The sequence below is a fragment of the Larus michahellis genome, chromosome 20 (genome assembly GCF_964199755.1).
Source record: "Larus michahellis chromosome 20, bLarMic1.1, whole genome shotgun sequence".
Taxonomy (NCBI): domain Eukaryota; kingdom Metazoa; phylum Chordata; class Aves; order Charadriiformes; family Laridae; genus Larus; species Larus michahellis.
Genome location: NC_133915.1, coordinates 5,617,758 through 5,687,920, shown reverse-complemented (window position 1 = coordinate 5,687,920; position 70,163 = coordinate 5,617,758). Strand labels below are relative to the sequence as shown.

At 50.5% G+C, this 70,163-nt stretch overlaps 2 protein-coding genes across 2 annotated transcripts in view; both read right to left on the bottom strand.

The window, feature by feature from the left end:
* The window catches only part of LOC141733352 (uncharacterized protein C2orf42-like), a 6,045-nt gene extending 95 nt beyond the window's left edge, over positions 1 to 5,950 (bottom strand). The window contains 6 exon segments of the mRNA XM_074563603.1: positions 1 to 181; positions 2,058 to 2,105; positions 2,108 to 2,158; positions 3,812 to 3,916; positions 4,223 to 4,333; positions 5,116 to 5,950. The exon segment at positions 1 to 181 is cut by the window's left edge and continues 95 nt beyond it. Coding sequence (XP_074419704.1) covers positions 1 to 181; positions 2,058 to 2,105; positions 2,108 to 2,158; positions 3,812 to 3,916; positions 4,223 to 4,333; positions 5,116 to 5,941 — 1,322 coding nt within the window. The 5' untranslated portion in view covers positions 5,942 to 5,950.
* A 20,023-nt stretch (positions 5,951 to 25,973) lies between these two features.
* On the bottom strand, positions 25,974 to 54,582 carry STC1 (stanniocalcin 1). The gene is made up of 7 exons (XM_074563792.1): positions 54,567 to 54,582; positions 41,663 to 41,727; positions 41,260 to 41,522; positions 37,122 to 37,665; positions 34,675 to 34,817; positions 33,454 to 33,665; positions 25,974 to 30,235 (listed from the first exon to the last, which is right to left on the bottom strand). Exons 4-7 carry the CDS (start codon positions 37,237 to 37,239, stop codon positions 29,965 to 29,967), a joined length of 744 nt encoding a protein of 247 aa, XP_074419893.1. The 5' UTR covers positions 37,240 to 37,665; positions 41,260 to 41,522; positions 41,663 to 41,727; positions 54,567 to 54,582; the 3' UTR covers positions 25,974 to 29,964.
* Between the last annotated feature and the right edge of the window lie 15,581 nt (positions 54,583 to 70,163).

Below are 70,163 nucleotides of genomic sequence, written 5' to 3'. Positions count from 1 at the left end.
GTGCTGCTGGGCTCTTCCTCCTGGACCTGGGGGCGAAGGGGTTTCCCAGGTGCGGAGCGTGTCGGCGTCTCACCCCTGGTGGAGTTGGGCAGCATCTTCTTTGTGCTCCCCCCGGACATCTGCTGCTGCAGCACCTGGAAGAAAGCCTGAGGGATGCGGAACGGCAGCGGCTCCGGCTTCCCTGGGGGGCAGGAAGGAGAAGATGGCGGGGGGTGAGGTGGGGGGCTGGGGGGGTGGTGCTTAAGCCCACCCCTGCCCTGCTCGAGGGGTGAGTGTCTCCGCCGCTCCAGCCGGAGCACGCTTTATCACCTTTACGGTAAAGTATTTTCTCGAAGTCAGAGTCTGGTGCCTCTGGTCCTGGCTTGTGGCCCTGCTGCCGTGGCTCCCTGCCCCCAGAGAGGGCAGCCCCCCCCCGAGAGGGGCAGGGAGTTGGGCCTCCAGCCTCAGGGCTCCCTTAAAACTCGAGCCACTCCATCCTCCTTCGAAGCAACGCCAGCCCTGGCTCTGTGCTCCCCCCCAGTCCCTCCAGTGCCTCTGCAGCCCTGAACTGGACGTGTCCCAGTATGGCCCTGTCTCACCCTGGGCAGGGTCCAGTTCTGGGCTCCCCGGTTCCAGAAGGACAGGGAACGGCTGGAGAGGGGACAGCAAAGGGCCACCAAGAGGATGAGGGGACTGGAACATCTCTCTGATGGGGAAAGGCTGAGGGATTTGGGGCTCTTCAGCCTGGAAAAAAGCCGACTGAGGGGGGATCTTATCAACGCTGATCAATACTTCAAGGGGGGGTGTCAGGAGGACGGGGCCGTCAGGAGGACGGGGCCAGGCTCTTCTCAGTGGTGCCCAGGGACAGGACAAGGGGTAACGGGCACAAACTTGACCGTGGGAAGTTCCATCTCAAGACGAGGAGGAACTTCTGTGCTGTGAGGGTGGCAGAGCCCTGGCACAGGCTGCCCAGAGAGGTGGGGGAGTCTCCGTCTCTGGAGACATCCCAACCCCGCCTGGAGGCGTCCCTGTGCCACCTGCTCTGGGTGACCCTGCTCTGGCCGGGGGTTGGACGGGGGGATCTCCAGAGGTCCCTTCCCACCCCGGCCACTCTGGGAGTCTGTGAGTGCAGGGAGGGGGCTGCCCCCCTTCAGCCTCATGGTCACTCATTGCTGCTGCGTGGTGGCAATATCATGGTCTTTAAGAGCCACAGAATCATTCGGGTTGGAAAAGATGCTGAAGATCATTGACTCCAACCACGAACTGAGCAGAGCCGAGAGCAGCTCGTGGCCGACGCTGCCGGCAGTGTGCTTGCCTGCTCCCCGCACGGAACATGGCGCGGAGGGGATTGTGGGCAGCAGGATGGGTCTCTCTGTCTTAGGTGACAAACTTATAACACACTTAAGCTGCTTGCAAAGAGCTGCTTCCCCTCCGGCACTGTTTTGGGTCCCTCTCTTCAGGGGAGCAGCTGCCCAGCTCTCCCAGCAGCCCAGAGACACACAAAGTCCATCCCCAGTAAGGATTTTCACAGACCCAACACAAGCTGCCGCCTCTCGGCTGGAGGCCGGGCCGGAGCCGTGCCCCGCTGCTGGCTCAGAAGCAGAGTGGGGCAGGCGACAGGTATCGCGGCCACGAGCCATCGCCCAGGGCCGTACGTGCCCAGGGAACGCTCGGGCCCTGCCTTCGGGGCACGCAGGGGGCCGGGGGGGAGGGCAGAGGGCAGCCCGCAAAGTGGCCCCCCAGCCCTTCTGAGTCGGGCAGCTCACCCGCCTTTGCCTCCCCGAGCTTGAATTCGAGCATCAACCACCTCTCGGGGAATTTCTCCTGTGCCTGGCTGCTGCTGAGCACTGAGTCCGGAAATAAATCCCAGGGCAAAATAGTTGCTCCAAACTGGGCAAAAACACTTCCCTCCCTGTTAACAGTTATTTAACGCTGCCAAGAGCTGAGCGACTGAGATGATGACAGTGCACGGAGGGGAGGGGAGGGGAGGGGAGGGGAGGGGAGGGGAGGGGAGGGGAGGGGAGGGGAGGGGAGGGGAGGGGAGGGGAGCGGTGCAGAGAGGCTCCCCCCAGCCTTACCCTCAAACTGTCCACGCATGGTTTGATGGATGCGTTGGGTGACGTCGGCCAGTCCTGGAAGGAGAGGGTCACCTGCGCCTCGTCCAGCAGCTGGTTACAGCCTGCAAGAGAGAAAGGGCAGGAAAAATCACAATCGGAATTAGAATCTGCACCCAAGTGAAGCACCAACCCGACGGGCAGGAGAAATAACTCAGAAATAACGACAGCCAGCCACTCGCCTCCCTGTTACCCCTCTCCCCCATAATCCTCACCCCCATCGAGGCACTTAAGGATAACCCAAACCCTAACCCAAACCCAAACCCAAACCCAAGGCCTTCAAGCCTTAAGCATGAATTAAAGCCTCTCAGGTTCTGCTCAGACCCACGGGATAACAACCTGCATCTTCAGAATCCAACCCAGCCGCTTTCATTAAGCCTTTCCTAGCCCCACGAGCCCGGATGCCCTAGAATTCCAGGGAAGAGCCAGATGCCTAAACCAGCAGCCTTCTCTCTACCGGACCCCGGTACGCTCGTGGCGTGCGCCGACGGGCTTGCAGCTCGACCGGAATGGCCGCTGCCGTGGCCCGCTGCGGTCCAGTATTCCCCGTTCTACCCGCACCGGTTCCCCCAGCGGCGCCAGCCGCAGCTGCCTGTGTTAAACCGAGCCCCGAAAGGCAGCAGGACACCGAACGCGACACTGAACGCGACCCCGTCCGTCAGCTCGATGGACGAGACGCCGCTGCCCCGGGCACCTCGCTCCCAGGGCCGGGAAACGCGGCACCGCTTGAATCCCCTTCCGAACCCCCCTCTGCTCTCGGCGCCGCCGTACGGCGACACCCGGGAGCCGCCTCCGCGGCCCCCGGCCCCGGGAGCGGGACCCGACGCCTCCTCGCCCCCCGCCCAGAGCGCCGCGACCCCCCGGGGCCGCGCGTGGGCATCTGCGGGAGCAACACGGGGAAAGAGACGGGATTTGTACCCCTTTCTAGGCCAACGCTAAAGCCGGGAGGAACAAAAGCACTAAAGCACAGCCCCAGACCGCAACCAGCCAGGAGAGCGGCTTTCTCTGAAGGGCCCCGAGTCGCTTTTCGGGTTCCCGTGGCATGGGGCTGACCCTTCCCTCTCCGAACATCACGGCGGAACACACACAACCACCCGGCCGCCTGCTCAGAGACAAGGCACGACGCCGGTGCCCGCAACCGCCTCCCCGGGGGGACCCCAGCGCCCGGCTCCTCCCCGGCCGGGCCGTGCTTCCCAGCAGGGATTTGCCACCAGAAACCACAGCGGCTCCGGCCACAACAAGCTCCCCCCCGGCAGCTCTGGCCATTCAGAGACGCTGCAAACACCGGCAAAAAACCACTGGAAACCGGCTCACAACTGTGTCTGACCCCATCCACCCCCTCATTGTGCCCGGGAAAGCACCTCGTGGCATTAGGAGACACCGACCGACACCTGCCCCCTCCCCAGCGGCACCGGCCCTACCAAAAGCCAACCTTTTTAAGCTCGCCGTGCCCAAAAATCCACCAAAGAGCCACCCTGGGAGGACGCCGGCATCGTCCTTCTCTAACAACAACCACGTCTACGGCCAACCGGAGCCACGCCGGACACACGGCTACCAGTAACACCAAGCTGCCCGAGCCCGACTGCCACCTCCTAGAGCCGGCGAAGGAGGGCGAGGGCTCGGCTGTCCCCTCCGCGGGGGTCACGGCGGCACAAACCGAAGGGCCGCGAGCGTCCGCCCGGTCCCCGAGCGTCCCGAGGCGCGTGGCCGAGGCTTACCTTGTCTCTTCAGCGAGGAGGCGACGGCCGGCTTCTTCAGGCTGCTTCTCCTGGCGTTGCCGTGAGCCGCGTCCTGCGCCAGGAGGGGGCTGGCCGCCCGCGCCCCTGACGGATGGGTTCAAAGAGCGTCGGCGCACGAGTCCCGGGGGTCCCCGGGCACCCCATGCGGGATGGGACGGGGAAATCCCCTCTCTCCCCAGAGCCGGCTGTCACCACAGCTCCTAACATCGCTAACGACCCTTAAAGGACCCGCCGGACCCAGGGCAGGGGTGCGCCCAACACCCGGAGCCGCTCCGAAAGCCGCCGCCGGCGCCGGACACGAGCCCGGCGGGTCACGGCGGGGCTGCCCCTCCGGCTGGACAATGGCTTACGGCTCCGGCCCGCGTCCCCCCCTGTCCCGCAGACACTCACCCGGCGTGACGTCCTTTTTCCTCTTCTTGGCCTTGGCAGCAGCCGCCTCCCCGGCCTGCCCCGGGGACTCGGGGCTGCCCACCAGCTGCGGGACCGTCAGCCCTTTCAGCCCTGGCAGAAACAAGACTCCGTCCTTAAAAGCCCCTCAACCACGCGCGGCAGCACCGCGGGGGACGTGGGGGTCTCGTGTCCCCCTCCCCACGCCGGCGTTTGGGCCCCAAGACCTCCCAGCACACCCCGGACGTCCTCGGAGAGCCCCCAAAGCCCTCCCGGCCCCCCCAGACACGCTTCTTGGGGGGAACATCGAGGTGAATTCACTCAGGGCACCCTCCTCAGGGTGGATTTTCACCTTTGGGGGCCTAAAACCAAGGCGGCATTATCCAGGCGCGCCTATCGGGGCACACAACGCCCCGGGGGAACTGAACCCCAGAGGCTGCTGCCGTGGGGCCGGGGTGGGGGGGGGGAAGTGGTGTGGTTCACAATGAGCTGGGCTCCCCCCAGCGCTGCTCCGGCCCGAGGGAAGAGAACACCCGGCTCCCCCCCCAGGAGAGGAACGCGACTCACCCCGAGCACCCATCGGGATCTGGCCGCCCCCCCCACTTTGTCCCAGCTCCCGGGGGAGCGCAGGGAGCGCCCCGCTCCGCTCCGCTCCGCTCCCACACGGCAGGAGGGAGCTGCAGCCCAGGAGGAATCGCTCCCCGGGAAGCTCTGTCCTTGCAGAGGGAGGGGGCAGGCAATTAAACCCCAGCTAACGAGGCCCCGATGGGGAGCACATGCGAGGGCAGCCCCGGTGAAGCGAGGCGGGTGAGCAGGAGGGGAGTGGGCGGCATCAGCCCCACACATGGTTCCCCCCCCCAAAAAAAAATCCTCCGCGTGTCGCTTCCCCCACCTACCGCCGGCGTCGCAGGCGAGGAACTCGGCGAACTCCTGCGCCAGGCTCTCGTCGCTGGCGAAGGCGCAGAGGCAGGCCAAGAAGTGAATGCAGCGCGGCGACGGCGCCTCCTCCTCGGCCGGGCCGCCCTTGCCGGGCTTCGGAGCCTGGCAGGAGCAGGAGAACCTGTGGTCCGTCAGCGTCTTGGCGTTCACCTTGTGGGCGAAGGAGGCGTGCAGGTAGCCGAGGCTGTGCTTCTGGCTGGCCTTGCACTTCACCACCAGGATGCTCTTGGTGACGCGCTGCACCAGCGGCCCCGTGGGCTCGGTGGCCAGCTGCCAGATGGTTTGTTTGGTTTCGGGGGAAGCCTGCATGGAGTTGAGCACCGAGCTTTTCAAGGCCAGCGGGGTGGCCTCCGTCTGGCAGTTCAGGGCCAGTTTGACGTGCTGGCACTGGTTTTCCACCACCCCTTGCGTGGCCGCTTTCAGACAGGCCGGCAGGTAGCAGCGGCCGGAGCTGAGCTGCGTGATGATGGTGCCGTCCACCGTCTGGATGGCCGTCTCCGAGACCCCCAGCTCCACAAAGCACCGGGAATCCGGTCCCCGGTCCCTCTGCCGCACCGAATAAACCTGTAAGTCCGAGCCGGTGACGATCTTGACGGCGTCGACGCCGGGCTGCTTGCGGGCGCCGTAGCGGAAGACGGTGCCGCACGTCTTGTTCTTGCAGATGAGGCCTCGGGTGCCGTTGTAAGTGCCGCAGCGGGGACATTTCCGGATGCCCCGCAGCGTGGCCTTCCCCAGGTCCGACAGGAAGGAGGGGACTTTGGTCCTCACCGACGCCGGCTCCATCCTCCGGGAGACCTGGAAGGGCAGAGAGCCGGGGGCGAGTTAACAGCCCGGGGAGGGACAGCGGGGACGCCGCCCTCGGCTGGTGACACCCACGGGTCCCTCTGCAGGTGGCGGTGGCCGTCCTCGGTCCCCAGCAGCCGCGGAGACGGAGGGGACAGAGCAGGAGAGGGGGAAGCGACGGACTGAAAGGACATGGCACGTAAATAAAGCTGGGTGGCCTGCCGCCATGGCGGGGGGGGACGCGCGGTGAGGGGACGCGCGGAGCAACTCCCCGGAGGGACACCGGAGCGGCAGCCGCCATCCGAGGTTTGGACGGCGGGAGAGAAAAGCCTGCGTGGACGAGACAGAAACGGGGCGATTTCCCCCCAGATCCACCCGGGTCGGCTTTTGGCAGCAGGTCGGCAGCCGAGGAGCACGAGCGACTCCCGGCGAGCGGCCCCGGTGCCGCCGGACCCACAATCCTGCCCGGGTCACGGCATGACAGAATCGTTTAGGTTGGAAAAGACCTTTCAGATCGTCGAGTCCAACCGTCACCCCAACACTGCCCAAACCACCACTAACCCACGTCCCTCAGCACCGCGTCTGCCCGGCTTTTAAATCCCTGCAGGGATGGCGATTCCATCATTTCCCTGGGCAGCCCGTTCCGATGTTTGACAACCCTTTGGGTGAAGAAATTTTCCCCAATATCCATCCTAAACCTCCCCTGGTGCAACTTGAGGCTGTCTCCTCTTGTCCCATCACCTGTTCCTTGGGAGAAGAGACCGACCCCCGCCGGCTACACCCTCCTTTCAGGGAGCTGTAGAGCCAGGACAGAGACCCGAAACTCAGCTGATTTTTGGGAGATAACCCCGAGTGAGCGTGGATGGATGAAGGGGAGGAGAAGGGGCAGCACGCAGCGCGGCTGTCGCCTTACCCAGTCATTTCCAGTGTCTCGGTGGGGCTTCAAAGTCTCAGGGCGGCAGGAGAGGGGTTTTCTGGTTTGATCTGGATGTCAGGGATGTCCCATTTGGGAAGCGAGCGAACACCGGAGTGATGGGGCTGAGTGGGATTAGAGATAAAAGCTCAATTGCCTCCTGCAAGTCTCTTTTCGCCAAACGCTGGGAGGATAAGAAGCTGTCGGGAAAGGAGCGGGGAGCCGGGGGGCAGCAGCCTGGAGCTGGGAAGGGGATTTTCCCTGTCCCGTGTGGTGGGAGCTGCGTGCAGGATGCTGCCGGGCTCCGTCACGGGGATATCTGGCATTGCATGATCACCATTAAACCAGTATTTTGCATCAGGCATTGACCCTTTTGGATGTTTTTTCCCCCCTCCCCGACACGAATAAAGCCTGCGCCGGCGGGGCCATGGGCAGCTCACTGGGTTTATTCTGGAAGTGTGAGGCCGTGGATTCATGCTGCTGGTTTAGGATGTGGCTATGACCCCCATTTGATCCGCCCCGGGACACCGCAGTGACATTCAGCCCTCCTGCATCTCATAAATATGTAGATATATATAAAAATATACATACAGTCCTTCGATCCAGCCAGGCGCTGGATGCCGATGGATCCTGATCTGGGGATCCTGCACCCCTCGGGTCAGCACCGGAGGCATTGGTGTAATTCAGACGATCCCGGGTGATCCCGTCGCTACGGAGCTGCCCCCTGATGCACCAGCAAACCCATTTTACCAGCAAGGGAATAGCAACAGAGAGCTGGGAACGCTTGCCAAGAGGGAGGGAGGGGGTTAAACCTCAGGAGCTCTCCGAGCTTGGACTTCAAGGCAATTACCTTTCTGGGTCAATCATTAGTATTAAGATTAATTTGCCTTTTTTTTTTTTTATAATTATTTATTTGGATCAGATTTTGATGCTCAAACGCAAGTTGTGGATAGGAGAAGTCAAAATACTAACTGAGGAATGGCAAGAGGGTGAAAACACACAATTTCATCAATTTGGTTTTTATTCGACATAATAATAATAGTAATAAAGACCGAAATGAACATCTGTGCTGGGAGATACTAAGAAATATAAATCAGAAATGTATCTCAAAAGATTAGAGGCACTCAAAGGATTAAATAGTGTTCATAAAAAAGGGAACGCGCAGTGATGCGCACAGACCCTGTTTTCCAGTTGTCCTTAGGAAGAAAATCGGCGTTCATACCCTCCTGACGGCCGAGCACTGGCCTCCTGGAAGATCAAACCCTCTGGGAGCGGGAAGGGCCAGACTCCGAAATATTTGTGTTTCAATAAATAAATGCCCGCAGTCATTGTGTCCCCAAAGTCGCAGTGCTGGGGCAGCGGCGTCCCCCTCTCTCCTGACCTGCCTTTGTGACAGCAGGATCTGCCTGGAGGGGAAGGACGCTCCGGAGACATCCCGCTCTCCGGGGTGGCAGAAACCCTCTGGATTCAGCTCCCGTCTGGGCAGAGGCTTGGCCCCGGAGCGGAGAGGGGGCTTTCCTCGGTGCTTTTCAGGCGGTCCTCACCTCCGCGGCCATCTACCAAGCCCTGATGCCCGCTTGCACGGTGGCTTGCGCGCAGGCGGGCTGGTGCTGAGCAGCGCTGGCCATGCCCAAACTCAGGTTCACGGCGGGGCCGCCGGGGGCGGCGCTGGGGGGCACCCCGGTGTAGCCCCCGCCATAGCTAGCACCATAGGGGCTGCTGCTATAGGCACTGTAGTAGGAGCTATAGGAGTACGGGCCGGCGGTGACGCTGTACGGGGTTGGGTACAGCTGGGAGCCCCCAAGGCAGGGTTTGCCATCCCTGACCAACACGGGCACTGCCACCCTCCGCGGGGGCAGCGGGTGGGCAGCCAGCTCCAGGGATTTATCCTGCCTTTGCCTCTTGCACTTGTACCTCCGGTTTTGGAACCAGATTTTCACCTGGGTGGAGGTGAGCTTGAGCGCGCTGGCGAGGTGCTCCCTTTCCGGTGCGGAGAGGTATTTCTGTTGCTTAAATCGCCGTTCCAGTTCAAACACCTGAGCCTGGGAGAATAAAACTCGGGGTTTTCTGCGCTGTCGCTCCTTGGGATGGTGGTAGGGGTCAGCTTTCTTCTCGTCTGCCTCCAAAGGGTGGGCGAGCAAACATTTTCCTGCAGCGAGAAAAATCCCAAGCAAAGTGAGACCCGAGTCCGGTTCTGGTCCTAGGGAGGGTGTTTCCGAAGGAGGGATCGAACTGGGAACGGGGCCCCTTGGGAGTAAGATGAAGTAGGGTTGAGAGTTGATAAATTTAATACGAAATTTCTTGTGGTGCTTAATGGGAATTTAAGAAAATTCCCTTTTTTTTTTTGGGTGGAATTGGAAGTCTGACTGTTATGTGAATTTTTGGATAATTCCTCCTTTTGGTCCCTCCTAACGATGCCTGTGCTGTTGTGGGTGCTGCCGCTGGGGCAGCCCCAGCCTGGAGGGGCACAGGAAAGTGGGGTATGCCGCAGGTTCAAGTACCCCAAAACACAAATCCCCTTCCCCCCATCCCGCTCCGGAGGGATGGAAGCGATTGCAGTCAGACCTCCGGCAGGATTAACCTCCAGCGCCCGAGGAAAGGGGAGTCCCGCTGAATTCGAGCAAACCCAGAAAAAAAAAAGCAGTTGGGAACGAAGGAGGAAAAATTGCTAAATCTGAGAGAAGAGGCAAAGTAGTTATTTGTTGATTCTGTTTTTAAATTCGCTGGGGGTTTGTGTGTGTGTGGGGGGCAGACGGGGGTCTTGCACCGCGATCTCTCCCCGGTGGGATGCTCTCAGGTACCCTGGCGGCCACAGCAGGGGCTCGGGGAATTTAAGAGGGGGCTGCGGGGAAATGGGGTGCTGGAGGGCTCCGTCTGCAGCCACAGAGCCCCCCCCGGGCTCCTCTCGCCCCCTCCGCTTCTCTTACTTCTCGTCCCAGTGCCGCCCAGCGCTCGTACTGGTCGTACTGGTTTCCCCGTTTCCCTGCTCTGCAGCCGCCGGGCGTTTAGGGACATAGGAGCAAAGGAGACCCGGTGGGATTTTCGCAGCGGGGAGAAGGGGGCATTGTCCGAGGCACCCCCCCTCCTCCCACGGTGGCCGCCCCGGAGCAGCATCCCCGCAGCCGGCTCCGCGCCCCCGGCGGCCGGTCGCGCCTTGGTGCGACGGTCCCCGTCCCCAGCGGGGACAATTAACGGAGCATCGAAACGGGGTGTGTGGGGGTGTGGGTGTGTGTCATCGAAAACAGTGGCGATTTGTGCCTTTCGGCAGGAAAAAAACCCATCCGTACCCACTCCCCCCCCCCCAACACACGCACTCCTCCCCGAGCCGTTTCGTTTCCCCGAGGGCAGCCGGAGCGGCGGGGCGGGATGCGCGGCTGAGCCGGGGCTTGCCGGGATGCCAGGAAAATGCCCCAAAAAGCTCCAACCCCTCCCAAACTTTGGGAAATAAAAAGGAGGGGAAAGGAGGGCAGCGGGGAGGAAAGCGGGCAGCGGGGAATACTGGCTCCGGCGCGACCGGGGCTGGAGGGTGCGAGGATGCAACGGGCGGCTCCGCTGCCCTCGGTTTTCCACCCCGGGGGAACGAAAACGGCTCCTCAGGGCCCCCCCTCCCCGGCCCCGCCGCCCCCCGGCCCCGCGGGTCACTTACTCGGCGGCGGCGGCGGCGGCTCGTCCTCCCCGTCGGGGCCGGGGGCATCCCGGGGGCCGGGGGGGGCGCGGGGTCCCCCGGCAGCTCCCGGCCGCTCCAGGTTGAGGATGTCCTTCACCGAGAAGGGGGTGGGCAGCATCTCCCAGGGACCGGGGAGGGAGGCGGGGAGGGGGGGCCCGTCGGAGCCCGCAGCGGGGCTGTGCGCTCCGGGACCCGCTCCCCGCCTCTGACCCTCCCGCCGCCGCCGCCCGGCCAGGCACCACCCCCGGCCCCCGCCGCCCCGCCGGCCTCGGGGGGCTCCCCCGGGGTTGGGGGGGGGCAGGGGAAGGCGGGTCAGTCCCCGGGGGGGGGGGGAGGGGGGGCTCTCCCTGCCGCCCGGACACGGGTCCCCATGGGCTGCCCCCCGCCCCGAGGAAGGAGCCAGACCCCTTCCCTTCTGTATTTCCAAAACAAGGGGAAGCGAGAAGGAGGGGGGGTGAGAAGGGGGGGGGGATTTGGGCTAAGCTGCAATAAAACAAATCGAGTCGATTTTAGCTCCATTAAGGTCACATTAGCGAGTGGCTTCGGGAGATAAGGGCTGATAAGGGGCGCAGACCACCTAGCTCCTGCCGGCCGAGGAGGGGGGGAAGCTATAAGAGCCCCCGCCAGTGTGGGGTAGCCCACCGGCAGCAGCTCTGAGCCCCAGTTCCCTCCCAGTCTGTCCCAGCGCAGCTTTGGCGGGTGGGCATTGAACTGGCAGACTCCCCTGTCAGGGCACGGAATAGGGCCAGGCCCCCCCACATGAATTTGGGAAGCGGGGTTGGGTCCTGGTAGCCCCGTGGGGCAGTGGGGTGCCCCACTGGCCATGGGGTGATGCTGGGCCTTATCTGAGCCCAGTGACCGGCTATTTCAATTAAAATTCCTGGCCGGCCTCGGGGGCTGGTGTTTGGTGATAGCCCTGACAGAGCAGAGCTCGTTTTTGTCTGGGTTGGGTCGGTATCTCTCGCACCACCGAAATAGCCAAACCGGACTCTTAGGGGAGACTGAATAAATAAACTACCCAAATGCAGGCAAGGAAGTGAGGGTCTGGAACAGGAGGGAAAATAAATACAGTGGCTTGGGGAGAAAAGCGCTCACAGCTCCATGGGTCGCTCCTCATTTCTGTGTAATTCACAGGTTCATTCCCAGCCCCCGTAGTCCGTGCTTTTAGCCATGTGCGCGTTCATTCGTGCCCACGGGACATCCCTGCCTTTTTTGCCAGTGCAAAGTAGGAATTGTGACCAAATACATGGCGAGAAACACTGACCTCGCCTTCCCCGGGAGGGTTTGGCAGCGTGGGGCGATGCTTTTGCAGGGCCACGGCGCAGCCCTCCTTCAGCATCTGTGAAATCCCTTTGGGTGGGATAAAGCTCAGACCCTGCTCAAGCCCTTTCTCCCCTCCGAGGGAGCACTTACGCTCCTCCGAGATGGCTACGAATTGTGCTGTGCCTTCCTATGGGCCTGATCCTGTTCTTTTTACCCTTTCTTGGAGCACAAATTTCTCAGTGTGGCTTTTGCACGCTGGAAGGATACATGGAGGTATTTTATTTTTCACTTTTTTTGGGGGGGGGAGGGGGGGGGCTATTGCACTTGCTGCCCAGACCCCAAAATTTCTAGTCCCGTGCGGGAACAATACTGCAGCTCGCTTAAAGCCTCCTGCCCATGCCGGCCGCCACAGTGCTCCCCACAACCCTTCGCCGTGGTCCCCACGGACGAGGTGCGTTCCTGCCATCCCATCCCCTGAGCCCAGGGCTGTGGAAAAGCCCTTTCCCAGTCCCCGGTTGGATTCATTGCCACGTCTAAATGACTTGTTTGGGGCTCGAAACACCAAAAGGCGAGAGCAAACAGACAGTAACATTACACCTTGGCTTGTTGATGGCGGGAGGCAGCCGGCGCCAAGGTAAAATGCTTGGCTGGGATCGAGACGAGCAGGAAGGAATTGGGGTAAGTAGCTTTATCCGCCCCTAATGACTCGGTGCGGCCGAGATTAATGGAGAGGCTGGAGTTTGGCTCCGGGACCTGCGGAGGGACGAGGCACTGGATGGGTAGATTTGGGGGAGAGTGAAGGAAAACGGAGCCTGGGGCCAGGCAGCAGGGCAGGATCAGTGTCCTGTGCTGGCTGCTCCCCATCCCATTCCCTGTGCCCCCGCGGCCGCATCCAGCCCTCCCTCGCTCAAGCCTCTGATGCATCCAGAGCCTTGGATGAGGCTTTTAAATCATCTCGGCAGGCAATTCCCTGCCAAAACCCGCTGCCGAGACTGCCCAACCCCGGCCCCGCTCCCCGCTCCGTGCCCGGGAGCTTTCCCGGTGGTGGGGCCATCGGCACCCGCCAGGGATTGGGCCCTTCCTGCGGTGCCGGGGATGGCCCGCAGCCCTCGGCCACCGCTTTTTGGCAGCCAGTGGCCACTGGGGGATTTCTGGGAAGAAGACTAAGAGGATCCATCACAAGTGATCATAAATCATCGGCTTCTTTTTGACTGGCAAGTTAATTCTGTTACAGCTCTCCAGGGACATTACTCCTCTGCTTAACTCGGTTAGATGAAATCGGGAGAAAGCGGCTTCCAGCCGCCGTCGGGCGTTTAAACGGGTGGATTTCTATGGCAGCGGCACAACCGCAGCTCCCAAAGTATCTGATTTCGGGCGGCTATCGCTGGGATGCATCAGGATCCCCCTGCGATGTCGGATGAGCATCCGAGGCCCTGAAAACCCGAATCCGGCTGCTGGAAGCACGGAGGGGCAGCCAGCATTCCCAAGGCAATCCTGCCCTGCCAGGAGGTTTTTGTTTTAAAATGCTGAGAACGAGGGAATAGTAGGAATATAATGGGAATAATGCGTGAGGTGGGTGCACCAGGGGGGTTGGAAGAACAGAGCATGTGTGTAGACGTCTCTAAGGAGTTTGCGAATGCTTTGATGCAGCTGAAATTTAAACTTAAAAGGGTTTTTTGCAGCCTCTTCTTTTTTTCCTGGCTACTTTCTGTCCTTTTTCATCCGTGAACTAAAAAGAAAAAGCAGAGAAGACGGCAGCAATGGCAGGCGGGTGAGGGAAAGCAGATTCCCTCTCCAAAGCTTTCTAATAAACAGAATAAAAAGGCAGAAAAAAAACGTGCTTCTTTTCAGAATCCGCGGGACAAAAATAACTTTGGAACTTCAGCAAGTTTTCATGGGGAATTCGCTTTCTGGCTGGCTCCGGGACGAAGGCCACGTCTCCGCCGCGCTGGCCCGGGCCGGGGGCGAGGACACCTCGACGTGAGGAAGCGCAGGCAATATGGGGGCAAGGCTGAACCACTAAAATTGGGGCGGGCTGTCATCTCCTGCCCTCTATTTATCTCTTCCCCCCCCGCCCCAAGTTTTAGCCAGCTCTTCCCCTTTTGAGACAAGCCAACGCTTCCCTGGTGCTCCGCTCCCGGCTGCTCTGTTGGGCTGGGGTTTATCACCGCTTTTTTTAGCTATTATTTCCCGATTTTGGGGGGGGGGGGGCTGTTGAAATCAGGGAAATTAAATGGGGAGGGGTTTTTTCAGCTGCCGCTGCAGCCGTACCTGCTGAGTGGGAGAGTGTTTTCGGTGCCAGAAGTTTGGGATTGATTTAAACCAAACCCCTGTAGGAGAGCCCTGGCCCAAACCATTAGGCAGCAGTGCCCTCTGCTTGGACACCGGAGAGGTGCAGCTTTGCTTTTCCCCAAAATTCCAAAGCTGAACAGTGAAAATGGGGGGTGGGAAAGACCCCCCCGTGCTCTCTCAGCCCCGCTGGTACAGGGGAGTGGGTCAGCGGTGGGTACGGGGCAGGAATTGCTGAGCTTCGGGGCTTTGCTGTGTCACGCTCGGGAGATAAAAATACCGCTGGGTGTTAAAAGTGTTCTCACCGTCTTTTAAGCAGGGGAGTTATTTTTAAATGGGATTATTTTGGGGAAGCGGCATGAATAATTCAGCGTCTCCCTGTGCTGGCAGATGGAGGAAATTTCACCGCACAAAATTACATTCTGGGGACTTGTCTGACACTTTTTCTAACGAGGCAGCTGCAGGGAGCATCCTTCCTCAAACCGGCGGGGCTACCTGCTCCTTCCCCCGTGTATTCCTGCGCCGAAGAGCGCGGTTTGCAGCCGGCAGACGGATTTCTGCGTGTGTGTCTGGGTGTGTGTCACTGGCGCTGGCGGCAGCACCTGGGCTGAAGATGCTGAGCAAGAGCGGAGTCTCCCCACAGAGGTTTCGCAGCCGCTGGGCTGCCCCTTCCCATCATTTGGACTTGGGAGTGTGAGGTTTACGGTTGGCCACGATGACCTTAAAGGTCTTTTTCCAACCTAAATGACTCTATACCTGGATGTTTTGGCCAGGCCATTCCTGCTTCTACCCTCTTTTCCTGCAAAAACAGGTCTGAAAGCAGCCGGGGCGCAGCCTTGCCGTGTCCTCCTCTGCCCCGGCTGGCCGTAGGGATGATGACTGTGGTGACCACGGGGCAGAATGTTCTCATCTTTGGGTTTCCCGGGATTTAGCCAGATTCCCGGGGATGCTTTCAGGGCAGGGTTGGGCAGGGGGTGGAGGTGGGAGCGAGGAGAGGGCAGGAGGCAGCTGGGGGATGGCGGAGGGGAGAGGATGGGTGCAGGCAGGGCAAGTGGGTGGTGGGTGATGGGTGGCGGATGGTGGGTGATGGATGGCGGGCGGTTGGTGATGGACGGTGGGCGGTTGGCGGTGGATGGTGGGCTATGAGTGATGGGTGGCGGATGGTGGGTGATGGGTGTTGTGGTGTGGCGGGGCACCCTTTGGTCAGCAGATGGCACAAGAGCCGTGGCTGAGCGCCTTGGGCAGGGAGCAGAGCTGCTGGGAAAACTTAATTGGGGGGAAAAAGAAAGAAATGCATCACTCTGCTGGCTGAACAGTAAGGGCAGAGCAGGAGGCACCGCGGGCCACCGGCGCTGGTCCATTCCAGCCTCCTCCGCAGCTCCCAGTGAGTCCCAGCAGGAGCCCAGTCTGTCGTCTCTCCCACCAGCAGCTCCGTTACTGTTGGAGCATCCCAAACTCATCCTCCGGCTTCCCACAGCCGCGTCCCGCTGCTTCGCCGGGCAGAGAGACTGCCAGGCTCCCGGCTGGGTTATTCGGGAGGGAGCCGAGGGGTTATTTAGCCCCCAGGAGATGGGGCGTTGGGGGGCTGAGGGGGCTTGTGAGCACAGTGGAAACCAAAAAAAAATAACCGGCTATGGCAAGGAAAATAGGGGTGAGACGTAGTGGGAGATGTCTGGGATGCAAACGCTCCTCGGGGAGGGGGGAATTTGGTCTGTGCCTCTTCGACGCTCCATGTGCAAAGCAGCACCCCCAGTGCATTGTGGCTGATGTCCCCTCCACCTTCCAGTGGTGCAAGTGGGGTGTAAACCCCCCCCCCCCCGCTCTGATCCGTGCGGAAGAGGGGGTTTCGAAAACACCCATGAGCGGGATGGGGGTAAAACTGAGCTCGGTGCTTCCCCGACCTCCCCATTTCACCTCCCCGCGCCCCAAAATTCAACACCCTCCCCCTTAAAGAAGGGGGGTTCCTCCGTCCCCCCCGCGCTCTCCCTACGTCCCCAGCGCGAGCTGCCCCGCGGTGCGCAAACACCCAGCGCTGCACAAGTGTTCTTTATTATCGGCTCCGACAGGCTGGGTTAAGTGGGCGGCCGGGGCCTGGCAAACGTGCCTGGGTTTGCTTTCGGCTTTGGAACCACTCCGGGGCTCGCCACATCTGTTGGGTTTGTATTTTGTTTTGTTTTGTTTTGTTTCGCTTGTTTTATTTTTTTTCTTTTTTTTTTTTTTTTTCCTAATGGGAGACATTTATTTAGATTGAAGAAAGATCGCTGGGATAGCGGGCCAAAAACGTAACTTAAAATATCTGGAACTAAACAAGCTCCTAAAATAAGGAGAATTGCTTAATTTTTCTCTCTGATGTCATCTGTGGCTGCCGCATGCCGAAATCCTAGGCGTGATAATATTTAAATAAAATGCAGCCTCGGATAATTCACAGGGCAGGGGGGAAATGCATCATGCGTTATCAGCTATTACATGTCATAGATTTCCTATTTGTCAATCTACCCACCCTTAAAATACATAAACTGGCTGTGAGCAACTTCCTGAGCCTGAGTGAAATACGTGCCGCAGCGGCTGGAGGTCACCCCGAGCAGCCCAGCTCGCGTTTGTGGCGTCCTCTTTGGAATTTAATTTAAGGAAAAAAAAAAAAAATTAAAAAAAAAAAAAATTTAAAATAATCGTGATTAATGACAGGGCCATCAGCTCCGAGGGCGAGCTGTGTAATTTTCCGCTTTCAACGACAAGGTTGCCAAAAGGAAGAGCCTCCTTAAATGCACAAGTGTGTGAATTGTGCGTGTTCGAATCGGAGAATCGTGGAATGGCCTGGCTTGGAAGGGACCTTTCGGATCATCGAATCCAACCATCAACCCGACTCTGACAAAACCCATCACTAACCCATATCTCTAAGCGCTGCGTCTGCCCGGCTTCTAAATCCCTCCAGGGACGGTGCCTCAACCCCTTCCCCGGGCAGCCTCTTCCAATGCTTAATAACCCTTTCGGTGTAAGAATTTTTCCTAATATCTAGTGTTGAGGATTAGAAACTCCTCCTCGGGACGTGGCAGGGTGGCTGGGAGAGACGGAGCCCCTGCAGAGCCTAGTCCTGGACCGAGATGCCGTCAGGTCGCGGCCGTGCCCACCCTCCGCTTCTCCCAGGGGCACAAATCCCCACCGTTCACCCCCGTCCACCTTTTCTCCCTCTAGTTGCCCAGGGAGCAGCGTTGATTCCACTCCGGTAGGCTTTGCCCTCCTCTATTTCCACGTCACGGCAATAAATTTCGCCCTGGTTTGGCCTTTAAAAGTAACGGCATGCCGCAGGCATCTGTTTCGAACAACCACAGGCATCCGCTGCCCGCGGGCACCGGCGTCGCTCCTGCAGCTCCCCGTGCTCAGGGCCAGAAGGCAGCACGTTCGGTGCCCATTTTGCGGTGTTTTCCACCTTCTCCAGCCCAAACCCGGACCCTTTTACTCTAGGCATCGTACGGCCACTCCATATAAAACCGGTGTTTTATATAAAACTGGGATTTACACCATACCCGCTCCCCTTTGGGCGCAGAGAGCCCCGAGTGGCGCTCAGCGGGAGCCTGCGCTGTGTCGGAGGGTTTTATTTTCAGGCTGGGAGCAGCACAGCTAAGGTTTCACTCCATTATTCAGTTAAGAGGGAGATGAGGTTACCCGGCGGCGGGACGGCGATGCTGCGGGGATGCTGCCGAGGGGTACCCGGGCAGCACGGGGAGGGGGGGAGATGCTGCCGCGGCCGTTCCTGCCACGGCACCCAGATGTGGCGACCAGCGGCCGCAGCTGGTTTCTGCCGACGCCACTTTCACAATATTTATTTTTGCCTTTCCCAGTTTTCACGGGCTGTTTTTGCGCTCGGGAGCCATTTGTTGGCTCAAAAGCGGCCCCGGGAACCGCCGCTGGCTGGAGGGAAGACCCAGACCTTGTGTTATTTCCCCTCGTGCCATGAAAAGAGCCGGCGGTGGGACACCGTCCCCTCTCAGAGCCATCCCCTGGCTGGTGGCCGTGCCACGTGCGTGGCCCTACTGCGGAGCCGGGGGGTGCTGGGGGATGTCAGCGTGGGGAAGACCCCGGGTACCACCCGGCTGCCCCATGGGAACGTCTTCGCTCTGCTCGGTGCCACTTCAGGCATCCCACTGGGTTTTCCTCGACACCGGCTCTTGCCCGTGGCTTTTGTTGGGAGGACGCTGCTCTGAGCTGCTCCCGGGGGGGGCCGGGACACCCCTGCAGACCTTCCACCTCCCTCCCTTTGGGACGGAACTGTGTCCCCTTGGCCCGCACCAGTGGGAGAGCTGCCTTTGAGCAACCAGAGTGACAACATGGGACCCTCCAGGGCCACCACATCGCCGGGGTGTGGGTGCAGGCAGGCTTGGGGGGGGCGCGAGAGAAGAGGAGGGGGAGCTCGGCTCACTTAAAAGGCTTTTAAAAATACAGCGAAGTTTCTTTACATTATTTAAAAGCCTTTTTAAAGAGCAGCTGCCTCCTATTAATACCGCTCGGGCTGATAATCTTTGCTGGGATCTATCTTTAGAGCGCTGCCAGCATAAATGGGGGCTGGAGGTGCAGCGGGGGGGTGACGTCAGGCTGTGGCCGGACCAGCTGAAAACACATCGGAGCCTCCCGGGAGGAGGAGAGCGGGGAGGAAAGCAAATAACACCCCTGGCTTTTTTTTTGCCTTTGGGTGGGTTTTGGAGAAATCCACTTTCGGGTTGTCCCTTCGCTCCGAAATGCTTCTTTTTGTGACACTCAAGAGCGGTGGGAGACAGCGGGGGCTGCGCTCCCCCGGCCGGGATGGGGATGCGGATCATGATGTGCTTGGCTGGCTCAGCCATGAGGTGGTTTAAGCCCGGTTTGGGGAAAAGTGTATAGACGGGGGTCTGTTTTCGTGCTGCCCAGTGCAATCACAGAATCATGGAATGGTTTGGGTGGGAAGGGACCTTAAAGGCCACCCAGTGCCACCCCCTGCCCTGGGCAGGGACACCTCCCACCAGCCCAGGTTGCTCCGAGCCCCGGCCAACCTGCCCTTGAACCCCTCCAGGGATGGGGCAGCCACAGCTTCTCTGGGCAACCTGGGCCAGGGGCTCACCCCCCTCACAGCAAACAATTCCTTCCCCAGATCTCATCTCAATCTCCCCTCTGTCAGTGTAAAACCCTTCCCCCTCGTCCCATGGCTCCCCTCCCTGCTCCAGAGTCCCTCCCCAGCTTTCCTGGAGCCCCTTTAGGGACTGGAAGGGGCTCCAAGGTCTCCCCGGAGCCTTCTCTTCTCCAGGCTGAACCCCCCCAGCTCTCTCAGCCTGTCCCCCCAGCAGAGGGGCTCCAGCCCTCCCAGCATCTCCGGGGCCTCCTCTGTCCCCGCTCCAACAGCTCCATGTCCTTCTTGTGCTGAGGACTCCGGAGCTGCCATCCCCATGGTGCTGCTGGTGTTAGAGGCGGCAGCAACTGAACAAACCACGCAAGAGTTTGCAGAGATGTGTCCCTGCCCCACATCAGCCCCCACAGCCCTCTCTGCCCCGAATCCGGGCGGCAATCAAGACGATTCCCCATTTTCAGGTGCCATCCTTTGACGCAAGCGCAGCTTCAAAGGGGACCCTGAATAATCCCGCTCTCCGGCGTCAGCGCCGTGGGGGGAAGAGGGTGAGCGGGATCAAAACTCTTTGACTTGCTTTTATTTCCTTTGCTTTCTTAATCGCTTCCTGACAGCCCCGGAGCTGCATGAGAAATCCCCCGGAGTGATGCCGTGCTTTCGCCCCGTTCCCAGCAGAGCAGCCGGGAGGGGTTTCGGTAGGGATTAACACCGAGCTTCAGCTTTGCCATGATGACCGAATCCCAAACTTGGTGAGATTTCATCAGTAATTGTCTTAAAATCAAAGTGCAGCTGAGCTGGGAGCCCGAAATGCCTCGCCAGAAGAGAGCACCTCCGTCTTTTCTTTCCCGTCACTGCTTAAACCAAATCCATCCTCAGTTTGGCTCGGTTAGACTTTTCCCAGGGCAAAAAAGGACTTTTTGGGAGCTCAAATCTGGGCTGGGGGAGCTCAAATCTCAGCCAGGCATTGGGATGTCAAAGGGGGGCAATAAGCTGGGCCAGTCGGCTCGCTTCTTTTTAGGCACTTAGGGGCAATGGACGTGGCTAACGGATCACTCAGCGTGCGAGAAACTTATTACTGCATTAAAACAACATTTACAACCTCAGTAAGGAACCGCCGTCTGCGTGACAAGCAGCCAGAGCACATCAAATCGCTCTGACCACACGTGTAATTTAGAAAAAAACCCCACTGTATTATTCATTCCTTCGTATCGTGCCCATCAGCTGAATATCAGGGGATGCCGAAAAAACTAACGCTCGTCTTGGCAGAGCCTGGCTGCGCAACGGGACATGAGCTTTTGGTCCGTCTCTGCTTATCGGAGTGCTGGAAATTCAAGTTAGAGGGAAGTTGTTGCTCTTCATATGGGAAACGATGAGCTTTTTCTAGCAGTTTGACCATCAGAGCAGAGGGGCGTTCGCTCTTGTCCCGTCAGTTGCTGCAAAATTGAGCAGGAGACGGTAAAGCCGAGCCGGGCACCGATTCCTGCGACACCAACCTGACTTTTTTTAGCTGCGCTTGGATGTGAAATCTGGGAGGTGTCATGGCCAGGTGCTCCTGGCGGCTCAGTTGCACCGAAACGGGCCGTGGGGGGTGGCTGGGGCTGGTGTTTGGGGTGGGATCGTCTCAGCCAGAGCCGAGCTGCTTTTTCAGCCTTGTTGAACACCTGGGGCTGTGTCAGAGTGTCCCGAGTAGCCCCAAAAGAGGATGCTGGGAAAATCCCTGGGTTTTATGGAATTTTCCTCCGGATGCTGATCTTCCCCCGAGCGTCCAGGGGCGCCGAGGCTTCAAGCAAAAGGTCCCTCGTACTTGACTCCCATTAGTGACTAACGACGGGGTGAGCCTCGGGCTCCGCGAACTCCAAACCCCCCCCCTCGGAGGAATAAAGCCGCACAATGCTGGGAGCCGAGCAGAACGCCTTTCCACACCAGAGGAAAAAACCCAATATTGTCCTTCTGGTAATCTCATTTTTTCGGCCAGAACGTACCACTCCCCATCCTTAAGGGAAGTTTGCTCCCTGACCTGGGAATCCAGCTCCGGGGCTGGTGCGTCTCCCCGGGGGCCCCGTGGGTGGATCTGCCCAGAGCCCTTTCCTCTGATGCAGCGATAAAACATCTGCCCTCCCCGGCTCCGTCCATCAAAGCTCTAACAGTGGCAGCGGCTGGGGCTCGGGTGTCCGTCCCCGCCGGCAGCCGGGCGAGTGACGAGGAGGAAAAGGCTCGTGCGTCGTTGGGAGTCCCTTGACTCACCGACGGCAGCTCCACCTCGCCAGGCACGCACTTTTCCCCGAGCTGCCGGGACACGCAGCCTCCTCCTTCCTTCTTCCTGAGGATGGCGGCTTTGCCCAGAGGAAGGAAAGATTTCCCTCGGGCAGGAAAGATCCGCGGCCGCCTGGATCTCGTGTCCTGCCCGGCCGGGGGACGGCGGGCGAAGGGGAAGGCTGTTGGGGCAGGGGGTTGGGCGATGCTGGTGGAAACGGGAGCACCGGAGCAAGCAAACGCCACGGAGGAATGCAAAACCCAAGAAAACATCTGTATTCTTCTCTTGTTGTTCAGAATAATTTCATTTTTTTTTAAATTTTCACGCTCGCAGCTCCTTTGCGAGTCTACCCTAAGGGGATGCTGCGCTACTTTGCCGTGGCTGGAGGGACGAAGGCTTTTTTAGGGAAAGATCAAAGGGACCTTTTTCAGATAATTAGCCACGGATGTGAACTCGAATCCCACAGACGGACACCTCATTCCCATGAAAAATCGTGGCCAGCGAATAACACTGATTCTAAGAAACACATGTGGAGCAGTTAAGCAAACAACAGCTCAGAAAAAGATTTTTTTTTTAAGTCCTGAAAAAAAAAACAACCACCTTCTAGGATTAATTAGCAGCACCGTAATAAAAAGAAATAGCTGGGCTCTTTCTGCTGGTTGGGACTGTCAGAATTCCCCAGTTGAGAGCAAAATCGTGCTGGGGTTTCGGCACGGCCGGCTGGAGATGGCTGATGATTTTATTGAGCCCGGTTGATTACTCCAAGCCAAGCAGCGCATCGAGAGAAGAGCAGGGATTTGTTTTCACAGCACAAAACGCTCCAACCTCGCAGACGAAAAATAACCCCGAAGGAAATTCAAAGGAACCAACTGGAATTTTCTCCCGGCTGGAGAATACAGGGAAGGCAGTTTCTATAAAATGGTTTTTGTCTTTAAATAACCATTATGACCCATTTTGTGCGGCTGGACACGCAGCATCCATCCCGGCCGGGGGGGAAAGGCTGGAGGGGGAAGCGGGAAGGTGCAGGTGATGGGGATCATCCTTTGCAGCCCCAGCCTGGGCTGCCCTGGCGTCTTTGTCCACTTCAGAATAAAAACCAAAGCGGGGGGGGGAAAAGAAGATAAAAAAAATCCCCATCTGTGTGAAAATAATTACTTTGCCCCCCCCACCTCCATGAGCTCATACAGGTTTTACAAGTTTTTCCAGCTGTCGTCTGGAATAAAACTCCCCGTGTCTCTCGCAGGTATTTTCTGCCTGAGGTTCTCCAGCCGCTTGCAGCCCGGGTCCCTCCCCGGCGCCCAGATAAGGGGTGGGGGGGTCCAGCTAAAATTGTCTGACGTTATCTCTGACGCCTCGCTTGGCCTTTTCGAGGAGGAGCCCAGCCTCGAAAATACAACTCTACTGTGATCGAGGTGAGGAAGAGTTGGCTCCTTGGAAAATTCCGATTTATGGAAAGGAAGTCATTTTTGCGAGTGGTTTATGCCATCGGACAATATTGTCCGTAAGCTTTCCGTACGTGCTGAGTGTCCCTCCCTCCGGCCAGGTGTTGGGAAGAAAGGGATTTCCAGCAGTGTTACCCCCCAAAAAAACCCCATCAGCATAATTTTTGGTCTTTGTGCTGAAATATATGAAAAATCTCGCCGGCGTTTGTACAGCGCGGTGTCCTGCGGCTGCGCGTTCCCTGCTTTCTAATAAGGTGAAATCTGTGTCCTTTTGCATCCCTTCTGCCCTTTCCTTCTGCGTCTCCCCCATCCAACCTCCCACGAGGGGAACGACCACCGCGGAGGCAATTTGTTTGCACTTTGATTATATTTTTAGCTTCCTACTTCATTTTTTTTTTTTTAAAAAAACTTCTTTCATATTCCCGATCGTACTGGCTGAATCATGGTGGCGAAGACAATGTCCTTTATTATATTGTGGAAGGGTTTGGTTGTGTGGTGTGGGGTTTGGGTTTGTTTTTTTTTTTCTGCTTTTTATTTTTTTTCTAAGTTCACAGGAGGCAGGAAGCGGAGTCTGTTCCCAAATTTTATTCCCGGTGCCAAAGACCACACTCCTCCTCGCCTGCTCGCGCTCCTTCTCGCTCTCCCCCCGCCTCGCTCAGAACAGCGAAGCAAGCAGGAAGGGTGAGGGCCAGGAAAATCTGAAATTATTTTTTCCCCTTGTTTTGTAATGAAACTTTTAAAAAAAATAATAAAGAAATTAAAAAAAAAAGGACAAGACAAGAACATCAGTCAATCATGTACTTTGGGCCTCGGCCAAATCAAATTAACTCCCGCTCTGTTTGTTCCATTCGAAGACGATGATAACCAGGACTTTAATGCGCCCCGAGCTCTGCGCCGTCACCGAGCCCAGATTTCCTTTTCCAGGAGCTGGTTCCGTCACAGGCTTCCCACCCGGCGGCTCTTTCCGTTAGACCCCCGGCTGCGGCCGGCTTCTGGGAATCCAACGCCTGGTTATTAGCCCTGCGCAAAACGGGGCCTCCGCGTTCTGACTCCTGGGGAGTTGTCGCACTTCAGAAATGTTGTCGCGGTTGGCGACACCAGGTATAAATTTCCCATGAAATGATAATAATGATAATAATGATGATAATGATAATAATCACCATCATCATCATCGTCACCACCATCATCACCATCATCATCAAATAGTAATAATAAACAACAAAAAGAAAAATAATAAAACAATAATAATAATCAAATAATAATAATAAACAACAAAAACAAAATAAAAAAAAATACTAGAAGCCTCCAAACAGTCTGATTAACACCTTTGCTCTGCATAAAGAACTTGACTTGACCCACGCTGCCGGCTTTAGACGCTACGTACCTGAATTGTTGACATTATTTATCTATAGGGTACGTAATCCCCACCATGAGGTCATAATTCAGGAGAAGAAAGGAAAAAAAAAAAAAAATCGATATTATAATGCGGCACTTTCTGGTGGAACACAGTCATTTTTCTTTCAAAAGTTCTTGTGTCATTTACTCCTTTCGTTTCGGGGTCGAGTTTTAGGACTGGGGGCAGCCATGGGGAGAAAGAAAAAAACCAAAACCCCACAACCCCGAATTGGCCGGGTTTCAAACATCGTTTGTCGTGTAGAATTATTCTAGAAAAGTCCAGACTTACTGAGTGACTCCGCGCATTGGGGTGAGGCGCTTCGGGCCGGCAAAATCCACCCTCTCCAAGAGCGATTTCATGTCAGGGCTGTATTTTGCTGACGAGGGCTGAGATTTATGAAGATTTCATAGGCATAATACATTGTATTGGCAGTAATTATTTTGTAGCGGTTATTAATTACAAAATAGCCGCCACAGCCGGCGCTTGGCTTCTGTACTATGTCCAAGGCACTCTGCTTTGCCAGCGCAGCGGCGGTCACCGCCGTTGTTTCCAGCAGCGTGCGATTCAGGTTTTGTCGTTCCTGACCGAACGCCGCTCTCGGGCGCCGAGGCAGTGGGGGCCGGGGGGTGTTACTTACCCGCCGGTGATTTACAGGTAGGCGAGCGGATGCTCAGCAAGTGATCCGGGGACTCCTCCCGACGGAAAAGCGAGTTAAAAACTCAGCGGGTGACATCCATTTCCGAGACCCCCGGTTTGTCGGGTGGCGCAGGGGCACCCGCATGAAGGTGGGAAGGGGTTTGGGTTCCTTTTGTGAACTCGACTGATTTGGTGCTGGGTTATGGAAGCGATGCCGACGTTTCTCAGTAATCCTTCTTTTGCTTTCCACTTTTTCATTTGGGGAACGGATTTTATGAGAAACCTGATCAAACTGGCGGTACGGCCGAGTGCTTCGGTTGACGTACATAATGACGATGTTCTGCATTATTCTGGTGAGGAATGATAAATTCCAGTTTTGGTAACTTACCGTACCTTATTGCGAGCTGAGTTTTTGACTAAAAAAGGGATTTCAGCAAAAGCAAAGTTTTAAAAGCCCCTTTTGAAAGTCATTTCTAAGTTGCTGGACGGAACAAGAAGGAAAAAGATGTATTTTTTTTTTATCCACCGTATCGCTAATATTTACTGGTTTCAGTTCTGTCAGACAAGTCTTACCCTAAGTGACGGGGGAAATCATAGTTTTTTAAACTTTACAGTAGCTTTTGCAGCAATGACTCTGAATTAGTCTGCCCGTCTTCCTCCGATGCGTATTAAACTTTTTTTGATCTTCCACTGGAAATTAGAGATTTCCTGAATGAAGTGTAAATGCACATTTCCACCTACATCAAAGCCAAAATCAAGGTATTTTCTTTTTCCTGCAATGCCGTTATGGAGGAGTTCATTAAAAAAAAAAACGGTTCTGCTTTAATTTGGTAATCAGGCTAAATAAGAGACAATTGACAAGGTCAGCTCGCTGCCAAAGAGAACGTGGAGAAGAGCTTTACGAGCCCTGGGATTTGCAGCCGCTTTCAGACATCGCGGGGCCCGGGATCGGAGGGTTTGGTCAGATCAAATATATCCCAGGGATTTATTCTAGCGATAGATGGGGGTCTAGACGCCGAAAGGCAACCTCAGGAATCACTTACCTCTTTCTAACTATTTTTCTCCGGCCTCACTGCTGGAGCCTCTGCCTCCCCATCCCCGCCACGGCAGGATCCGAGCGCGGGATATCCAGCATCCCGAAGAGACGCAAAAGCTCCGCTGCTCCCTCGAAGGGAAATGCAACAACTGGCTGCGTGGTAGTACCGTAACCAGCAGCCACAGTAAGGTTCAATGAAGGAGTCCGACACTAAAAAGCCTTAAATTTGACATTTTATTTCGTTGCAGAAGAAAATCCAACATATGCCTCATTATGTTATGCATCTTTAATTATAAAAATAAGCAAAGAAAATAACTTGCATCTTTCTCATTACTATGATATGTTTCAAATAACCTTTATATGAACACACTGAGCTTTAAAAATGTAATTTAAACAATAAATAATGACATATACCAGATATGCTCACTGTTTATTCCAGTACTCAGCAAAAAAAAAAAAAAACAACAAAAAACCCCAAACTCTCTCCCCCTTCTAAGTATCTTTAAATTATAAATACATAATGCAAATTTATAATGGCACAAAACATCTAAAGTGCAAACAAATCACAATGAGAATCATGCAAACATTTCTAGATAAGCCCCTCCCCACCCCCAAGAGAAATCATTTTGCCATGAACGCAAGATTAAAAAAATAAAGCGTTAAGAGATTAAATAAAACGTGAAATAGCTGGACTTAATATTGAGAATCCTTCCCCATCCCCAGGGGGATCTCTCTCACCTAAGTCACACCATCGAAAATGGGGCGTCCTTCCCAGGGGACGGGAAGCGCCTCTCCCGTCTCCATGTCCCCTTCCCGGAAAAGAGAAGAGCTTTACGTGACCTGCTTAGGCTGGATGGCAAAAGTTGGGCAAGGTGAACCCCCGGCCTTTGGATTTCCGGGATGTGTGCATGTGTGGCTCCCTTCCTACTTCAGCAGAGGCGAAAAAAAAAAAGTGCCATTAAAGCAGCTCAAAAAAATCTCGTGATGGAGCTGGGGCTGTCCCCAGCACGGAGCATCCGGCGAGACCCCAGCGGCGCGGAGAGGCCAAGCTTTGGTTTGCGCAGGGGACATTTCCCTGTCATACCAGAGCAAACCAAAGCGGGGGGAATCATTTTTCCCAGTCGTCTTCCCACCTGTATTAAGGGGACAAGAAGTTCAAATTCCTACTGGAAAAACAAAGCTAATTATTACACCCAAAAAAGATAGCGCTTGGGGTAATCTAATGCTCCGCCCGTCCCCAATTCAACTTTATAAACTTTCTTTGGGTTTCCATAGAGAGGGATGGGCAAAGCAACGAAGACGCCACTTGCCAGGAGGAGCACCTCCATGGAAAATGGTGGCTGGTAGATGTCCTCATGAGGAGCACCTCCATGGAAAGCAGTCACTGGTAGATGACCTCATGAGGAGCATCTCCACAGAAAATGGTGGCTGCCAGATGTCCTCATGAGGAGCACCTCCATGAAAAGTAGTCACTGGTAGATGACCTCATGAGGAGCATCTCCACAGAAAATGGTGGTTGGTAGATGTCCTCATGAGGAGCACCTCCATGGAAAGTAGTCTCTGGCAGATGTCCTCATGAGGAGCATCTCCATGGAAAGTAGTCACTGGTAGATGACCTCATGAGGAGCATCTCCACAGAAAATGGTGGCTGGTAGATGTCCTCAGCGAGCTCTGCTGGTGCCAGCCCCGGGGCCTGGGGAACCCAGAGCAGGAGCTGCTTCGCACGGCCCAAAGCTGGGCTCGTAGCACCCATGCAGCCACCCTGGCGGGTGCTGGGACACCACCTCCAGCTGGGGATGGACCTTTCTGTAAATCTTTCCCCAAACAGCGATATGCGCTTGACGCACAGACCCCAGCAAACTCCCCATTTAGTGGTGCCCGTCTCCCAGCGGTGCAGCGGGGTGGGATGCTGCCGGGTGGCGAGTCGCACATGCACAGCTCTGGGATCGGTTTTTAAGCATAAGTCAAACTTTTAGGGTGAGGATATTCAAAGGGCCTTTGGTTTTCACCTTGCAAAACTTTGTGTTGGACTCTACATACCTGACTGCGATTTAAGAACGAGCAATATTGCATCTTGCTTGCCCTGGACGGCACAATTCAGAGTATTAAAAAAAAATAAAATAACAACCCTCTACCGTCAGCAACATTTTTTGCTGCTTACAATTTTATGACAGCACTTTTGGGCTACATTTAATGAAGACAGCAATATTAGCAATGCTGCCACTGCATCTGGTTTCAATATATTAGCAGCAAGTTATTGTTTAAAGGCTTTGTGGTTTTTGTTTTTTTTTAAAAAAAAAAAAGTTATATTGCTTTAGATTTCGAAAAGAAAAATAGATCCCTCCTTTATTAGCTCTCTAACTAGTTGAGCAAGAGGCATCCGCTCCGCAGGCGGACTCCAACGGGATAGACTGGGAGCGTGGAACTGGCCTCGTTGATGGCATGCCACAGTGTGGCTTTTTTTGGCTCCCCGAAGCCCGGGCGGGCTACTGTGCAGAGAGCGGCTGGGGGGGCCCAGCCACGGCTGCTCCGCTCCCGTGGGCAGAGCCGGCCGGAGAGGCGGATGGAGGAAAGGCAGAGCGGAGAGCATGAACGCATGTGTCCTCTCAAAGGCAGGCACACCGCTTTACTTCTGAAGCTTAAGAGAATGGAAGGATTTTTCTTTTTTTTCCTGCCTTTCCCCGGAAATCAACTTTCTAAAGGAAGTTTTGCCCTGTGGCAGCTCTGAGAACCCAAAGCAGCTTTTTGTCAGCCATCTGATAATTCCCCAAATAGCTCTCCAGGAGCACTCGTGCCTTGGGTATGACGACGTCTCACAGCAGCTCTGTGGAGATAGGACTGGCCAGTCTGAACTCTTTTTTCTTTTTTTCCTGTTTTTTTTTTCCCCCACCTCCATTTTCACTCTGAGAAGAGAGCCTTGTTTCTGGCCCTGTAATTTCTGTCCTAAGCGTTTTCTCTCTTTCATTATAAAAAGGCCACAGAGTAGAATGTGAACTCTTGAATACGACAGAGATACTGTTTCCCGGAGAAAAAAAAAAGAAATAGCTAACTTACAAAACTAAGTTTATGCAATAAAGTTATTATATTCTGCTTCTTTTAAGCAGACTCTCGTGGAATTTATGTACAGTACATGACAGATTTTAAAACTATTTATACCACAGTTAGAGCAAGACCTTTAATACTCTAGTCTTAAGACAGGGTTCGTTTTTGTTAGATTTCTTTTAAAGCTTTAGACAGTTAAATACAGTACATAGATGTTAGCTTTTAAATACAATGCAGGATTATGTAACCTTCTGACTAGCTTCAACCATCGACTGGCACCTCTTTTAATCATTTCCGTAGTACAAAATGTTCCTTTTCTGATTTGGTGTGTGCCGGGGGTGGTGGTGGGGGTTAGTTTTAACTCATTTTGCACTGTGGTGCCAGGTCACGGTAACTAGACTCGTCCACAGCTAGTGAGTTCGGTAAATCAACGGGTTAACGGAGCTGTATTGGAAGGATTAGGACTGTATGACACTAAGAGACCAGGAATATGACATTCATATTCGTCCATGGCCAGCACAGATTCATAACACGAATTCCATTGACATCTTTAGGATGTGCAATAGTTATTAGTGCATCTATCGTCGCCTACCAGCTTAATACCAGAGAGAACAGGCTATTCTCCTTGGTGCCAAATCTTCAGACCTCAATGGTGTTAGCGCTACAGTACGTTTAGAGTTTGGTGTCTGAAGGCCTGACTACTGTACGGTTATATTTAAGACTAAGATTGTTCGGGGTTTATTTTTGTGGGGAAGAAAAGAGATGGAGACATTTTGACGGTGGGAAAGCTGAGACACTGAACACAGACCCATGCAAAAGTTTTGTTCGAGAGGAATAGAAAATATTAATGACTAAATCTAAAACCAGTTCCTGGTTGTTATTAAAACTAGCTACAGTACACTTGGTTTGGGTGCATTACTCTTCTAGAAGAGAGACTTCAGCTTTGGTAGTGCTTAGCATCCCTTACACACCCATTGGGGCTCCCCCGCGGCGTTACGCGCTTTCGGCAGAGCTGCGCTTTGCGTGGGCTGGGACGGACCCCTCACCTCGGAGGTTCCTGAAGTAGAGTTTTAGCTTCTGCGGCTCGGTGATACGTCTCCTGGCGAAGTCCGCACGCGGGTGGCCTTGGGCGCAGTGATCTGTCTGCAGCAGGTGGAAGAGGCTTGCCATGTTGGGCCCAATCTTCTCCATCAAGCTGTCCTTGATGGTGCTGACAGTCTCTTCATCGCACTCCAATAAGCTTCTCACCAGCTTGTTGTAATACCTGCACAAGAGTTAGCAGCCGTTATTCCAAGGCATCTCCCAGAAAGACGAAAGAAACAAGGTAAGAGCTGATCTCAACCAGTCCAAGCGATAAAACTACGAGAGAATCAGAATTTTCAAGTCATTCAGGGTGTGCTGGAAATTGATTTTTGACGGCGCACAATGTACATAGTCTCACTGCATCTAACAAATGCCCTGGCCCTGGAGATGCTGTGCCCATGAGGTACGGAAGGAAAACAACCTGTTCAAACTTCTAATTTAGTCCCAAATGAGCGGCTGCTCCAGCTCGGAAAGGTAAGGCTATAAGCACGAGTGATTTTGGTGTTGACTTGGTGGATCTGGAAGAAAGTAGGACCAAGGAGCTCTAGATTGTCAGCTAGTAGTTGGCTTAAGTGTACGTTTTACTCTCCGCTAAACATCCCAAGTCTCTAGAGCTTCAGGAAGAAAAATAATTGCATCTTTCTAATGGCCAGATAGGGCCCATCACCAGACGGACTAAACAGACCTCTGGTTTGAGTCAGTACAACCCTTCCTACGAATGAATCCACCCCTGTGGCTCCATTCCCTTTCACCCCTCTCCCTTCCCCTTCAGCAAGGGCCCAGAAGAGGGAGAGGCAAGCTCAGTCCAAGTCAGAGCCTGACAGATGCGTGTACTCCCTGGGGACAGACCTTTAGGGGACACAACCAGTTGTCACTTCCAACAAGCTGAGCATGCATGAAATCACAAGTGAGGACCTTACGCTTTGCCCTGTTGCGTGTCTGCCTCCTCTACAGCCTGCTGCTGCTTTTTCGCCTCCCCGCAGCCTTGCGTACGCGTTCCTTGCTCGAGGAGGGAGCCAGGAAATTGTGCTGATCTCTTTCCCCAGCGCTGTTTGAGCAGAGAACAGGGCTCAAAGGAAGGATCCTCCGCGGGACTGAGGCAGAACCAGCACAGCCCTGCGCACACGGCTGGTTTGGGCAGGGAGAGCAAAGCCGGCAAGGGGGACCCCACTGTACAAGATAACACCTTCCTAGGGAGAAAAAGTTGGGAAGAGAGGAGCAGTCCCATATTTGCTGGGCTGCTTCTGCCTGAAAGGACGTCGGGGAACTTATTTTAAGCCTTTAAGGTCACCGTGACATTTTTCCACAGGATCGGAGAAGAGAATAACCTGCAGGTGGAGGAGGGGAAGGAAGAGGGAAATGAGAGTTCGCATTCAAACTCCTTTCCTAAGGCTCAGCTTTGGCCTTTAGAGCCGCCAGTGGAGGTCAGGTGAGGTTAAAGTTTCTGCTGCATCTGAAGCACAAAAGGGCCAGGCTTTGGCACAGGGGAGCAGAGTGCGAGCGCGATTTCGCAGTGCGAATATTAGGGTCTGAAGCGTGCGCAGTGGTTGAGGATGAACAGAGCTGTGCAAGCCACGCGTCCAGCTTCAATCAGCCCCGGTCTATCAGGACAGGAGGAACAGATCCTACCCGCCTTCCTCTGCTCTGCCGACAGCTCCTTCACACAAACACAGCCCGGTGGTTTCCATAGCTGGGGCTGCACTCAAACAGCTCACTAGTGCCGTTCGGTAGCCGGAGTGCAAGCAAAGGCAACAAGGCTTTCCTCTCCTCCTGCTCCTGCCATGAGATTAAATCACAGGAAGATGCTATGACCTTTAACTACTTCCTCTCAGTGTCCCCGGCCAAGTGGCACATTCTTATTCTGTGGCTATGTTGGGAGAGGGGCTGGGAAAGCAGGATGCTTTAGGAGACCTCAATGTAAACTATTAGCTGGGAAATCCTGCTGCTTTTGTTACTCAACATGTCATAATATCCTTTGGCTTCGGCGAGGGCTGGCGGCTGTGGGGGAGGAGTTCCCTCCGCCTCGGGAGACGGCGGCTCCGGTTCAGGCTCAGTCTTCTGGAGAGGAACATCCCCAACGCTGCTGCCATCTCTGCAACCTCCCTCCCTCAAGTGTCCACACGTCCCTCCTTCACCCCAACGCCCCCACAGCCCCACCAAGGGCTCTTTAACTCTACAATCCATCGTATTAACCCAAACTGCTCTTTCTGCCTGTAAAACACTGATGCCACAGTGCTGCCGGCTCCTCGCCCCGGCCCTCGGGGAAACGCTCAAGCAAACCTCTTCCAAATTCGCTTGGGGGAAGAGGGGAAAGACACACAAGTATAATTTTTGCCTTCCCACAAGTATAAATTTCTGGATATAATATCTACAGTGGAGTTTTCAATAATAAATTTATGCCGGTCAGAGATGCAACATCTATATATCACTTGCATACCTCTCCTAGGATAGGTCTGGAGGTTTAAGATGCTTCTAGATCGAGTCCAACAGCCAGCCCAGAGGAGCTGTGGCATTCGCCGCAGCCAGCCAACACGTTGAACTGCAGCTTGGTCTGTTTGCACTCCAATTCTAGAGCATATTTACTCAAACTGTTCAAAAAGATCCCTTTTATCCCAATCACAAGACTCAGCACTGATTGTTCCAGGATTTAGAGGAAGAAATCCCTGCCCTTGCAGCGTGACTGCGCAGACTGCAGTAGCTCCCTGAAGCTTCTCTCTGTCCCTTGTCCTTGGAGGATGGGGACAGGCCAGTTCTGTGCGCAGATAAAGGTGCCAGAGGGCGGCGTGACGTGCCCCTTTCTGCAGGCAGCCTTTGCTATCGAGAAGGAACAGGGGTGAAAACCCGAAAAGAGACCATTAAGAATACCAGACCATCCCTGGAAATACTGGATCATGGCAGAATAAGGTTAGAGAGGAGCCTGTTCTTCATGTTACCATGATAAGGCCTCATTTTCTAGGGGCCATGTAAACCCAAAACCGGGGATGGCTGCAGTCTGAAGAAGTGAATGGAATTGCAGTAGGTTGAGAAGCTCTTCAGTGCTCAACGTGCCAGAGATGCTATATTAATCAAACTGGTTTGGTATTTAAAAGCTCTGCTTACCATTATACTACATTCAAACTAAAAGAACTAACATTTAAACAAACTCCAGGCTTTGGAGTAACGTGTGTTTAGTTAATTTTATGATTCTCCCCTGGAGATGTTTGTGAGTGTATTTACCAAAAAGAGAATTAGAAGAATGCTGGTAAAACCTAACACAGATTTGAAAAGGCAGAGCGCGTTACTTAGGCTAAGCTATATTAGGACTTGTAAGAAGTCAGTCAACTTGGTTCCTCTCATTTCTGTCTCCGTGCTCCACATTTTTGCATTTGATGCATTTCAGCTGAGGAAAGCTTCACATACCGGTTTGAGAACTGATTTGGAAGCTGGACGACCTCCGTGATGGCCTCGGGATTTCGTTTGGCAATGCCGCACATGTCCAGCTTGCTGTAGCACTCCTCTTGCACTTCGGAGATCATTCTTTGGAAAGTGGAGCACCTCCGGATGGCAAGGAACACCTTGGACGTAACCCCATTTGCAATGCATTTCAAGCTTTCTTTCACAAAAGCTTTTCCCTGGAAACAGAAGCAAAAACCTTAAACTGCAACAGATTTCACAGAAAGGGATGTATTAACAGACACTCCGCTGTGGTTGGCTGTTATTAATTACCCTCGCTGCAATTAACAGACCTGCTGGAGGTCCCTTACCAAGCACGGCAGGGAATTGGACCCTAAATGCTGGCGACTAAGGCGTAGTTATATTCACAGCGGTTTCAGTCGGGATGCACACAGTCCAGGGAGAACAGGGAGCTCCTGTTCCCAAAAGATGTAGGCAATGGAAGTCTTTGCGTGACCAGACCTCGGAGTGCCAGCACCAGAGATGGGCCAATTCTGCCCTCCGGGAGGGGGCTGGCCGCTTGCTGCACACCAGCCATTTAACGCACCAGCCCTCAAGATGCTTTAAGAGCTTTTAAGTTTGTCCTTGGGAGCGAGAGCGCGGGGAACGAGGGGGCGTGCACATTTTGTGAAGAGAGTACGAAGGAAAAGGGCCACAGTCCTCTGATATTATCCTATTTATTCTGCTGGGAGCGACTGCAGCTCCGGAGAGGCCGGTCTGGCTGTGCATTCCCAAGCCCGAAGACTTCCAATTCAAATCCCAGCCCTGCGCCAGCTCACACAGTCAGAAGACTTACTTTGTTAGAAGAACGTTTATATTTCCTCCTGAAGAGGAAACGTAGCTCTCCGCCCCACAGAACGCTCCTTGCCAAGTCCTCACACATAGCGTACAGTATGTGGAAAATGTACTGTAGAAAATAGCCCTGAAGGATGCGTTTGTAGCCAAAAACCCAAATCGTGGTTCAGAGGAGTAGCTAAGCAGCAGGAAGGGCTGCAAGAAAGGAAGGGTTAAGCCTGCGCAGACCCCATCTCCATGAGGACACAGAAATTAAGGCATCCATTCAGCAAAGCATTTAAGCACGTGCTTTAGTGCCGCAGGACTTGTAAAAGCACTTTATTGAATCGGGGCATGAAAAGGGAGCTCTAACGGCGAGGTATTATTCTTGTCCCCTTTATACTCGTACCGTACCTGAGTGTCAAATTTAGCAGCACTGTAGAGGAAGGACTTGCAGATGTCGTACATGCCATCCGTGTCGCACGTGGAGTTCTCCAGGCAGGCGAAGGCCCCGCAGCCCACCTGGAGGGCACTGTTCAGGCAGCGAACCACCTCGGCTGCGGAGAGAGGCACAACCACAACATTACGTACGCGCCGCTCCCCGACACCCAACACCAGAAAGCCCTTCCCCAGCGCAACACCAAGTCATGCCCAACCGCAGTCAAGCCTTATTGCTTTTGGGGACCGGAGGGAGACGTAATGAAGAGAGGCCAAAGGGAGCTTTATTAACTCAAGTTGTGCAACAGATCAAGGAATAGAAACTGCAACTGCCGAAACCTTCAATTGGTTGCGTATGGATTAAAAGAGAGGCAACATCTGATAGCCTTGGATTAAATGGAGATTTACGGGTCCATCCCAACCTAATTCTGATTGCATAAATTTACAGCTTTATTGAGAGCTCCTCTAAAGAAGGCAGAAGGAATGAGGATGGGCCCATGAAGAGCACTGGGCGGTGAGGTCTCCTCCATGGTCCCAGACCGAAGGGAGGTCAGAGCAGCTCGGCACCATCTGGCTCACAACCCTCGTTTGAAAAATGAGACCGAAGCGATGGCGATTGCCAAGAAGCTGGCATAAAATTTGCACTTGGTGCGAGGAAGCGCTGGTTTTGCTCGCCTCGGAGGTATTTGTGCTATTCTAAAAAGCATACAGTACCTAGAAATAAGATTTTAGTTTGCGTATCAATTATCAGAACTGCAAAGGACTTGAACAAGCAGCATGGTGCTAAATACTGACCTGGTACCCAGCAGTTTGCAAGCATAGCCAAGAAAGGTCATATTGCTGAAGATTCGCAAAGAGAAGGGACATTTGGGCAGAGAAAAGTTAAGGAAATGGTGCTGCCCACGTCTAATTAAAATCTTTGAGGCAGTAGTTAGTCTGAACAGGAGGGTGTCCATGTCATCCCATCTTTTTTAGAGCAGATACTAAGCATTTTAACAATGAATCAGCAGTATTGCCACATGATTGCCGTGAAATTAGTAGGGATTAACCTTTTTTGGTAAGCTGAACATCTGTCCCCTTATGTGTCTGTGCAAGGCATATTCATTACTTTTGCAGATCATGTTACGAGACATTCTTTAGGAAGAAATGCAAACCCAGTGTCTCCCATCGAGATCCTAGGTGTGGGAAAAGTGAGGATTTGCATTTTAGCGGAAGAGAACACACCTTATTAAGAGCTAAGTTGTAGCCTGAAGACGTATCTATAGAACTAGGATCTTTACAGAAAAGAGGAGGAAAAAAAATATTTAAAAAAAAAAAATAAATCACCCAATTAACCCCTCCTCATTCTCCGCTCTTGCTTACGTGCCTGAAGGGAGAAATATTTGGTAAGATCATCCTCTCCCCAGTTCATAACCTCCCCATCGCACAAGTCATTCCCATAATTATGTTTCCACAGGTTCAAATTATAACTTTGCTTTCAGCAGACTTAGTATGCATTAAGCTTTTATTGTTTTAGGCACGGTGCAATAGTGAGACCCTATGTTTCTATAGCAACCAAATACAAAAGGAAATTGAGCAAACACCCTAGTATAATGCTGCAGAGCCTTGCAGATCTAAAATAAGACATCTGTTAATGAGCTCCAAATTAGAGACCTAATATCTTTTCAGTATACTAGAAGACAGATTTTTAATTTCCATTGTTCAAGACAATGTGTCCAACTTATCTAAGCATCTATAGTGCACAAAGTAGAGACATCCAGAGCTGACTTGCCAGCAATTTTTTTATCCGTTGTAAAAGCAAGTTTGCTAAATGTCACAATTGTATTTTTATGGTACCATCTAGCTGATAGCAATCAGTTTTTGAAAATAAATGCTAGCAGTGGACAGTTTCTAGGTTACTGCATTCTTCAAAGTCACATATCTCTCTCCCCCTCTCTGAATAGACAGATGTTTGGCAGAACAATGGTTCAGTCAAATTTCCACGGATTTTATCAACTTCCTAAAAAGCAAGGAATTTAACACCAAAGTATGACTGCAACTGGAGAAGAGAGAAAGATACATGCAAGCAGGGGGAGGAAAAAAAAGAAAAAAAAAGTACATGGAACTCATTTAGTAGCTGGGGGAGGAGGAGAGAGAATGGATCGCATCCTGCAAGCAGATCACACACCGGTTCCCTGACCCAGCTCCTGAGAGGAGAAGATTTCTTCTCCAGCTATGCACCAACATCCTCCTGAATCAGACCCTTAAATTAATCTTTGTTCCTACCAGCCGTTAAGTTTATAAGCAAAAAAAAAAAGAAAAAAAAAAAGAAAAAAAAGAAGAAAAAAAAAAAGAAGAAAAAAAAGAAAAATCAGCAGTAGAGATATCTGAAACAGTTTAACACATCAGGGCTCAGGCTCAAAGCCCTCCTTGCTGGGTGTTACCTGAGTTCTGGGCTGCAACCCTGGGCTTCCTGGGGCTCACAGAATCATTCTGTTCAGCTTCATAGGATGCAGATGCACTGATCACCAGCAGCAGGAGAAAACCAGACTTTAGGAGCATTCTCTGACAAGTTTCCGCTAAGTGTGTTTTTTGGGTGGGTTTTTTTTTTTTTGGTTGATTTTTTTTTTTTTTTTTGGTGTACGTGTGTGTGTCTCTCTCTCTCCTCTTCCACTTCGGCTTGAGCAAAGATGTGGATCTGGATACGCGCTCCCAGGGAGAGAGAAAGGAGTCTGCCGAGGCTCGGGGACGCGCCGCAGCCGGGCTCTGCCTTGGACCCTCTGGCTCCTGCTCGGACCCTCTGGCTCCTGCTCGCTGGGGGACCAGGAGCAGTGCCGAGGGCTTTTATAGCCGCCCTTATCGGTCCCCCCCGCGGGCTGCCGAGCCAATCGGGAGGCGCTGGGCAGAGCCAATGGCAGACTGGACTCATTCAAGCCCCAGAAAACTGCAACTTCACAGGAAGAATATTTTCCAGCCAATTAAAAGTACCTGCCAAACAACAATAACCCAAAAGTTAATCTTTGGAGAGGCAGTGGGAAAAGGGGGGGGGGACACGACACACTTCCTATGGATAATTGAGCTTAAGGAAATGACAGGGCAGTCCTGAATCTTCCCCCACCCCAAAAAAAAAAAAATCACCTGCCCTTTAAGAAAAGCTATTTTCCCATCCGTTTAGCAGTTCTCCCAGGGTTGCAGCAGCTTGGAAGATGGGAAGGGGCATTTACGGGATGGGGGCTGGCAGCGAGCCCTCCCGCGGGGCAGCTCCGCACCCAGCCCCAGCCGGGCAGGGGGGGACGTACCTGGGTGCGTGCGGATGGGAGGCATCTCCTCTCGCCTGCCAAAGCCCGTGTGCGCAACACCGAACCCGTGGACAAACACACTACGCCTCACGTAGGCACATGCAAATACCCCTTCGGTGCCTAAAACCTTATTCCTCGTGCATTCCTTATCTTCCCCTCGCTTGCACAACTACATTAATAAAATCATGCGTTCATACCTCACACTTCAGCTTAGTCTTGGTTTTACTGCTTCCCAGCAAGCTCAAGAAACGATTTTTTTAGGCATTTGGTGGTTTTTCTCCCCCCTCAAGTTCAATCCTGTTTTTCAGATTTCATAACGGGAGGAGGCACCCTAATGCTTGATTTAATCTTCATTTTAATAGGCACATAATGAGGATTAACACACTAGAGAACTGATTATCCTGTATACCAGAGACAATTTAAGGCTCTGAGTATTTAAGGGATGAAAGTGTAAGCAGTAGTATTAAGCCTTAGAGCTGAAAGGAAATCAGGAAGGTGCACAGAGAAAGAAGATTTATAGATAAAAAGTTACAAGTTCCTGCAGCTTAGAATAAGTCGAAAGATTTAGATATCAGATATTGCTGATCCGAGACAAGATAGCTTCCTTTGGATCTTGAGCCTGTTTGATTCCCCCTCAGCTATGCCCACGATCTTTTCTTCTCGAAGGAAAAACGCTCTGATGTTTGTGGTGCCAGGCGAGGAAACGCAGCTCGAACAGATTCGTAGATACATCCACGCACAGAAGTTCCGTTTGGATGAACCCATTCTACAAATCTCTTTTAAGTGGAGGTGCAAACCCCCCTCGTCCTGTGCGCATTCATTCAGGTTTATGGGTGGCTAAATTTAAGTCAATAAGGAAACAATTTAGAGAAAACCAGAAGTAGCCTCTTCCTTAGCGAAGCTCCAGAAACAGTGCCCGCCGCTTTCCCTCATTCCTCTCTTTTTTTGCCTAGATGTGACAGCTCTGACGGTGACAACAGGACCGCTCTGGCTCCTCACCCCATCCCTGAGCTCCGATTTCTTCCGAGAGGGAGCCGACAGCCCGCTTTGGGCTGCACAGCCCCATCCGTGGTGGCATATTTGGTGTCAGCTTCAATTGGAACAGGAACAGGAGCAGCGAGGTTGTAACTCCTGCCTTGGGGTCAAAATAACAGCTGGGCCAGATGTTCCAAGAACATTCAAAAAAAAAAAAAAAAAAGCCCTGAAACAGAAGGGTTTCGGGTTTCGTCTCAGTTCTGTGACACCGAGCCAATTTCATTAAATGAAATAAATAAATAAATAAATAAGAAGAAAAAGAAGCAGCCCTGCAAGAGCGCTGCGGTTTCTCTACTTAATAGGACCCGTCCAGTTTGCAAGTGAGAATAATCCCATAGGGTTTGATTCTGATTAAATCAAAAGCAACTCTGGCATTGACTTCAATGGGGGGTGAATCACCATTCTATCTAAGTCCTATTTGGAGTGGAAGCATTGCATTTTCCACAAAATTGAATTTCAAACTCAAAGCCCGATTTCTCCACCCCTTCACCCGCAAGGTGAACATTCCTACTCGTCTTTTTTAATGTTTCAATCTGAACTGAAGTACTTTGCAAAACAAAACAGGTTGTCCTGGCCCTCTGAGCACGTATACATCCTGATTTGAGTCCAAGTGCCAGGAAAAATTAGTAGGGAGCAGTTCCTATAGATACTAAAATCCTTCCAGCACATTTTCTATTCTTTCTCGTATCATTATTCCAGGGCTGATTTACTCCTTTAGGGACATATTCAGTATTCGTACCTGCTGCGTATTTTTAAAGCAACCAGTTTTAATGACAGATAGCAAAACCGGGAGATTAATTGTAAGACGAGGTTGAGTTTGGCAGTGGGAACGGGCACTACACTACAGTGCGATATATTGGATCAGGATACATGTAAACTTTATAATATCAGAAAAACTTCATCGAGGCTCCAGAGAGACCTTGTGAGAGGGCAGCACCTTTATTAGTGCTTTACGAAAGTGGGAAAATGAATTCAGGAGTGAAGGACCCATACTGAGTTCCTGTCAAATTTGGCAGGAGACTTGTACAAGCAAATTTCTGCGTGAGACATTTGAGTCCTTCGGTACCAGAGTATATTTGCATTACTTATTTTGCATACAGAAGGCAACAAGGACTGCAACCCCCCCCGTATCTTCCATTCTGCACTCACTTTATGATGGCAGAGGAGCTTGGGCTTCTCTCTTGTACTCAAGCTTTTAAAGGGAAAAAGAAACAACCAGCGCAGGAATCATTAGACTGTTCAAAGACCGATGGTTTGCTCACACCGGGGTCATACCGTTAAGACCGTTGCTAGAAGGTTTAGGGACACAAGAAGAATATCCATTATGGGGTAAGATTTTCCCTAAAAATCTTCCTTCCTCCTGTTCTCAGTTAATAGCTGGCCTAGACCCCAGAGACGTCACCAAAGGAGAAAAAAAATAAAATAAAATAAAATCCCCAAAGAAGTTCCACTGTTCGTCACTAAAAGCTTGGTATAACCTTTAGCTAGAAGAATTTTCTCTGTAGCTTCCCTTACAGGGTAAATGCTGCCCTGAAGTACAAGGGTTTGTTTCCTGGCTCATAGACGTAAAGAAAAAAAAGAAAGGCACTGTCAGCCCTGAGCGAACCATCCCCTTCTTTCCATTTCCATTCAAGAGATCCTATTAAACAGAACAGTACACACTATTGTACCGCTGGTAGTCTATTCCCAAGGTGTTACGATTTTTGTCCAACCTCAAGAAGAAATGTAGGAGGGGGGAAAAAATAAAAAAAAAAAAAAGAAAAGAAGAAAAAGAAAAGCGGGGAACCCAAAGTCAACAACCCCCCCGCTTTGTGCTCAGCTGCTGGCTGGAAGCTGCTGGGAGGGCAGCGGCCCCCCCTGCCATTGTGTAACTGGATCCCTGCCCACCTTTCAGCCCCCCCCTTCCCCAGCACAGGACCCCTCCATTCGCTCCGCTCCGGAGGGACGTGAGCAACTGCATCACCTCGGGAGTTAGCAACGCTCCGCTGGTTCGTCCCTGCACGTCTGCTCCTTCCAAGCAAACCAACCTCCTCTCGCGCCGGCGACACTTTGGCACACACGTACGCAGCCACCCCACCCTTTCCTCGCAGCTCGGCCGGTTGACACACCGCACTTAACGCTGCTAACAGGCAAAAGGGACGGCTGTGAAGAGCCGCCGCCGAGCAGCACCGTGGGGCGGGGGGGGGGACAGGTTTGCGTGGAGCAGGACCCACGTCCAGCAAGGGGCAGAGCACGCTCCCCTCCTCACCGCAACTGGAACGTGCGCGGAACCCCATGGGAAAGGCTCCGTGCCGTCGGAAGGATCAAACCTGCGCTGTCTCGAGGCCTTGAGAGCTCGCCAGCCGCCTGCACACATCTCGCCGGACCAGATCCTCAACAGGTGTACATTAGTCTAACCGCCGAATTCAATATTAGCCCTTCATCTACGCCATTATTCTGATGCGTCACCACACGCTGTCTGGATGCGATTCCCCGCCGTAGAGTTATAAACCAGGAGTAGCTTCAATTACACTGACAGTATAAAAGCAAAAGTAAGGGAGAGGCTAAGCAGAACCTTTTAATTTGCTTAGCCCAAATGAATAACCCCGGCTGCACCAGTGCAAGTGATGTCAGAACTTGTTCCAAAAAGCAGGATACAATTTAAGAGTTACCTGGGTGTCTGCCCCAACAAAACCACTTGGATCCATCTGCAGGCTTTGGCCTTCGCTCCACAAACCTGGCAACAACAACAGCAAAAAACCTGCTCAAAACCTCCTTGTTAAACAAAGGGATTTAATATCTCTGGTTTACATGCAAAAAGTCAGAATAGGTTTAATTGTGTCACAACCGCCGCATGCTTAAGGTACAACTGTTTAATGCCCAACATAAGGTTGCAACTATTGTCTTCTACTGTGTTTGAGTTAATCAGAAACATAAATGAAGGCAAGTTAAAGGTCTGCCCATCTTACTGTACGACATGATTTATTCACTTCGCACAATTTGAATTTTTTTAATAAAAGGAATTATGTATTTTAGTATACTTCTGCTGGGATTGTTTCGTATCTCGTAAAAGCAATGCATGATGAAAAGTGATTACTAATAATAACCCGGTATTACTTGTAATCCTACGCTCTAAATCCTGACTGCCTGTTTCAATGGGATTTTGATTAAAGCCAAATGTGCATCACATATCAGATACATAAAGAACTTTCAGCACTCAATTCCTGGTACCTTGGCCTGATCCAGGCAGTGAAAATACTCATCAGTGGAAGGTCCTCTAAAGGCACGGCTGTGGCAGGCTGCCAGCTTTACTCTAACCAAACACGGGTATTGTTGGCTTGGACTGGATTTCTACCCGAAAAAAAAGAGTCAGAGGTTTTTTAATCCTTCCGTTCAGTGGGTAGACGTGCCAGCCCCAGCCCCAAAGCACTGGCCAAGAGGAGTTACAGAAGCAGGACGTGGCCCACAGAGGCGAGGAAGTTGCGTTTGCAGGCGGCAATATGCTTTGGCAGGTTACCCCGCATCGTGCCGATGAGTAATGGAGTTTGGAAGATGCACATGGAGACAGAACGCCAGGTTCTGCACACAGTGGCAGAGCTGTTCACCTGAAGTGAAAGCGATCCGAGCTCAGAGATGCCGGCACAGATGAAGAGGGGGGGAAGCCCCCCAAAATTTTAGGGTTCTTGGACACCCATCACCTCTCCTCTCCACCCTGCAGTTCACCAGGCAGTTGATCCAAAATCCCCAAATCTTTTGCCTACAGCAAGAGTTAATCCCAATTTTGAGGGGCTGTGGGTAAAACCTTTACTCAGGGACACCCCCATCTACATGGGACTCCCACCGCAACACTCTCTGCCACAGAGACACCCCACCCTCACGCTTGCAATAAGTATTTCCCCCCCCCGCTCCACAGCCTGATGACACTGGCAAATATCTAAACAGTTTCTTGCAAAGGCTTGCCTTAACCAGAAAGAGGATCTCTCATTAAAGCATAAAATTAAACACTTCAGAACAAAGATATTGGCACATTAATATGGAGATTCTGCCTCACCCCCCCCCCTCATCAAAATGCATTAGCCCTTCATGTGCAATTTGCATTGGAAAGCGTAGGAGCCACATAGCATTAACAGCTGTGAAATTGGTGTCATTCTTAAAGGTTAAAATAAACCCAGCTATTCTCTAAAGCTGCCAAGCATTTCTTTGCAAGATCTATGGCCAGAGCCTTCATGAATCATGAATTTGCTTTTTTTGTGTGCGCTGCGGAAGGATCCTTGGGAAGATCTTTCCCCTGTTTACAGGCAGGCAAGAGCATTCCTTGCTCAGGCTCTCACAGGGTGACCTCAGTGCTAGGTGTGAAAGGAGGCAAGCAGGAATCAGCCAGCGATATACATTTCAATTTGCACAGCAGCTCGTTAAAAAAAAAAAAAAAAAAAAAGGGAATGACATGGCAGCCTCCTCACTCCACTCTTGAGAAAGTCTCTTGAAACTTTTCTAGCCAATAGTTACTGGAATTTGTTTTGCAAGAGTGTCATTTTGTATTTTTTCTTTTTATTACCATAACAAGTCACAGATCCTAAAGTTAGCATATTAAATATTCTGGTTACCGTACTGACAAGAACATTTAACGTGAGAATCATTCTTCCCCTGTGATTTTTCAGAAAGACTATGCTCAGGGAAAAACTACCAAGGCCTCGCTAGATAAGCGGAGCTAAGTGAGCAGAGCATAATTCAAAACATATAGAAGCAAACGGGAAAGCCCCCCTGGGGATTACGGCCCCAGGCCTCCGTGCCAGAGGCTGACTTGGAGCCGATGGAACCCCAGAACTGCAGGCGCTGAGGGGCCCTTGAAAGCCTTGTCCCTCCTGGAATTTGGGCTAGTCAAAGCACAGGCCACTGGATGCTTCTTGTCCTAGTCCCCACCCTGAAATACCCGTATGCAATACCTGTTTGTAACAGCAGAAACACACACAGGGTGTTTTTAGAAGAAGAAAAAACCAGGGAAGTTTTCCATATTTTCTCTGAGGTTGCACATCAGCGATACAGCCGTTCTTCTCCTTTGAGGGCTCCTGATAAAAACCAGTGGCTCAGCATTGGGCTTAGAAGAAAAGGTAGCCCCCATAGCCTCACTCGCTGCGAACTCAACCACAGCGATCATGTCTCATTGCCCTCGGAAACTTTAATATTTATTACGCTAATTGGAGGGAAAGGCAGTTCCATACGCCTCTTTCCAAGCCTGTACAGAGAATAACGGTGGGGCGTTCTCGGCCATGCCTCACCCCTATGAAGTCCCACTTGTGATACCAAGCCAGGGGAGCGTCCGGCGCCGGGGCTGAGCGTAGTGTTCAGACGGGAGGTTAAATCCAAGTGGAAACGGGCCTCGAACAGCTTGTTCCCAACCCTGCTCCGCCTGCCGCCCTCCACAGCGCATGCTATCCTCCCCATCTGCTGCTTTGGATGTTAAACCCCGAACATTGCTAAATAAGTAGGGCTGTGAAGAGTCGCGTGTATTGTCTGGCTGAAGTTCACTGCGGGTTGGCCTCCGAGGGAGACGATGATTAACCCGCCAGCACAGTTGGGGCAGTGAGAAAGGCTGGGGTTTGGAGAGAAGCGAGTCAGCATCTCCGGCCCTCCGCTTGCCGTCTCCTTCAGCAGGTTCAGCTGGAGCAGGGCGTTTCGTCGCTACACCTCACAACTCCCTTTGCAAATGAGCAGGAAAAAGCAGCAGGGAGCTCTGAATAATGTACTGTGGTTTCCAAGCTGACTTTTTTCTTCCCCCCTCCCTCTCTCTAACCACCCCCCCTCCTTTTTTGATCAAAACTGAACTTAAAATAGAAAAGGAAAAGGGCTTGCATAAATATCTGACAGCTGCTCCGAACTTTCTCGCAAGGACGGTAACCAGCACAACAGCGGAGAACCCGATTTTTTAGCTTAGTCAGAAGACCTGTTTTGGCCCATTTATTAGGAAAAGAGACAGAAGAAGGTGTTACCAAAGCAGCAAGTCAGGTGAGGTCTAGGGACACAAGTGAAAGAAAGAAACTTGAATCTATGGAGTGGACCAAACAAAAGGGAAAAGGATAAAGGACCCCAAGGGGGTGACAACGAAGAAGCTGATCTGGGTTGTCCCCTACCTCCAAGGAGGCTTTATGGATTTGCCATGGGAAATTTCACCTCCACCCGTTTCCTAACTGGGCACGCAGCAATACAGAAGAGATCACAGCTCCAGCGTCCACATTTTTAAAACAGGCTTTTGCCTTTTTCATACCATTCACTGAAAGCGGGAGGAAAGCAGATTTTACAGAACAGGGTTCCAAACACCCATATCATGTCAGGGCAAACAGAGGAGTTTTTGGGAGCCTGCAAAGGTGAAGGGAGAAGAGGTGGGATAATCAACGGTCCGCTCACAGCAACGATCTCAGCATCCACAACCTTGATTTAGCTCGCTTTTCAGCAGCTCCTTCTGAACCAGCTACGGGAAAACAGAGACATCACTAAACGGGACAATCAATTTTCACGGAAGATAAGAGCCTGGCCGGCAGCGTGTTATCTTCTGAGAGAACAATCCCTTTGTAGTCCTAAATTAAGATTTGTCTTCCAGATTGCAGTTGCATCAGATGGAAACTAAAACCAGAGCAGCCACAAATTGATTGTCTTTTCTAATTGTCACTTATCTGGTGTGCAGCCATAAGAATAAGCATTTAAAGGCCTTATATGAACTGTGAATTTGCTCCAGTTCAAGCCAACACATTGAAAGATTTGGTCAGATATTTCTAGTTTACGTCTCCCAGCACAGCAGCTTTGTGCATCGCAAGCACCTAAACACCAAGGGTCTTTTTCTGGGAAACCCCATTGTCTTAGCTCACAGTTTTAATTTTAAATAGAACAAAGGAGATCTTTTACCCCCATGTAACAGTTGGGAAACCGATACAGAGACTTTACGGCTTGATCCACAAGCGGATGGCCAATATCAAGAAACTAACATCTCGGCTAGATCATAAAACAAAAACCAGGACTTCAGTCCCGCTCTGCCTGTACTAAGAAAGACAGGACGATGCCCCAGTCCTCATTTCAAGATTATCAGCATTTAATCTTGCATGCTTTTCATCCAAAAATTCAAGACCGGGCTCTACATAAAAAGAAAAATCTACCACAAAGTGAAAAAAACCCCAGCTCATAAAGCAAAAACAAAAAAAACCCCAAACCACTAAGTTAACTCAAAACCAATGAAGTTTATGAAGCCTGCCATGATTTTCAAATCCATCCTTAGTAATTTTAGCCTGATTTAACAGGCTGATAACTCTACAAACACACTGTATATGCACGGGTGTGTGCACATTTCTGACCGTTTTAGTTCTCTGGGCACCTTCACCTGCATTTGACGGGGGCATGAATACTTCTGAGTTCCTCGTCACCTTTGTGAAAAGTTGTTAGAAAGGACAGTTGCCAGAAGACAACCCTCAAAACCTCTCCACTCGAACCCTACGGCATCTGGTCCCCCCTCACTGGATACCACGGACTCTATGGGGGAAGAAGGGGGAAGGGAGATGTCAAATGCCCCAGTTGTGGGAACAGCTTCAATCGCAATTAACAATTGCCCACAAGACACAAATCTGTGGGAAACCAGGCTTTGTTAAGCCCTGCGCTCAAGGAAATACTTATTTGGACCCTGAGGAAGGGGCCCGTTTCCTGCCAGCTGCCTTCCCACTGCAGAGACCCGGGTGGGTGTCTCCAGCCACCGCCACTCAGGACCCCCGTCCGCGCCATGGCAGCATCCAGCCACTCACTAATCGCTCGTTTAAGATCTAAATATTTAAGACCTGGCTGGATGAGCTACATGAGTAATTTGAAGCTTAATCTCTTGTGATATTTAAGACATGGCTGGACAAAGACCGAGAGAACTGGAAACCAGCCCACGCTATTCAGAAAGATGGCCTGAAGGACCGGATAGGTTTTACCAGCATTTTTATCCCCGCTCTTCCACCTTTTGGGCAGTTTGTTTGGAAATGCCCACTCTACCCCCAATACACCCTGCTTTTCACTATAGTAACCATGCTTTCAATACAGTGTCAAGGCTTCGAAGTCTCAGATGTTGCAGATTGCTACAGCCAGGGAACTACCTATGGGGCTGCATCCAGTCCGGCCCAGATGGAGCCAGTTGCTCCACAGTGACCGTAACAGCTACCGAACAGCTAATCCCAAGAGTTTACCAAAATTTTGAAAAGCTTTTAGTAATCTCATACCAGAAAGCTCATGACTTTTCAGCTGCAATTGCCTCTTCTTTTGGAGAACTCCTTATGGCGTACGATAGGTATTTGCAAATATTATTTTGAGGGATTTCAGAGCTATGCTGGAAGCCTCCTGCTTACCAAATAGAGAGAGAAAGGGGCCTGGAATAATAAGTGAAAATTGCTTAGATCTTTTCCAAAGATCACAGGCAAGAGGTGTGGTCTCGCTTGGAAATGCTCGCCATGGCCCAGATTCAGGGTAGCAAAAATCTCTTATAAGCTGTAAGATGAAGACGGTTAGCTAATTAACAGCACTTAATAGCTGGCTAAAAGAGGTAGGGGTGGAAAAATGTAATTCTAGAGTCCATGTCGCAGAAATTGAGATTTTTTTTCTCTGGGGCAGGTATGCTTTTGGGGCTACTCCTGGAGCAACAGCGTAGCCCAAAGTAGTGAACAATAGCGGGGGGAGGCAGGGAAATCAAGGCAGGAAGCTTTTGAGAATGCTCTAGGTCTAAAAATAGTCTGGAGTTTTGGTTATTTTAGTGTACAATGCCACCAGGCAGCCAGCTCACACAGCAAAATCTGCAAACTCATTCCCTTCACACCAGCTCTGCACTTCAGCATGGCTTCCGGGAATAAAAGTGCAAATTTGGGCAAGGATGCAAAGAATGCGGAGTTGCTCAGCTACTCTGGTTAGGAGAAGCAGTGAAAGGCCCTAATAGAGGCACAGAATCCCATCTAAATATATAGCCAGAAACTGAGAATAGCCTGCGACAGCCCTGCTCCAAAAGCCCACTCCAAGCTCTCGGAAAGCCTCTCTGACTTCAGCAGGCGTTGGGTCATGCCCCATCCATACCCAAGGGCATGTTAAATTGGGTTTACAATAGCCCTTTTCCATCCAAGCTGCCCAACGGGGCAGGCAACGCCTCCAGGACCCTATTGACTTTTCAGAGGCTACAAGAATAAAATTACAATTTGGAACTGAAATCGCCGCTGCGACTGTGATGGAGACCAGAGCTATTTAGGGATTAGATTAACACAGAGACTTTATGAAGCATCAGCTGTATGGCCACTGTGAGTGAATCAGCAGGCTGTTAGCCTGGGGACCAACTGTTAATTGAAAAGGGGGGATGGGGCGGGGGGGGAAGAAAGGCTGGAGTTTCATATCTAACGGTTAAATACATTTCAGTTGCTGGTCCAAACTGTTCAAAGGATTTGCCAGACTTGTGCCTGCCTTCCCATCCCCCCGGCAGCCTTTTAGCCTCAGCTTCCTCATTAAAACGGCTGAATAGAGCTGCACTTGTTCCACGTTTCTGCCTGCAAAGGCAGTACCAGGCTCAGCATCCAGGCAACCCTGCTCCCTTCCCAAATTTATCCACGGGGTCTTTACCTGCCTGGCAAAAGGCTTCTCATTGCAGCAAAAGTGATCGCTCATCTTTGGGTAGATGGAGCGGGCGGCCGTAACCCAGAGTAGAACACAGCCTAACGCTTACGGGTACCGCTAACCACGGGAGCGGGGCACAGGTTGGGCGCAGGTGTCTTCACCAGAAATAAATGGCGTAAAACCTACCGCCTTATATTCACTGCCAGTCTAGCGTGTTGGTGAGCTGCACTCTGCTCCAACATCCTTTTCTAATGGGAAGTGAACGGGCGACGGCACACGCAGGAGAGCGCACGGCCAGAGGGCCAGCAGGTACTCTCCGGGTGCCCCAGGAAGTGGCAGAGAGCAGGGAACATACTCACTTTCGCAAGTTGGTAAATAAGGCGAGGTTTTCAGCACACTTGCGGTTAGAAACAAGAAGCAGCAGAACAGGCTGTGAATTTCTGGGCGAGAGATGCCTTGCATAAAGTTTTTCTTGCAATATATTATGTAGCTGCCTGAAGGCTCTATGGGTTATATTAGAGCCCTAGACAGTTGTCTGACAAATTCCTGGTAAACAAAGACAAAGCTGGAACTCAAGCTATGTGCAAGTCTATTTATGTTTGTTAGTTGCAAGTTACTTCTTTAGTAAACGTTTCCTGTTTAAGAAACATAGATTTTTAGTTCAACATGCTTGCAACAAAATGCCCAGGCGTCCCTAGAAAAAGCAATTGTCACTTCCCAGGTTATGCTGGTCAGATACAGCCCTTCTCACATACGAGACGTTTAAAATGTATCTTCAAGAGATTTTATCTTCAACAGCTTTCTTCCTCCCCACCCCCCCCTTTTTTTTTCTTTTTTTTTCCTTCTTTTTTTTTTTAAATAAAAGAGGGCTAACCAGGAGTTACTGCCTTGAACACGTTTCCAGGGAATTGAAAGCATTCAACACTGCAAAGTTAATCTCCCCAAGCATAAACCATTTCCAATTAAGTTATTATATAAATGCACAGTATGACGGACAGGAGCTACTTAAACATACATTAAGCTATATGATATGGTAAGCACATGTTACTGCTGAACATGCAATAAAATTTGATTTTCCCCTATTTACATCCCTGTGTTGATTCAGTTTGCCTTTTTATTTCTAAGAGGATAAACACAAGCCCAGCTGACAAGTTAATCTTCACCACACAGTGAAAAATCTGCATGAACACAAGAAATAAAAAGGCTAGTATGTTTTCTCTCTCCAGCACTAAAGTTTAGTTCATTAATGAGGTCCCACAAACTTTTTTCAAGGGGAAGCCTTCTGTACTCATTCTAGAGCGGACAACTGATGCGCAGATGTAATCAGAATAAGACGGGGACGCAGGCAGCCTGGCTCCCGACTCTCACCAGTAGATCAAAATCCTTTCCTAGAGGCATGAACAGAACCCTGCAGCCCCATTCCCAGTCACTCCCAGTTAATCCCTGCATCCCATTTTCTTGCAAAGCGGGAGCAGCTTTTTTGGCATCCCAACTGCTGGTCTCCTTCCCCCCTCGCCCTCACGACAGCGCTCCTCGTTGCTCTGTGAAGCGCCAGCTGCCTCGGCCTTATCAATTCCAAAATCATCGCCGGTGACATTATAACAAAGCTGTTTGCCTTTGCATCCTCGAGCATATAAGATGCAACCCCTCCCACACGCACTTTTGTTCCAAGCCAGCCAATATCTGGGAGGAGAGAGAGCTCTTTAGCCTCCCACCCGGCGTGTTTCTGCGGTCCCTGCTTCCTCCCAACATAACGGCATGAAAGGAGCAGGGCGGCAGCTCCGCGCTCTGCCTCGTCTCTCAAAGGCTGGGTGACTCTTGTGTCAGCAGAGCTGTGGTGAGCCACATACCGCTGCTCCAGTTCAAAGCATCTTTCCCGGGAGGATGGCCAGCAACATCCCAAATTGAAACCACATACTTGATAGCTAGCACCCTAAGCAGCTACATCTCAAACTTAGCACATATTGGCTCGTTAAAAAAAGAAAACTATATAGAAAGGCGACGGGGCTCCTTCGTTGGGGGCCCAGTTTGGCAGGTAGTTCAGTGCCTGCTCGGACTTATTATCAGGTGGAAACCAACCACTTCCCAAGGGCCAGGCTTGCAGCATAGCAGAGGCTCCTGCTTTCACCCAACATTTGGGGCCACAGACTCCATGTCCTTCACCAGGAGATACCCACAGTAGGAAAGATCTCTCCGTACAGGGCTGCAGGTGCTCTCCCTCTTGGGTAGAGCACATTTTTGGCAGTCAGGCCACTGAGCAGCACATGTGTGGCGTATTAAAGATGCAGTCTTTCACACCTACTCGGTTCTAGAAATTTTCTAAATAAAACATAAAAGCCCTTTTCGTTTTTATCTGAGGCCTTAGGAAAATGTGCCAACAGAGGACAAAACACAGGTGGTATACAATGAACTCTCAGCAATGACTTCTCATTTACGAGATATTTCTTCAGGAGCCAAGCGATGCGGACACACTATACCGCATACTGCCCTCTCCCCTTCAAACATAGTGGGGCTGAAGCTGAACAGCCCATTCCTCGGAAGCTGGGAAAGCAGCAACCTGGGTAGACATCTCCTTCAGGCAGAAGCGAGAGGGGCTGGGAGGAGCAGCATGGCGATCTGGGAGGTAGAAACACACCAGCTGTGAATTTGAATGGAGCTGCTTTGCAAGAGAGCAGAACGCTGCTGCTATATTTGGCTAGTCCCTGAGAGATTTTGCTGGGAAGAAGCATCTGTTTCATTTGATGCAGTGCCCATCACCCCCTAAAAGACAGCATCTTGCAACCAGCCATCACCAGGGGCAGTGCAAAAGGGGACAACCTGTCGCCAGTCTAAGGGAGATGACTGGGACCACCCCTTGGAGAACAGGGATGCTCTTGGCAAGATGGGGAGGCTTGTGTTTGTGTCACCGTAAAGCCCCCTTCCACCTACGTGAGCTGGGGGGATCACTACAAGGCAAAGCAATACGTTATATCACACCGGCAGCACCCACTGGGCAGGGTGGAAAACGCCGAGCTGTACCTTAATCCTCACCTGGACAAAGACGTGACCTAACAGCAAAACCTGTTTTTCCATTAGCTTCGTGTTGTGATGAACGTGTGAGCGATATCATTCCCTGCTCTACCTATTTCATCTTGGGGCAGATCCAAGGTGCTAAGTGTCTTTAAATTACAGTAGAGAAGAAAGGAGCAACCACCTACAGAAACCCGATAGCCGCTTCCTACAGTTGGAAACCTCCCAGCCAGGGCACACCGTGCTGCCAGGAGAGCAGCACACCCACCATGTGCACACACGGCTCTCCCTCTCCAGAGGCCACAGGTTTCTTTCCAGTCACCACGGGGTTTTTTTTCAAAATCCATCCAAAATAGCGTCGCAGAACCAGTGCAAGGGACCAGATGTTCTGGAGCATCCAAATTTAAGGTTCCTTGCTTCCAAATACTTTCTATGCATCCAACACTTGTTACAATCACAAGGTCATTCATTTCAGCATAAAACCATTACACCACAAAATTAAGTATTACGGCAGTATAGATGGAAGTGTGTGTTGGATGGGGCTTGGAGCAACCTGGTCTAGTGGGAGGTGTCCCTGCCCAGGGCAGGGGGGTGGAACCAGATGGTCTTTAAGGTCCTTTCCAACCCAAACCATTCCATGATTCCATGATTACCCAGTGATGCTGGCGCTGCCTGACTGTGTCACCAACACTTGGGAGTCCAGGAGGGCAATCTGGGGCTACCACACAATTCACAAAGCTACAAGGAGAGCAACGTGTGTAGAAAGGATGTGCCCTAAAACCCTACAGGTTGAAGATCCCACATCAAGGGGACACCTCCCTGCCCATAGCAGCTGGGGCTGGAAGTCCCATGCTCTTCCCGACATGCGGCTCTGCGGGGGAATCGGGGTGAGAGCGAGCCGATTCCTCCCAATAGATGGCAGCAATGCATGGAGACACAGGCACTTCTCCCAGCCCTGGTCCAGCCTCAGGCACAGGTGAGCACGGGGCAGAGGCGGCCGCGCAGGCAGCACCCCGGGGTGCAGAGCAGGACCCTGGGTACCACCAGCCTCTGGACCACCCTGCCTTCCCTCCTCTGCTGCCGCTTCTTTATTCGTGCACTTGAATGCAGGCGGCTTCCTCCCCCCAACCTTCCCCTCGCCCTCCCCTATTCGCTCCTCCGCTACTTTTGTTTGGTGGTGGAGGCTATTAAATGCCGAGTGAGGAAGAGGCCCGTAGCAGCGAGCACAAGCACTAGATGTACTCTGAAAATAGACCACGTCAATGGAGCTGGGGTTTTGTTACTAAGTGTCCCTAATCGAACTCTTTGTGACTTAATCACGCTTTTGGCAGCGGCATAAGAAACAAGTAATGAATCAAGTTATTGTATTTCCTGGATTTTACTCCGCTATTGTAGTGTGCGACCCCAATGAACATGCCGATTCCACTTCTTACCCTTGGTTAATTCCTCCGGCCCTCCAAGCCTGGCCAAAAGGGCTTTTTTGGAAAGAGCAGTTTCGCTAACACTGTGTGGTATATAATGGTTTAAAAAATCTCATCTAGAACTGTTAAATCACTGCAGAAGGAGCAGGGGCAAGAGCAGAAAGGGAAAACGGAAAGGGTTCAGTCATGTTGGGAGCCGGGAAACCGGGGAAAGAAAAAGCAGTAAGAAGTTGCTTTACAAATACAGGCCTCCTACTTTGTTAACACATTTAAGTAATGTTAATTGCAGTGCACTGCGGTATAAAGAGGCATTTGTAATTGATTAATCTATGTTTGCCATTTTCTAATTAAAGAGAAAAGAAACCCTAATTATTCCACTCTGTACTAGGCAGCGGAACAGTCATTATGGAATAAGCAATTTTCCCTCCTCAGACACTGGGTTCCCCTATTCTCCCACGTTACATAAAGCCCTCCCCACACAAGGCTCCCCGCAGCATGGCCGATTTCTGCTCGTTAGGCACTACCAGCATTGCTGACTGCAGCAGCGGACGGCGAGCTTCAGTTCAAGCTCTAAACCTTGCAAAGGATGACTATGTGATGTTCTCCGGGCCCACCATCCCCACGGAAAATCAGATCAGAGAGAAAGATGAATTTTGGGACCCAGTCCCATCACTTCGCCCGTACTGATGCTGGTAGATTAGAAAGGAACCAAGGCAGCCATTGGGAAGATAACAAAAGTAAGCCCTAACAGAGGGCCTGTGTCAGGCGGAGGTGGAAGGAGATGACACCAAGCCTGAGCTGCTGATGGTTTGTTCTGCATCACTTGAACAACAGAGAAAGGCAGAGAGAGCATTTGCTGTACTCAGGGTGCAAACCACAACCTGTGGTCCAGAGTGATGGACTCACCACTGTTGCAGCTCCCAAAGTTCTCTCAAGAAAGAAAAAAGCCCGTCCTGACTCCAGCTCCCAGCGCTGGCCCCTTCAAATAGCTCCATGCCCTCTCCCATTCCCTTCTCCACATCCCAGATTATCACATCATCTCCCCTTGCTCGGGGAGGGCAGTCTGTGGTCCAAGAGGAGCAGACACGGGAACAGCCTCCAACAGTGGTGGAGAAGCTGAGTCTCTCTCTGCTCACTCTGAAAGGTTGATGTCTACAATAAAGTTGGGCAAGACAAATCCAGAGCCAGGTAAATTTGTTCAGTGACATAGAGGCTAGCTGATGGAGAAAGATGTAAGGCAAACAGGCTCCCCTCTCCCTTGCATGAGGCAGGATGGAATATTTTCTCTCTAATTTGGAATACATGCTGGTAACACGGTTCCTGCTGATAAATCCCAGGCCATTGCCTGACTCGAGAAAAGGGGAAAAAAACTACAGTACACTAATTTGCTATAATCACACACCTGGCACACAAGATGCAGTGGCTTTAGAGCTGGTCTCCAGAAATAGTGAAATTGTACCACTTTGCACTTAAAGCGAGTGTTCAGGGCAGGCGATGCCACTCCCTGATCTTATTCAAGTGCCCAGTGCAGTGTTTTTACCTCTGGTTTCTGTAAAGGAACAGTTGCTGATAAACTGCCGAGAGAGGATGATGCTGATGACACGCAGCCCAACTCGGAGCAGAGTTTGGAGTTCTTGCAGCAGACATACAGTGGGGCTGGATTGTAACTTTTTCATTTTTCATGATTTAAAAAAAGCTTTAAGAGGAAAAAAAATATTTCATAATTAGACAGTGGGACTCATTATTCCAAGATATTGTTGAAGACACGTAGGAGGATTTTTAAAAAGAGCTTAGACATGAATAAAGATAAAGAATATGCAGTTTTAAGCCAGGCAAGGGTTTAAAAGAGAACATAAACCCCTCATGCTTCAAATTGAGACCCATTTTTAATAATTGAGGGTTGAGAAGAGTATTATTTTCTGCCATGTGCCAATGTCCTCCTCCTTGCTAGCACATCTTAACTGGTAGAAGAGAGTTGTTCTCCATCTCCCATGGAATCATTATTCCCAGTCTCAAAGCAGACCCAATGCGATTACGTACATCAACCAACCCCAACAGAAGTGGCAGAATGGGAGGGTTTAAAGTAAAGCCCTTTCAGGGTAGATGAATAAAACGCGGTGAGACTAAGTTTTTGCCTCTTGACTGAAGCAAATCCTAAAAGATGAAGTGTCAGAGACCCCAGAGGTGCAGGCAGATGACAAGGGTGGAAACAGCACAGCTTAAATGCTGGTTTTCTCCCGTACTGGTATAGCAGAGGCCCAGATCATTGCAGGGATCTGTTGTGCTCAGTGCCATACAACGTCCAAGACATCGCTGATAAGATTATTTTGGTATTTACTGTGCGATAAAGTTACATGAGCACAGAGGTGCTTCCAAGTTAGAAGTGGCCAGTTCACACACCGGAGACTGAAGATCCCTTTCCCCGTATCCATACATATGTATTTAATTTTAAGCACTAGTAATCCTTTAAATCACAGACTTTAAGGAACCACTCATGCTTAAAATTAAGCACGCATGTGGATGTTTGCAGGGTCATGTCTGGAAGATCATTTGCCTCAGTTTCCACCTGTTAGGGGAGAGTCCCTTTTCACATTGTCATTTTTCCCTTTTTCCCCAGTTTCAGCTGCACGCTGTAATAGCTGGGTCTGTGGTCAGTACAGCAGTTTAAGGACATGCTGGTCCTCACACTGGGGCCTTGAGATGTTTTTTTTATACAAGTAATAAAATTAGTCCATTATCAGAAATCTCCTGAAGAAGCAAAAAATAAAATTGAAAATGCAGAAAGTTAACCAAATATAACCTCTGCCGGTCTTATTCAATGCCAAAGGAGCTCAGAGGTGAGCAGCATGTTTTTCCCCCCAGCAGCTGGATTTATCTTTGTTGTGCATAGATGGAACGCATGGCATCAACCCATAGATGAGGACAAAGCAAGATATAGGTAAATGGGCAAAGCATTAAGCTGAGCGTTAGAGATACACGGCCTATTTTTAACTGCAGTGCACAACCCTTGGCCAGTTATATCATTTTTTGTGCCCTTGTTTTTCCCCTCCTTTCCTTTGTTTTGTCTGTTCTCAGTTAAAGCTGTTCAAGAGACAAGTGAATTATAACAATTCTCAGAGATCCCACCTGAGCTCAAGGTTAAATTATACCAGGTCCCAGACAAGGCAGCAACAAAAAGAAGCACCACGCAGCTACTCCGGGGCCTGAGAGTCCCTCACAGCAACAGGAGAGCCAAAAAAAGACCAAAGTTATTTTGGAAACCATCTTTTTCCTTATGTGAATCAACCCATTCAGTGTCACAAACACATAACAAATCAGATGCACCTGGAAGCCTCACACAGAGCTTTGCATATCACTCAAAACCACTCCAGATAGTTACTTTTGGGGGCCCACCCTCTTCTTTAGGATAAAAAGGAGAAGAACAATCATAAGAAATACCAGGAAACCCTCAAACTTACCGGTTAGAAGGGACATAAGCCTATAGCAACTGGGTGGCAAACAGCTACCCCAGCAGAAACACGCTTTCTTCCTTTCCCACCTCAATTTAAAGGGACGGAGGGCAGGTAAACCAGGAACTGCAACTCGGGCTCAATTTTTATTTCTGTAATAAAACCAAAAAGAATAAAGTGCGTAATTCTGAACCTGGTAGATCTTTCACTGCATGTTATGAGACTATAAATTCCTATTTTGCCCAGGGAGCACAAGACCAGTTGAAGTATGATAGATACATGGCTAACAAACCTGAGGAATGTAAGTGAAGGAGGAAGACTTTATAATAAAGTCTTTATAATAAAGAAGACCCTGGAGGTAATTTTCTTGTATCACCCTTGTTTTAGTATTTAGGTAATTGCATGTAGACACTGCTCTGGTCTGTTGAGACACTGCATTGATCCTGGAGCTGGAGTTCTTTAACTGACACTAAATTTCTCAACGGAGATGGCAGATGTGTGTCAGCCCTGCCCAGGGGGACGTGTCCTCCTGTCTTTCTAGTGGGAGCTGTGCTTCAACCTCTGGACAAAATGCTTCTATACACTTTTAGAAGTGAAACAGATTTCCTTCATCCCAGTGTCACACCAGAGCTAGATGTGTTGGGATGTGTGATGGTACTCCATCCTTGTTCTGCGCTCAGTTTGTTCCTTTTACTCTGCTCACTACAGGAGAATCTCCCTGCCCTTGCCTTATCCCCACGCTAAAGATAAGAGGATGCAGGAATGAGGGGGAAAATTAATGGAACTAATGTCTTTTTAATGATTTGGCGAAAGAGCTAAGCTGTCGAAATCCTCCCATTGTTAATCAGGTGATTCATCCCTTATCCACCAGCATATTAAACGTCAGGAGGATTTTCTCCTACCTGGCGTTCATGTTCAATCCGATGGCCCGACGGCCCTCCCGAGCAGATGTAATCCCCAGGTACAGCCGTGCGAGCGGTTGCTCTCAGCAGGATCTGTCTGTGACTCTATTTCATAGCGCTGAAATGTCACCAGGACATAGTTGTCTGCAGAGGGAACTAACTGAAGGAAACCACCAAGAATTTGGCTCCACATTATCACCCAAATCACTAGTAAATTATCTACTTTGTTTTAAGAAAGGAGTACTTGGAGCAGAGAAAGACAAGGAAGTTCATCCAAACCCCTTGATCTGAATCCCCTTTGGGCACAATAAAAATATGTTCTGGCTTTCTATTCCTTTATAGATTGTAGGCAATGAAAGCTTCAAGTTCACCAACCCTCCACAGTGCTTGGCTTCAGTCAGCATAGATGGTATCTGGGGCTTTTGGAAAAAAATTAAAAGCGTTGGAAGATGTCTGCAGCTCTGACACGATTATTTATGGGCCTTCAATGAGCGTTGGCTGGAAAAATAATCAAGAATGGGAACTGAGGGGAAAAACAAAACAATGAAGCTCAATAGGCTTCTTTTTGCTAACAGGGAACCCCTCAAAATAAAGGGGCTTCTGAAAAGCTGTAGGTGTCCACAGGATTTGCTAAAAGATCATTGCAGGAGTTTAAACCTACAAAAAGAGACAGGGCCAACATCTGACCAAACGGGAAGATCTCAAGCAAAAAAAAATAATCACTGGTCACATTTGGAGAAGAGTTACTTGAGGTAGCCTGGCTGAAAGCCCTGAGCGCGTGTGTGTACAAACCAAACCGCCCTCGACTTTTCAATTTAGACGCTTTATAGCCCGAAATGACAGAAAGGGGTTTATCAGCTATAGAACTGGAACTAGCCCTTTTACAGCTGCCTTCCGCTTTTCAAGGGAACAGCAGGGGCGAAGATTGATCCATATTATCTCTGGTTTGGTGCAGCCGGAGGTTTGGCCAGGCCAACACTACCTTTGTTAAAAGCGGGTTTGAGCAATGGCAGTGCCCAGCAGAAGCTCCACCTGAAGCAGGGCTGAAAGGGGACAGATACCTTGTGCTGTTCTTCTCCCCGGAGACGCACCTGCCCATGGAGAGAATGGCACCTAAAACAGCAGAAGGAATCTTCCCATGGTCTCCCAGCAGATTGGTGGTGGAGGAACAAATTAAAAAAATCAGATTTAGGGCCTCTGCTCCAGCAGCCCTTTGGTGACTTCTCGTTGAGTCCCAGGCAAACTGGTTCTGAGCTCATGCAGGAGTGCTCACGGCGGCCTCATGTATCAGCGAGACTGAGCACGGAGGACAGCACAGACCAAGGCAGAGTGACAGAAGCTGAGACTACTACGGACAGGATCCTCAGAGCCTACAGAGAAGGTGGGGCTGACAGTCCTTCCAGAAAACTGGAAAGACTTTGGCAAGATAAACAAACAGTAGTTATTCACTTCTTGGGAGAGACTTAAATGGGATTCAAGAGTTTTCTCATGGTTCCACAAACAACTGTCGTTATCCATAGCTCATCTCTGTGTAAAACTGAGCTTTCTCCTCCCACCCCCCCAACACGTTGAAAGAAGAAGTGAAAAGGTTACACATTTATCTTATTTCTTCATCCCCCAGGACTTGTCTTTACTTTTCTCCTATTTCCTTAATGCAGGGGGAGAGAGGGAGAAAGAGAGAAAAAGGAAACAAAAAAGTTCTCCATGGAGAATTCAATTCAGCAGAATTACACAGCTCTTACGTCCGCTTCGCGGCTCTCTCCCACGCACAGCCTGTGGCTTCCAGCACAATATCTGCACAGCCCCAGCACTGTGTCAGCTTTGATAAGAGCCCCTGTGTAATCAGTGCAGTACCAGTTATCCGGCTACAATACTGTATGATTTCCTCTTGTGGCTTCTTCATTCCTGTTTATAATTAAAGAAGGACTTCTTGCCATGCCAAAGGCTATATAAAAATAAGTAATAAGTAATAAAGCGATGGCATCGGTCCAAGAGCTTGCTGCTGCCGCTCTTATTCTTGCAACACAGTAATATCCAGCAGTGGTTAATAGCATTAAGGTTTTGGTGTTAGATTCAACTATTTGCATTTAGCAGTTATAGGAGGATGCAGCCAGCCTAGTTGAAGAAAAGGGCTGATGTGGTTTAGGGTTACTTATATTTAGAAAAAAAGTTGAATCATTTGCTGGGTTTTCTTCACCGCATTGTGTTCACTCTGCTGCAATCAAATTGGCCTAAAGTCATAAGCAGGGCAGGTGGTTAGAAGCTCAACCCTGGAGCCAGAACTTGTTCCATCCATTAATTATTTGTGTTGGATAATTAGCACAAGCGCTATGGAAATCGTGGCCCCATTGTGTAAATACATATGGTGCCCCCAAGAGCTTCAGACTTAAATAGTCGGGAGAGACAATGGGCAAATTAGCCAGTGCTACACAACAGGTCATCGAGAGCCAGCGGTCCCACCCCGACTTCCCATTTTCCAGGACAAACTGTTCTCTTCATTAGCCCATGCAACTTCAAAGTGCTCCAAATCACAGCCCCAAGCTTAAAAATTCTTTATCTCCCTCCAAGTGCCTTCAGTCCCTGTCCCTCAGTCAAAGGGACGTAGGGATGAGGAGGAGGTCTCTTGTGTCCCTGTATTTCTTTTCCCTGCTCGTGGAGAAGCTGTGTCATACAATCTCCTGCACAAACCAAACAATCTTGCTCTCTTGCATGTGGGAGAGAAATTCTCTTCCTAACCACGTACACTTGTGGGGCGCAACTATTGAGCAACGTACTGTTATTTAGTCTTTGTTCTTAAGCAACTTAAGGAGGCTCTGTGAAATCAGCGCAAGGCTGGGGACTGCAGCCACCCAGGCAAGTCACTTCTCCAGGGACACTGCAGGTGTTGCCGTTTGACAAATGAGGCTCTCAGATGGAAGGACTCGAGTCATGCGGGATGTCTGTGGACGAAAAGGGTCCTGGATTAGCTAGCACTAACCACACGGCCATTTGATTGCATTCAGCATCCTCTTGCTGGTCAGAGAACCAAGCTGAGAACAGACACAGCACAGGAGTAAGCCAAGCAGTACTAAAGAAGTATTTAAAAACACAAGTGTTAAAAAGTCAGAGTGATTTCTTCACCTGTCTCTGATATGTTTTATCCGCTGACCTCACTGGGATGAACTCACTTAGGGAGTTGCAAAGGTTCCCAAACAAAGGCTCCTACCCATTCCGGATTCCACATGAAAAACATTGCTCCCCGTCACTCTGAGTCACTCCTGGGCTGCCGAGCCAAGCCCAACCAAACCCAACCAGCCCAACAGCCTGGGGAGGGGGCTCCCTGCCTTTGATGTCTTTGGCTAGAAACAGTCTTACCCTTTCTTACACCTGAGAAAACATTCTGCAGAGAACCTCCTTTCCTTTGGCTTTGATGCTGTCTTTCACACTCTCTTTTCTTCCTTCGCTTCATCCGCTTTCCTTAAGGAGAATGTAAATAAGGTACTGCTGTGTAACTCTGAGAACCTCAAAATACTTAATGAAGATGGATCAATTAAACATACAATCCTGGATGAGACAGAGAAGCATGGAAATGCTTCTTGGAGCCACCTTCTATTGCTCTGTAACAGAGCCGTTTCTCATGTGCTGTAGGCATTATGTGGGTAACGGAGAGCCCCCAAACGTGGCCCACCTCAGACGTACCTTAGTGCCCTCCTCCCATGAAGTCGCCCTTTATTTGAGCGACTCATCTAGAACTTGGGGTGTGTGCAACACACCCAGAAAATTTTCACATTCCTTTGTTAACTGTTTCAAATGATCACCCCCCCAAAAAGGTACTTTCTAGGTACATTCCCTTTTTAAGAGGAATTACGGTCACCCAGGGTGAGCAGCAGGCAGAAGGGACTGGATGAAACTGGTAACAGTTTGGATCATGCCTTTAGGATGGCTCTTATTTTATTACCATTATTATCCCTCTACTTCTGCGTTTAGGAGGCTCTGGAGTATCAGTTTGCTTAGAAAAGTTTCCATCATTAGGGCCTGATTTACTACTCATTTAGGAAGACACAATGCTGAAATTGTTGGAGCTACACTTCTGCAAACCCTTCTGGAAACGCAGTTCAAAGCCCATTGTGGTCAAGGCCTCATCCACTGAAGCCCACTGATTTCAGCGGGCCCTGCATTAGACCAGAGGTGTGATGAGAATCTGCCCTGGCTTTCCCTTAAAGGACTCTGAAGCCCCATTTGGCTACTTGTTTCCTGTCCCCGATTCATCCTGATGCTTGTGTGCGTTAAAGCGCTCAGCACCTCACCAGTCAGCCCTGTCCTCGTCGGCGCAGCGCTGGAAATGGGGGCTCTTCTCTGCCGTTGGCAGACCTTCCGGGGAAGCTGTCAGTCCAGGCTGTTTCCAATTTCTGCACTTTGAGTAAGATTTCCACTCCAGTGTATCCAGCTTGGGTTGAGAAGATAGATGTTAGCCACAGAGCCTCCTTTTTGTGGTTTCCTGAATGCTTTGGTTGAAGACTCCTTTTCCTCCTCCCCCCCCACCCCATAGATGCAATTTTATTCTGGAGATATGGAAATGCGCAGTGCAAGCTTGTTAAAATACCAGATGGTTTTTGGTGCTGATGGTGGTAGAGCAGAACAGATACTTACAGGCTTGACTGAAGTTTTCCCAACTAAAGCCTGCCACAAATATGCAGCTGCCTTCCTGTGAGAGTGATCTGAACGAGACTGGATGTGGGGATCCGGCCACTGAATGCCCTGGACAGAGGGCTCATTCACTGGTCAATCACAAACAGAAATTACATACTTGGTTGCCCACTTCTCGCTTGTGTATACTCTCCACTTCTCTCCCAGCCATAGGGCAGGTGATGGCCCGGTCCAAACCTCACTGAAATGAAGAAGAACCATTCCCTGGATTTCACTGGCCTTTGGGTTAGGACACAGTGTTTTTTTAACCAGCTATTTTATTCTGTTTCCCACCTCAACCTTAAGAATCCAGCACGTCCTTGAAAGAGGTTGTTGTGATGAAAATAACAACCCAAAGCTCCATGTGGGATTTATCTGTCACGTGAATTTACAGACATGCCAGGCTTTGGCCATATCTATCCTCACATCACCCAGACTAAGACCACGAACGCCCTCTTGCCTGGAATTGCCTCCAAGACAGGCTTGAGGTCAAACTTGCTCCCTAACCTCATTGCTTACCTGCTGCTCATCTTCAGATCTGCTTCTGGGGCGTCTCAGCTGCTGCCTCTGGGTGGAAAAGCCTCAGCAACACCTTTGCACAGGTCCTCAAATTCTACTTGTGGTTTTGAGTGGTTGGAGCGAGCGTTGTCACATCACATCCTCCTGCAGATATTCTCAGTTTAGCTCTTCCTAAACATAAAAAGGACACACAGAGATAGAGTTACGGCAAGGCAAACTGCCAGCAAAGCCAGAGAGCGTGTGGGTCACCGGGTGTGCAGAAACCCACACGTGGGCTTTGTATTGCCACTAAAATTTAGACATTACCAGAGAGTCTTGGCAGACAAAGGAGGAGCCCAATGACATATTGCTGTTTGCAACAAGGAGTAGTAACAGTGCGGAACTGTAAGAGCATTTCTAGCAAGACAAGCTCTGCAAGGCAACATGACGAAAGCTGTGTCAGGTGAAGCTTCAGTCTGGCCTTAGGCTTTTTTGACTAATACCGAGGTGAAGACATGTACTTGTCTTTTTGACCCCGTTCTTTTAAGTCCCATCCAGCTGTGCAGATAAAGATGATTTATGGAACATTTCATTACTAATATCACTTATCTCATACTCCGAGAGACGGTACCGTGTTATCTTAAGCCTTTTTTCATACCTGATCACCGTGTCTTTCAAACAGCTGAACTAGTGAAGAGGCTGAGGCTGATGGATAAGTGCGGTGGGTACCGGCTGACTCAGGGAAGTACAGAAAAAGCAATAATACCAGAGCACAGGCTGCAATTTTGTATTTTGACTCAAAGAGAGACATATTTTATTAGAAAATAAGGAATTGCCTGGAACAAGAAGAGCAAGTGGGTTTGTCACCACTTGCACTGCTCAGTAACAGGATTTTGGAAAGATTAGAGGCTTGATTCTCTTTATCATGAAACGCCTTCCCTGGACCTCTGATTCCAACACTATGTTTTCAGAGATGATGAAACCAAGTGCTACTAATCAGAAGAAAACAGAGTGACTATGGAGCAGGACTATCTACTCTGGGTCTTGCGCAAGTACAAACAAAATCTGAACATCTGCTACATTAACCCTGACCACTGGGTAGGCATTTTAATGACAGACATCATGTCTTGCTCTAGCACTGCAATATGTGTGAAAAACTGAGAGTAGGATGACAGACATAAGACAAATCTGACTCTTCAAGACAAGTGAGGTGAGCCAGAAAGGCCTGTTTCATTCTTTTGTATTAAACATGAAGCAAAGTGCCACTTCTATATATCACACTGACAGAAATTAATTACAGCTTCCTCCAGCATGATCATAAAAGAATCTAAATCACAACAAGGTCCCATGTTACAAAGCAACTTTATGTTTCACGTGTGACGTTACAAATTACTTCAAGTGACGGTATGTCAAAGTGGTAATTAATTTGATGAGTTTAAATTACATTCTATAAAGGAAGAAACCGTGTTCTTACACATCAGACATTTTTATATACTATCTCCTATGGGAAAAGCCTCATATAAAAAGAAACTTAGTTGTGTCTGGCTTTTATTATTTATTGAACAATGCTCCATTGATTCAGAGATCCTCTCCAGACAGCTCATAAACAAGGCCTGTAGTGCAAAGTTTAGACAAGGACAAAGATTTCTGAACTCTTAAGCATAACACAAAGCTCTGTGATTACCCACACCGGAAGGAATCGACAAGCTGGAATTTATAAGAGAGAAACGCAAGAAATGCAAAGATATTTTGCTGAAAGTAGTAGTCAGATTTCTATGAGAACTGCAGTTTCATGGCTTTTCCCCTCCGTAGTGTGCTTTTGGGTACGCTTGTTCTGGAAGCGTTTCTACCAAACCCATTAACTACTGGTTCCTCCAAAATTTCTTTCCCCAAGAAGATTTATTTTGGGCAAGCAGACGTTTTTCTCAGGCCTTTGGTTGAAAGCTCTACCTACTTCAAAATCCATACTAACAAGGAGGGTTTCAAGCAGCTTGGGATTTACTAGTTTATATAAAAAAGGCCATGGTTTGAGCAAAAGGCTACCTAGACCACCATCCTGTTTCACTGTGGCCTGTGGTGCCATGGAAAGCTTAAAATGGTATTTCTGCCAGAGTATCTCCCCAGCAGTTCAAACGAAAGCAAAGTGTGAACGTGACAAAATCAATGTCATCAAAGGCATCTTAAAATCACCCCCTCACCGCCCTGGTTCACGGTGGGGCTGGCTGTACCTCCCTTTCTCAAAGGGGCCATAAGAAGATAACTGTCCCAAACTGGTGCTCGTATCTGGGGTTCCCACAGACACCATATATAATCTCTTAAATTGGCTCAATTCCTTGGAAGCCAGTCCAGCTCCTAAAACCAATGGAACGACTTTAGTGGCAGTCACATCTCCTTATATCCAGCTGTTAAATCATTTAAAAGCAGCTAAAGCTACATTCAATTCTCTCCCATTACCGTCACTTCCCACGTAAGCAACTGCTGAAGCTCTCTCTCTTTCCAGTGAAAGGAGAGGTGGGGTCCGTGGGATCATGTTCTCAGCAGAGAATCTCAGTATTAAAACATCATCCACCCTCTGAAAAGGGTTGAGAACCCCTTGGCCTCCGTGAACCCTGGAGGAGCGTTTCCAGCGCTGTCAGAGGGGCTCCCTCTGTTATTGCAGGCAGTCCTGTCCTACCCTGGCTCTCGTTCTTGTTGATGATTGTCATTTCTAATCTTTTGGCAATGTGCACAGTCAAAAAAAAAAAAAAAGAAAAAAAAAAAACACAACAAAAAAAGTTCCTCTGAGTTGGCTGCATCTCAGCTTCCTGGCTTGAGGGATGAACTGCTCTGCCCCAGCTCCAGCTCTTCTTAATATCCAAAATATGCTGCAAGAAAGGTCATTGGAAGGGAGTGGGCTAATTCAAGGCACAATTGTATCACACTTTAAAAAAAACCTGAGCCTAATGAACCTATTTTCCACCTGATGAGCAGTACCCTGAGTTTGTGCAAGTATTCCAGTCCCACTGAGGATTCAACTCAGAGACCTCCTGAACTGAATGATGTGTAATTGACATGTCACAATTAAGACTTAATATTCCAATTTTTTCTATGCCACTGATATTTTCTGCCTGGCTTTCTGTTCCAGCCTGGGTATTTCACCCTCTGGCGTCATCTAGACACGTTCTCAGTGGGTATGAGCAAACACAAACCCATTGACTCTCATGGCGTTACCCACCACGAGACCCTGGCTGACAAACGCGGCTCGTTAAAATGGAAGCTCCTGGCTGATGGGACATAAGGCGCACAGGGACTGAGAGGAATTTGGTTTAATTACTTTGTTGCATAAGTTTCCTACTTCTGGTCTGGGTTTCTAATTAGAAGCAAATACATGCCCTTTGAAATCTCAGTCGTTTCTGTGAAATCCAGAAGGTCATTCCTTATACGACACTAAGGAGTCCAGTGCCATCTTCATTTTCAGACCAGCCAATGTTCTACCCCTCCGTGTTGGGCTACGAAAGATACGCTTAGAATCAGCAGGACCTTCATTTCATGCCCTGACAAATCCAAAAGAGACTACCGTAAAGCCTTCAGGGCCAAAGATTTCTTTCATACCAAGTACTAACGCCGGGATGTGAGGATATCCGAACCCAGAGCATCTATTTCACTTCCTTTCAAATGCAAAATGGACTGCGGTCATATCTACAATCGATGCAATTAGAAAAACTTCCTAGTTATCCACTCTTTTAGCATTATTGTGCCTCCCTTTGGAAATGGTTTCAGTTACTTTTCCATCACTGCATTCAGAATGTTCTGGTTTCTCAGCTCAAACTATAATACCGAATCCTACCAGAGTCTCTAGAATTCACATTAGCATCTGGGTTGTGTTTGGGTTTTGGCTTTCTTTAATAGAATAGCAACGAGCAGCCGGGAGGAGAACGAAAATCGTTGGGATTCATCTCTTGCTTCAAGACAATGAAGTTACATAATAAAATGGGAGAAACGCGTGTGATTTAGCAGGCGAGTCGAGAGGAGCAGAAAATGAGTTTTACTGCTAAAAACTCTGCAGAGGGCCAGAGGCAGATACAACAAAAATAGCAGCGTATGCGGTGTCATGCCTTTGGGTCTCCTCGTCGCCTTAGCTCCGCGGACGTACATCAGCCAAAGATCTCGCCCATCGTTGCTGATTCATCGTTATTAATTAAAGCTGAGACACATCCCTCATTCTTCCTACTCGTGACATCCGCCGCGGCACTGTCTCTGGGCCCCCTTTCCCCCTCACCGAGGACAGCCTCCCTCTGTCTTTCCCGTCCCATTCAGATTTGGCGAGAGCCCCAGTAAAGGAATCAACCCCAAGGGGAAGAGGAGGCAGAAATTTCCCTGCTGTAGCAAGAGCGTATTTTCTAGTTTGGGAAACGCTGTCCTTTCTGGAGAAAACTGTTGGCCAATAGAGACTGCAAAGACACTTGCAAATCCCAGGGCAGAGAATTCAACTGTGGGCCTATTACTTTTAAGAAGCTGTGGATGGACTTTTACGGTTCCTGCCTAAATATTACCCCTGGGAGGATCATCTTCCATTATGTGGGATTAAAACTGGAGGGGGTTTTATGCTGCAACAACATAACTACCTAGGATGTAACTAGAATAGGTATATGTCTTCTCACATCTATTTATTTATCTTAGTAGGAAACAACTTCCACTGGGACTGGAAACTGAGTGTTTGAGTTTTTTTAAGATTTCCTTTCAAAAGGCAAAAAAGCAGATCACAGAAACCAAATATTTAAAAGGCATCCTGTTAGCTGCACTCCTTTAAAGTTTGAGAAGAACAATGTTCCCTATGGTTAAAACAGACACTGCACTTCTGAGTTAAAACACCAACACTGGGAAAACAGTATGTCCCAGCAGCTCTTGACGCATGCAAGGTCCAAGAAACTGTCGAACAGCCTTCCCTGGACCACAGTCTGAGGAGGGACATGAGGATTCCTGCAGGAGAACAAGTTGCGTTGTCACCACCCAAGAGAAATATGCCTTTAATTTGGAGGATCTGGCATATGGCAGTTACTGTAGGTGGGACACACTGTCTAAAACCTAATCTGTTACCCATATGCTCGGGAATAGCTCCTGGGAGAATATTCGGAGCCTGGGTGTAGGTATGAGTGAGTGTGTGTGGCCTTTGCCTCCCCATCCAGAGGTGACTATGACACCTCCGACCAGAAATATTTCTGCCCCAACAAGGAGAATTTGCCACCTACCAGCTCCTCCGTCATCCTTGCGGAGTTTAAATCACGAAGTTTATATTCACCCAGCTACTTTGATGCCCAGAGGTGTAATCCTGCTTGGAGCGGTATCCATGGCAAAATTCCAATTCCATTAGGTGAAATATATATTTATGCAGGGAGCTTTAATGAATCGTTTAAAGCTACAAGAAAAGGAGTTAATTAGGACATAGAGGGCTTGTGTTGACTAGCTGCTTTTAATCCTTTCAATGTAGAAAGGATAATATGTAATGGGAATTTTTCATTTAGTTTTTTAAAGCTTTGAGAAATGTTAGAATAGTGATGCTATTAATGCCGTTTCACAGTCCAAAAAAATGTCATCTCCACTTCTACTGCTAAACTAAAACAATCTGCTGCTGAAATAAAGCTATATTTAGGGGCATAATCTGGTATAAGGACTTAAGCTAACATCTAACAAGGGAGTCTGGGAAGGAAATTCCCTGAAGGTGGGTTATTTCGGAGCTGCTCGCTGCAGAACTCACTCTCTTTCAAAGCAGCTGGTACCAGCCGTTACAGGAGAGAGCTCAGGAGAGCAATTGAGCCACTGAACCAGCCTGGCCCTTTCTCTGGGCTATTTATACATTTATCTGCCTTGGCAGACCTTGAGAGGCTGAAGGACTTTGCTCGTGTGCATCCCGCTGTAAGATGAAGGGTTGTTTAGCTCGCACGTGAGCCTGCCCCGTGGCGTGAGCCTGTCCGGCGCTTCTTACCAACCCTCTCTCATGCCCAACATCCCACAATAGCCAAACTTTCCGCGGACGCCTTTTGTGACCGAACCTTTCTCATGCACTGAACCCAATGCCCTCCCCAAAAGACTGGCTTTTACAGCCACTGCTCCTTTCACCTTCAGGACTATGTATTTGGAGATATAACAAGTTAAGAATTTCCTTATTGCATATTAATGCCCTTTAATGCGCTTTGAACCTTTTCATTTTAATTACATTAGTTGCCATTCTATTTAAAGTTCCTACAATCTGGTTACTCTTATTCAAATCAGGTTTCCGATTCTCCACACTTAGCTGCTGTTTTTCCGCTTTGCTAAATGTGGAGCTCTTTTTCCTGCGACCTTAAAATCAGCATTAGCACCTTGCAAAGGACAAATAGGAAAAGACGACCCCCACCCCCCCTTCTTTGCAGCCATAGGAGCCGATCTTATTCCCACTCAAGCAAAGCAGGTGAGCAAACAATTTTTCCCTCATCCATTTTTTTTTTTAATTTTCATTTTCCTGCTATACAGCCACTCTTCTGGATGGGTGAAATCAAGGTGAGGACAAATCAATAACCTGGGAGTCAGCGCAGTCATCTATCCTTGCCTCAGTTTCCTGGTGGCCGGACCTAAGATCACAGATCGCCGGAGTTTTATCCTGCTGCTCCGACTGTGACATTATATTGGACTTGGGAGAAGAAAATGCAATTAAATAGGATCAGCTGCAATTAAGCAGGATCAAAATAGTTCCCCTCCCATTTAAACAAGCAAATTAAGGGCAAATTTTTTGCATGTGCCCATTTATCAGCTGTTTCTATGGTAACACTTGTTTTTCTTAATACTGTGTCTCATTTGTATCACAGTAACACCCTGTAATCCTGGTCCCATTGTCCTGGGTTCAGTGGAAACGTGTATAAAATTCCTCTAAAGATCTTACTGTCTACTCACAGACTTGCACATTGGTTAACTTAAGCTGATACAAATTCACAATGATCACTTTTATTTTGGTTGCAGTGGTTTATGCCAGCATAGGCTAAATATTCCCTTCCTGGCTTGAACTGAACTGAAACAAATCTGGTTGAAGAATCAGTGTTTGCTCAGCAATTTGCAACCCTTTAACTAAACTGGTTTAAAATCACAACTTCAATAAACCACTTTAACACCCTTGAAGAGACTGAGGCTGTTCCTCACTGTCAGAAACTTTGTGGGGTTTTGTATTGAAATGCTTCTCTTGGTGTTAAATTCCAGCAGTCAGAAGACCTTGTTATTTTTACCTGGACACAAATGAAAAATATCTGCTTTTGCAGGGCTACATCCTTCCCCACCAGGCGCTGTTAGACGGCTGTGCACAGGTTGTGTCCTTGAGTCTTTCTGTAAGATCAACTCTTGTGGCTGATCTTGTCTAATCACTGTGAAGTGAAAACTACTTGTCCCTTGAAAAACCAGGACTTTGCATGGGGGAAAGTCTCTGCTAAACTAATATTCTTCTTTCTTTTTCACAGGCAAAAGGATTTCAAAGCATCTCTGCAGAACTCTAAAAGCTGGTCTGTCATTCTTTGGAAATATCGGTCCTGCTGACTTACCCATCCAGCCCATAAGTTGAAGTAACAGCCACTACCACCAAGAACGACCTTCCCTGAAAAGTCTCTCAGGCTCTTTGAAGCA

Excerpts from the sequence above, each read along its gene's own strand:
- STC1 (XM_074563792.1), bottom strand. The coding sequence starts at position 37,239 with ATGCTCCTAAAGTCTGGTTTTCTCCTGCTGCTGGTGATCAGTGCATCT. Across the intron at positions 34,818-37,121 it reads GGTTGCAGCCCAGAACTCAG|CCGAGGTGGTTCGCTGCCTG; the intron begins GTAACACCCAGC and ends CTCTCTCCGCAG. Across the intron at positions 30,236-33,453 it reads CCAAATCAGTTCTCAAACCG|GTATTACAACAAGCTGGTGA; the intron begins GTATGTGAAGCT and ends ACTCTTGTGCAG.